General features: G+C 38.6%; 1 protein-coding gene across 2 annotated transcripts; it reads left to right on the forward strand.

Moving 5' to 3' along the window:
- Positions 1–16,476: 16,476 nt before the first annotated feature.
- On the forward strand, positions 16,477–58,314 carry PLAU (plasminogen activator, urokinase). Of its 2 annotated transcripts, XM_044056765.1 has the most exons (11): positions 16,479–16,704; positions 29,019–29,121; positions 30,929–30,971; positions 37,346–37,447; positions 40,220–40,394; positions 43,406–43,503; positions 46,892–47,084; positions 52,748–52,893; positions 53,967–54,107; positions 55,791–55,939; positions 56,522–58,314. In XM_044056765.1, the coding sequence occupies exons 2-11, from the start codon at positions 29,053–29,055 to the stop codon at positions 56,690–56,692; spliced, it is 1,287 nt and encodes a 428-aa protein (XP_043912700.1). In that variant the 5' UTR covers positions 16,479–16,704; positions 29,019–29,052; the 3' UTR covers positions 56,693–58,314. The 2 variants fall into 2 exon arrangements, with proteins under 2 accessions (XP_043912701.1, XP_043912700.1); XM_044056766.1 differs by lacking the exon at positions 37,346–37,447 and having other exon boundaries at positions 16,477–16,704.
- The last annotated feature ends 13,775 nt before the right edge of the window (positions 58,315–72,089 follow it).

A 72,089-nucleotide genomic window follows, 5' to 3' on the forward strand; every position in this document is an offset into this window, starting at 1 on the left:
GCTGTTGGCTGCTTAATGACCTATTTTGGTTTGGCTGTCATTTCTGTGGTAGTCTGATGTGTGTTACAGCTTCTGAATCAGTTAGTTGGTTTCCCATGAAAGGTCCATGTTTGCTGCAGTATGTGGGAAGTTTGATGTTATCTTAGTTATAACAGAGAGGTTCATACATAAGAACCTCACTATGACAAGTTTGTTACAGCAAGGTCCCTATGTATGAACCCTGCTAAAAAAATATTATTTTCTCTCAGGTTTGGAGCACAGTCAGAGCATTCTTCATTTATTCACTCTTCTAATAACTTTGCAGTTTTTTCATGTCATTAGGTTCTCCAGCAAGTCAGCTAGGATGGAAAATTATGTCTGGCTGCAGGCATATATTTTCTGCATTGTGAAAATAGATAAAACAGTTGTTTGGGCAGAGCTAGGTCTGCCTATCAATGTAACTAACCTAGTTCTTGGACTTTTGACAGGTTACAGTCCACCCAAATAATAATAACTCTGTCTTATCAACTGTAACAGATTACTAGTATGGACAGAGGCATGACTTGACATAACACAGTTATGAGTAAGGATCGAAGGTCAGTAAACAGCTGTGCAGTTGCACAAGGACACAGACTGGTGCTACTGATTTTCAGTATAATGAGGAAGAATATACATAATGCCCTGCAGAACCACGCTAGTGTGGCATGTAGATAATGTCAATATGGGACAAGTGTTGTAACTGATCTATCAGGGGAGCAGCTATAAAGACTAAAGATAAAATATGAAGCACTGACCTTGAATGGGGAATGTAACTCATGGAAATGTACAGTCCGACATTTTAAATCGGTGCTGCAGGTTAATAGTGCTACAATAACTGTAACACAGTTAATAAAACGTGCTGTTGCTCAGATTTGTTACAGCAGCAGACAGACAAGTTAACTCGACCGTTCTATGACAAGTAGCAACTAGTAACATTTCTGGTCTATTCCTTTCATTTTGTAGAAAGCAATATAGTAAGAAGATTGACACAGTTCTAAGAAATAACACTTAAATCAAGAGTAGATATATTAACTTAAATGATAGCTAAATATTGAAAAAAACATACTTGTAAGTAGGGACTCACAAAGCCCTAATGCCTACTCCCAGCCTCTTACTCTAACTTTACACCTGACATACAAGGTATCAGGGAGGATCTCAGTTCAAAGATACACTGTAGCCCCCATCTCCATGCCCTTCTACTTCTGGTTCACTAAGTGTACCTAAATGTATGTGTCTTATACAGGAGTATGTGGCGCACACACCTGACTGCTGCAGAGACAAGCTCTACTAGATTACATCAAAAAAGTTCTGAGGGCAAAGACTCCCCAACATCAGCAATGAGCATCCCCAGAATGACAATGTGCAGAGTCCACCATCACTCACAAAGACAATGACAAAAATCAAGCACCACCACCATACCCAAACTGACCAGCATCCATGGCTATCCTCATGTAGCCAATTAGTGATCATTGTGACACTTTTATCCCACCCAGTATATGTACACAGGGTTCCCTGCCCTACCTTTTCAGGCACACAGCTTTTTAGAGATGTCAGTACCCTACCTAGTCACTCACAAATGTCTACCTCCAGGTCCTCTAGGTCTATGTATCCTATCAACAATTGATTTATGTGTCCTCATCTGTGTGTCACTGATCTGAAATACAGATAAACTCACGTGGCATAACAGTGAACAGATTCTCCTTTCATAGAGTGGTACAGTGACTTGTCCCACCACTAATATTGGGGCATTTATACTGCATGTCTGCAACACCGCATATTTTTAGTTGTGGTACATAAACTGCAAATCCCACATAAACTGCACAAATCCTAATCAAATGCATAACAATTTAGGTCCTGAAATGTATTTCCTTAATACTGTCTTATGCATCCAGCTTGGTGTACCAAAATGAACACCATCACGTGGCTTCCAATCTGTCTTGTACAGCATGCACCCAACTTCGACATAGTTTCCAGTGCTGCAATGCCTTCTCTGATCATTTCAGGAAAATGGCCTGGATATTTGATCTGACAGAATGTAGAGAGAGAAGATATTCTATACAGAAGCATACATGCCTGGGATAACAGTTTAATCTTCATAGGATGACTGGTTAACAGAAAACTGAACATTTATACCATGAGATAAAGAGGACACCAGCTCCCTAAATTCAATCTGCAACACGTTTTTAAAAAGTTTTTTTTTTTTTTAAAGAACTCCCACATCTCCAGACAATAAATATATTATCATCAATGTAACACAAAGTCAGGGAAAGGAAATTTGTAGTATTTCAGAGTCTCACATTAGAATACAGAGCAAACATTCACCTGCTAACAAAACAGATGCAAGCAGCTGAGCACTGACTAAGTAAAATGTGACCAATAAAGAGTGGATGGGTTAAGTATTAAGCATCTATTTATGTAACAGAGGTAATACAGGTTCATAGGTTCCTAGACATACTAAGCTAATGACCACTAGGGCTTTTATATGCCTAGCCATGCAATCCAAATCTGTCCCACAAGTGTGATTTATATAGGGGGTGATTTAATGACTGCCTATGTCCATCTGACACATAGGCACCAAACCAAGGCTGAATATCCAATTACCCAGTCATTGGTCCAAGTTGCCCTTAAATAGGTTTAGGGAGAAACTCTGCTTCACATGGATGGAGAGACTGTCCTTCCAACATGTCCTATTTTGCCACAGCAAAATTCAGGTCTTTTGATCTGAAGCTGTTTGTTTTGCAGATGTGCAAAAGGTTCATCAAAACAGGGTCCAGGGATGCCTTGTACAACATGTAAATATCTCCTCTTAGAAGTCTATATGATCCCGAGCAAAGAGACAGGGCTTTGAGGTGATCAGCACAAGTCATTTTGTTTATTCCCTCTATTCTTTTTTTAAATAACCTTTGTGGACATTCCAGTTGCTGCATGTGTCTGGTCAGGTACATAGCAAAGGGGGGCATTATACTCTATGATGGGACTGATGAGGGCCAGGTACAGCGTAAAATTACCTCTCTGGACCTAGATGCCATGCCCTAGAGCAACACAGAAAGATCTTCTTACTACCTTGGACATATGTTGGTCAAAGGTTAGGTTGCTATCCACATGAGATCCTTGACTAGGGAACCAACTTTTAGGAGTATTTTACTGATGATGTAGTTACTCAGGATGGCAATCTTCCCAAAAGGTACCATAATGCATTATTAAGTTTTAAGCCATGACTTTAGTACCAAGTGTTTGTCTGTGTTAGACCTTCCTGAAGGGTGTTCTCATCTTAGGGCAATTCAATGACTGTTCCCAGTTTGTAATCATCTGTGAACTTGGTCAGCCAGAGGCCTTTGACATTGGTTTTGACCTCTGAGAAGTAGATGTCAATGAGGAGCAGGCCCAGCAAAGAGCCCTTAGGGACTCCACTGGTGATTGGCCTCATTGTGGAGATGGGCTCACTGATCTTAACCTCATTGGTCATATCCATGAGCCAGTTAGCTATCCAGAGTTTTGTAAAGTGGTTTATGCCCAGTTCCATAGGTTTGTTGACAATGGCAGAGTGATGTATTGTATCAAATACTTTAGCCAGATCTAGTTTGGCAGTATGCACTATTTTCCCCTCATCCATTGCTTTAGTGACCTTTGCAAAGAAGTTCACCAGATTCACTAAGAATGACCTTCCTTTGTCAAAGCTGAACTGGGATAGATCCAGTGACTGGAGGTCTCCTATGTCCTTGTTGATAATTTCCATGATCATTTTTTTTTTCTGTAGCTTTGCAAATAAGACTAGTCAGACTAATGTGTCTGTAGCTTCTCGGATTTGTTGGAGGTTCTCCCTTATGAAGGGAGAAAAACATCATAGTCTTCCATTCTCATGGCACAAAGCCTGTTTAAGACTATAGTTAAATAGCAACTCCAGGAGTCCTGATATGTCATATTTTAGATTGTTCAGGACACATCCTGGGATGTTATCAGGGTCCATTGAGGCTGTGTTTCTGGCTTTAGCAAGCACAGGCAGTACATGCTCTCTAATTATATTTGGAAGGGTTATGTCTGAGGGTATTTCTGGGGGCTGGTTGGGAGTGGGAGGGTAAAATTGGAGCTGACTTTGACAGCTAGCAGGTTCACCATATTACCAGGTTCAGTGAATGTGGCACCATTAACCACCACTTCAACACATTGCTGTGTGCTACCCTTGAGGTTTCAGACATAGCTGAAGAAGGCCTTATGGTCATTGTTCATCTAGGAGTCTCAAAGAAGGCTTTTTTTGCCATTTTTTCCTTTTATTGTATGCCTTGTTTAATTTGGGATGCCACCAGGACAGTTTGTTTCTATTGTTAGTTCTGGGTTTACTTCTGGTACATAAACTAGCACTAAAAAATTGCAACTGTAAACATCTTAGGATAGCCAGAATGGTTATATGTGGGCTAATTAGTATAAAATAATGAATGACTGTAAATGCACCAGGGACTGCCTGAAGTCATTGTTTCTTTTGATTTTTTGGCACAGAACACATGCCATGTTTGATTAATTGAGAAGACACTTTTTAAAAACCTTAAATACTGAACCATTTCAAAAAGACATTAAAATCTTATCGCATTGACTGAAGTCTTTCTAACTACAGTACGAATATCCAGTGGCTGTCCTTATTCTGTGACCCCTGTTCCCATTGTCCCTACCTTCAAAAGACATGCTGGTCATCCTTTACCCTCTTTATCACCACTAGTCACTGTCCATAGCTCATATCCCCACTTCCAGGGCTGGACACCTCTTTCACATAAAATGTCAAACCAAAGGAAATGACACATATGTTAATTGTCTTTTGCCATTTTTCATAAGAATAGATGCATATTAGATGCATATGCACTAATTCTGATGATATAATCAGTCATAAAGCATTTAATCAAAGAGAGAAACAGTCCTGAATTTCAAAGGCTATAAGAATAATCATTTTGCTAAAATGGGCAGGCCAGCTAATGAGCTAAATATCACAAGGAAAAAGGGTGAGATGCATGACATAAACTTACTTGAAATAATGACCCTCAACTTATTATGAACACAGAAAAAGGATCTGTTTCAGTAAAAACTATCATTTCAAGATAACAACAACTGGGGAAGACATTTTATTCTCGGATCTTGAAGTTGATTATATTTGTTGTCAGGTAGAGACAGGAAAGAGACATCTATTCCCTGCTGAAAAATAAAGATTTATCAGTCTGTGCTCAAAGGTCCTGGAAACAGTATTTTGGGGGGCATTGTTTCATACACTTGCTACTTTAAACAAATAATACATAATCTAGTAAGAAAGGGTTTAATTAATTCAGCATTTAAACAGTTCTGCAAGTATGAATTTTTGTCTGATATATTTGACATCTACCCTCATTTCAGAACTAGACTTCACATCAGGACAACACATAATAAGTCAGAAATTATGTTGGACTGTTCTCATTTTCCTTGATTTGATCCAGGCACTCAACACTGTAGATGAATGAGAGAATTCAACATTAACTTAGGCCTAACCAAGCTCATTGTCCCAAGATTGAACCAAACATGCTCTTTTTGATAAAGAGTTTCAGTTCAGAAAGCCTCAACCCTTCCCCTGACTCCACAAACCCTTACCACCACTATTCTAGATGTATGCAAAAAAATATTTAAATATATGCAGCAGTGCATGCATTTGTGTGTGTGGCGGGGTCATTACTACAGGACACTTCTGCTGGTGGAGTGCCTGAGAAAGTGCACATTAAAAAGGTGCTACTGCCAAGAACATTGAGTCTCCAAAGCCAGGCACTGCCTGGATCCTTACAAATCTCCCACATAGAGCAGCTGTAGCAAACCCTTTCCATCCCAGGAGTGAACTTGCTTTGAACCATATGCCTTTTCTTGCAGCAAATACTGCATCCTCTCCAGTTTGTAGGTGGAACCTCCCCAATTTCCCAAGCATTGAAACACAGGTCATTTTAAACCTTACCTACACCCATTAATGCTCTCATGCAGCAATGCACTCTACAATCCTTGTCAAGTCTATCCCTGATCAGCATTCTCTTCCTTCTTCTTCATTAATTTTAGCACAGAGAGCATGTGATATTGTTACTTCTGATTTCACACTCAGGTTTTAACCATATGTAATGTAGCTAAATAAATGAGATGGAGGTGGTTGTTCCTGACAAATGTCTACAGGCAGATCTGAGTAAAACTTTCAAAGTATTTTCTGGAAAACAAAAACATTACTTCACATCTGCATGTCTAAAATATTCACATGAAAATATACTGCATAATATAAGACAGAGATGTGTAGCAAAGCTGTAGACTTTATGACTCATGTTTTTCCTAAGTATTTTACCAGTTACAGACATACATTCCGTCCGAAAATAATACTTTTATGATTCATTCTGTGTTATACAGTTGCGTGCAAACTGTTTGGAATACAAATGAAAGAAACATTGAAATACATAGGATCTATTTTATAAATCAGTTAATCAATTTATTTACCAAATGACATGTTATCACTGGAAATGTATTTGGCCCAAACAGATATTAACTTATAGCTGTGCAGAAAGCAGAAGGCTTTTCCCTCCATACAGCAGCATTTTGAATCAAATATCCTCAAGTGCAACATCCGTATTGAAATAAAATGATATGTAACCATCAACATGTTTTTTCTTCTTTAGATGTGTTTTTTGCACCTTATATATTACCGTATTATGCAATTTATTACAGTACACTCCATAAGGTATATTGCATATCTAGTCTCCAATGAAAAATAGTGCTTCAGGTTTCCAACTTAAAACCACAGAACAGGGAGATCCCTTTCCTTATCCTCATTTTACTTTTCTTTTTCTCCTCTGAAAATGATATACGCAGCTGGTTAGTTTTGTGTTGTCATGTAAATGTAGTTTGTAGACTGTGTTAACTTCTGATTTCTGCAAAATATGGACAACTGACTGAAACCAGTGTTAAAGTATGACTATGTGCAAACAGATTTGTCAAAAATGTTCTGTCTTTAGGCAGACTGCTTTTCACCCCAACGTCTTCTGCAGCACAAAATATTAGTCTGTTCCAAGATGTCACAAATCTGGAGTTGACTATATATAACAGAATTCCAGAAATGGATATGAGCTGGGCTCTGTCTACAGAAAATACAAGATGTTCATTCTGCATTGGTGTTTTTATTAAAAGCTAGTCAGTTTTGAACAAAGTGTATTTATTAGATTTAAGAAACTGTAAATTAATCATCCCGTGTTTCAAAAAAAATCCATGAACAGGACTATCTGAATTATTTATTTGTTATTTGAGTAACAAAGGAACAACCACCTGCTGTTGGTATAATTTCTCTAAAAGAGTCCCATTTAAAGACAAGGCATCACAGTTTCTCCAGGAGCTGTGGTTCATACCGACTTCATCTATCCATGCTTAGGAGTTGCATCTGATTGCAGTAGTGACTCTGAGAACAACTGTGGCCATCCACATCAGACATTTCCTCCATATTACACATAAGTTGCATGCACACTTAACATGCACATCTAGGGACAATTCAAGAGCCACAAATTCATCTAACGCATGTGTTTGAGAGGTGAACAAAAACTGGACTACACATGGAAAAACCCACACAGACACAAGGAGGACATGCAAACTCCACACAGAAGGCATCCTGGCCAAGAATTGAACCACAGAGCTTATACATTAACTTTCCTTATGTTTGTTTATTTTCAGTGCCACTCCACATCAGCAACCAGTTTGTTCTTGCAAATGAATGATAAAATGTTGTGTATTGTATGCTGCCCACACATATAAAATCTCATTGACATAATTATTTCAGAAAAGTTTATCTACCCTCTATACCTCTCAATTGTTCCTGATTCATCAGTATGCACTTGACTTTGCCTCATATTTTTGCTTTGTTTGTCATACGGTTTTTGATTTTCTGATAAACTGCTTAGGATTACAGTCAATAATGCCAGAATGACAAGTCATTAGAGTGTCATACTTTTTAGAAAATGCATGCTGATGCAAAACCTGTCCCTGCACTAACGTTGTGAGTGGAGTGACACTTACAATTGTTTTCCTGATTTAGTATTTTGGCCTTGTCCAGGATGCTTCAGCAGAGAAGGGAGAGGTAGGAGCTTCATCAAAACCTTGCAAAATGTAGTCCAGTTACCGCAGCACATCACAAATGACACATTTGTTCTGACTCAAAAGGCACCATCCAGGCTGTGTGCCCTGCTACTTCTTGCTGCATGTCTGCAAACCAGTATAAGGCAGCAGTGAAGAGGCTGTTAGGAAAGTAGTTTGCTCCAGTACTATGGTAGATAAATGCATACACTATAAGCCATATGCTGATTTTCAGGGTCAACTGTAAATTCCTTGTAAAGTGTATTTATGTATTTACCGCACTGTGTGGCCAGTTATTCCTACTCATACTAATGTTTAACTAACGCATTTATTGCAGCCTTAAGCAAAGACACGTTACATAAATACATATGCATAAATAGTAATACTATACACATCCAAAACATAGGGCTGAATAGAGCAAACAGACTCTGATAGTATTCATCCCACAGTAAAAGTATGCAAGCTATACAGTCCAGTCTTTACAAACAGACACGAAGCAAGAATATTTTCACTTTCAATAAAGATGCAATATTTATCTGCCTCTGAATATTCAGCACACCCAGATCAGTTCTAAGGAGTTACAACAAAACCACACAGCTACTTTTCAAAGTTACCACAAACTATGTAGACCAGTAAACCATGTAAAGAAGGCTCTTCTGAGGTCGCTAGAATAAATTTTATTCACCACACTCCAAATAGTCCAATGGAAAAGACGAATGAATTACAAATCCAAACCATAAACATAAACATAAAAGTACTTTTCCATTGGACTATTTGGAGTGTGGTGAATAAAATTTATTCTAGCGACCTCAGAAGAGCCTTCTTTACATACTTTTCAAAGTTGTTATATGTCAGCCTCCCTTGTATAAACAGTGTAGTCAACATCTAAATGCATGGTTTAGTCTCCTCCCTTATCTTTAAACTTAGAGAGTTGCATGCAAAATAGAGGTAAAGCCATGCCAACTGACCTTAAGAAAGTTAGACGCAAAACAGAGGGAAAGCCATGCCATCTGGGTTTTAAATGGTAGCTGAAACAGTCAAAGTATTACTTGTGGAAGAATTGAGTTTCCTTGGGGGAACCATTTCAATAAATGCTTGAGAGGGTAGCATGTGTTTTTGTCTCCAAAATGTAAGGATTTTAATGACCTAAGGTAACTCTCTACAGCTTATGTTTGACAATTATCTTCTTCTTCTTTCAGCTGCTCCAGTTAGGGGTCACCACAACAGATCAACTGTTTCCATTTCTTCCTGTCCTCTGCATCTTGCTCTGTCACACCAACCACCTGCATGTCCTCTCTCACCACATCCATAAACCTTATCTTAGGCCTTCCTCTTTTCCTGTTACTTGGCAGCTTCATCCTTAGCATCTTTTTCCCAATATACTCTGCATCCCTCCTCAGCACATGTCCAAACCAACATAATATTGCCTCTCTGACTTTGTCTCCAAACCTTCCAACCTGGGGTGACCCTCTAATATACTTTTTCCTAATCCTATCTATCCTCGTCACAACCAGTGCAAATCTTAACATCTTCAACTCTGCCACGTCAAGCTCTGACTCCTGCCTTTTTGTCAATGCCACTGTCTCCAACCCATATAACATAGCTGGTGTCACTACCCTCTTGTAGACCTTTCCTTTCGCTCTTACTGGCACTCATTTGTCACAAATCACTCCTGACACTCTTCTCCACCCACTCCATCCTGCCTGTACTCTCTTCTTCACCTCTCTTCCACACACACCATTACTCTGAACTGTTGATCCCAAGTACTTAAACTCATCCACCTTCGCCACCTCTACTCCCTGCATCCTCACCATTCCTCTACCCTCCCTCTCATTTACCCACATATATTCTATCTTAGTCCTGCTGGCCTTCATTCCTCTTCTCTTTAGAGCATATCTCCACCTCTCCAGGGTCTCCTGCACCTGTTCCCTACTCTCACTACAGATCACAATGTCATCTGCAAACAACATAGTCCACGGGGACTCCTGTCTGATCTAGTCTGTCAACCTGTCCATCTTCTATTTTTTTTATTGAAACTGGTGTGCGTGTGTTGTGTGTGTATGTATTATATATATATAGGTTCATAGGTTCATAGGTTCATAGGTTTATACTAGGCTATCTGCCCTAAGGCATTTATAAGCCTAGCCCAAATTATTGGCTACTTACCCCTTATATGAAAAAATACTGTGCCCATTAGTTTGTTATGCCTCTGTCCAGCAGTGACCCAGAGATGATTCCCAGCGATCTCCCATCCACAGGTCTAGATTTCTCTTGAACAGAGTCAGCGTGCTCTGCCTCACATGGACCGGGATTTTATTCCACAGCATGGAGTCTCTGGTGATAAATCTATCCCTCCAGCACGTCCTATTTATATCCGCTAAGGTTTAAGTCGCTTGCTCTAGTGGTTTTGGTGGATTTGGATTTTTGAGGTGGACCATGTCCATTAATTCCGGGTTGGACATGGCCTTGTATGTCAGGCACATGTCACCTCTGAGCAGCGGGTATGCGACTGAATAGAGCTGGAGTTTCTTCAATCTGGCAGCATATGACAGATTTTTATCCTTTTGGTGAGGAACTTAATTGCTGCAGATGTCGGGTGAGATACATCCCGAATGGGGCATCGATCATTGGTCTGATAAGTGAAGAGTACAGGGGAACAATGACCTCACTAGATCTGGATGTGAATCCCTTCATGATCAGGTGGGCAATGTAGAAGGTCTTTCTAACCACTTTAGCAATGTGAGTGTCAAAAGAAAGGCCACTGTCAACCTGGGTCCCCAGGTCCCTGATAACCTCTTCTGTGCTTAGTGGATTGCCACCTATATGGTAGCTTGGGGTTACCTTGTTTTATGACTATACATTTTTGGCGTTTAACTTCAGGCCATGGCTCTGGCACCAGCTATCTGTTTCCGTGAGTCCCTTCTGAAGGATATCCGTGTCCGATGCACTTTCCACTATGGCCCAGTTTGCAGTCATCTGCAAACTTTGTCAGCAAAGTCCTCCCATGTTGGCCTGTACTTCTGAGAAGTAGATGCCAAACAATCCCTGTGGGACACCACTTGTGACCGGCTTGGAGTCTGACACAGCGCCAGCAACTCTAACCCTGTGGGTTCTGTCCTTAAGCCAGTTTGCAACCCATCTTGTGACATATGGGTTTACATTTAGTGGGGTATTGGCAAGGTCAAGGTAGGCTGTATGGACTGCCTTTCCCTCATCAATGGCCTTGGTGACTATTTGAAGAAGTTGACCAAGTTCAAAAGGCATGATCTTCCCTGACAAAGCAAAACTGGGTCGGGTCCAATGTCTGCAAGTCCCTATATCTTTGTTTATGAGCTCCATTATGATCCTCTCCATAGCTTTGCAGACTAGACTTGTTCGCCACCTTTGTGGAGTGGGACCACAGTTGCCGTCGCACTCCCTTGGGCACGTATCCTGTGGTAAGGCTGAGATTAAACAGCTGCCTTATGTGCGGGTTTAATTCCTCATTTAGCTCGTCGTGTACACACAGCCGGGACACCCATACGGTCCCATTGATGCTGTGTTTTAGCTTTAGAGAGAGCAGCTTTCACCTGCGCATTTGAGATGTCCGGGAGGCTACACTCGGCTGGGATAGTTATCTCTCCTTTAGGCACTGAACCTGTCTGCCAGTATGTTGGCAATGTCTGTGGGTTCAGTGATTTTGTATCATTTTGGACTAATTCTGAGCATATCTGTGAGTTTCCACCCAGGTTCCTAACATAGCTGAAAAAGGCCTTATGATTGTCCTTTGAATCCATGGCAATTTTCTCTCAAAATTGGCCTTAGTTGATTTACTAATAATGATCAGGGTGACTTCCCTTTTATGGATTTTGTTCTATCATGTAATAGCTTTCTCCTTTTGTGGAAAGAGTCTTGGTTTTATTTGGGATTGCCTGATCCATGCAGTCCTGGAGGTGTTCATAGAAGGCATTTGGGATACCACACCAGTCTTGAGTAGTGTGAAGTTTGCTTTAGAAGTTCTTCACTATGGTCTTTTTTGTTTGGGAGTGAGATTAGTTTATGATCAGATCTCACCAATGAGGGATATACTTCCATGGCATTTGAATTTATGAACTCCAGGAACGTTAGGGCTTGAGTAATGTTCCCAGTCTATATTCGGTAGTTGAAGTCACCCAATATGATGGTGTTTGGAGATACATTTATACCCTCCAGTGTCTTCAGGAAGGCTGTGTGGGGTGGCCTGTAGCACTACAATTTTTAGAGCACAGTTTGCCTATGGTTAGTTGCACCTGGATGGTTTTCCTTTTGTGGTCCGGTCCGGGTTTTGGGGGGGGCATGATGATGAGTAAAAACTAAAATAGTGCGGGGGGTGCTCTCAGGAGCCTGAACCAGGTTTCAGTTACAGCACAGACATCGATGTTCTCCATACTGAAGACTTCTGGCATTGACAGCATTACCCTCAATTTCTTCCCATTTTGTTTAGGGTGACAGGCGCAAGCCGCCCTCATGAGCACAGCGTGGCAAGCATGTCATCATCAGGGCAGCAGAGAGACACTCCCCTTTGAATGACACACCAGACATTAAGCCAATTGTTAAAGCTGATCATCTTGTCTCTATATTGTGGCATCATTCTTGGTGAAGCATAATCAGAGAGCTCCTCTATGTCTCTTTCATGTAGTCGTGGTTTATGTGTGTTTTGTGGGGTGTCTTGAGGTAGCAGTTGTTTGGGTGTCTGCTGTGGTAGCATTATGTGAGGCTGGTTTTGTGGTGTGTGTAGTTGCCTTCTCCTCCTGTCTGTCTTGCCCAGTCTGAGTTGAGAAGAGCTCAGCCTCAGTTTGGCTAAATAGCTGCATCGGGAGGAGGAGGTGTGTGTACATGAGGCAGTTATAACATGCCCCTAGATTCCCCAGATTCACCAGCTGGACAGGAGAGGAGATTGACAACTGACCTTTGGACATGCTAGAATAATTCAGTGGGGGAGGAGGTGGTGTGCTTTTTATTTTTTTTGCTGACTTATATAATTGCTTTTAGTAGCAAGTGCCAGGTAACTTGAGTGCAATGTGTTACAAGTAACTAAATGCAAAACGACAAACAGTAACTTTCTTTCAAGTGAAACAAGGAAATAAGTACAGTAAGCAATGCAGATATCACTAGTGATCAAATAACAAGCAAACAAACAACAAGCATATAATAAACAAAGATTCAGTAGGCCTGGATCTATCTAGTATGCTAGAGCAAACAAGGTGAACCAATTTCAGTAAGATACAGTTCAAATATTCAGAATGTAAAATAACTGGCCTGAGCCAAGTGCCTAAACCAGAACTAATACACTTGGACACTGGGCTCTCAGTCAGCAGTTCCCAACTTAGAAGGATGAAAGCTACCTGTCCCCACCACAGTGCTTGCCACAAACCTTCCTCCCACAAGAGTGCAGACCACGAACCCTCTTAATGTAAAATAATGGCTTGAAAGCCCAAGTGCTTAAACCAGAATTAATACACTTTTCAATCAGCAGTTCTCAACCTAGAAGGATGTAAGCTACCTGTTCTGCCACAACAGTGCAGACCACAAACCCTCTCAGTGCAAAACAACTAACTGGTCCAAGCCCCAAGTGTTAAAACCAAAAGGCTTAGAATGAGTTACACCAAGCAGTAATAAATACAATTGAGTATTTTAAGATGATGCAAAAGTAAAAGTAGGTAAAAACACAAGTACAGTAAAAGCAGATGAAATTTTTTAAGTACTGTACCACTTAACAAGATAACAAGAAGGCAGGAATTTTTTTTTTTTTTTTTTTTTTTTTCCCAGCTCTCTCTCTTGTACACAGTAGAGTGCCTGAAATCAGAATATGATCTCACTGCACTCAGTTGAGTGAGCAAATGAGATGGGCCCAGAGGCAGGCTGAGGGGGGCGGGGCAGTTTCAATGCACTAAGATTAACACAAAAAAAAAAACAGTGCGGGTGGGTGGGAATAACTGAAGAGCAGAATAACCAGTTAAAACTGTATTTTTAAAAAAAAGTGCATAAAAGCTGAAGTTTTAAAGCAGGAATTATTTCACATGCACCAGTTTAAATATGCAAGGACAGGAAATCAAAGAATGTGGCTACCCCCACACCTGTAATTACTAGCAAATAACAAAATTCAGCCAACACTAGCTTTTAGTTCAAGTTACTGAAGAGCAGAATAACCAGTTAAAAATTCCTTCAACACTCCTTCATATATATATATATATATGGAATGCAGTCCAACACATCTTTAAATTCTGTCAATTTTCAGAGTGCAGATGGCCATTGTTCAGGAAATGACCTGCTTTAGAATCCTCATCTTTGTATTTTAAGCTGTATCATGAATTTTGATTATCAAAAAGGGCTGAAAGGAATATCTTGGGATTCTAAAACCTAGTACAACTATACCAAGCAACTTCACTTTAAAATAGCTACAAAACTGAACAATCCTTTCACTCTCCTTAAACCTTAACTTAATTTGACATCTAATGAGCAAAGATGATTTATTCATGTACTTTTTATGTACATTATGAATGGAAATTCAGAAATGCAGAGTACACCTTGTACAACACGTCAATTTAACAAAGTATTAAATATGTTTGTTTGGCACATATCTATTAGACTCAGGGGCTTCTTGTTCTCAACTATTAGTTTTATTTATTTATTTGATACTGGGCACAGTCCAGTTGCCTAGAAACCATTTTCAGTAGAGGCTTGGAAATAAAGACTCCAAATGATCACTGCATATAGAATTGATGCATTAATAGTCCCACCCCATAGGGTCACAATATAAAGCAACTTAATTGATACAGCACTAAGTCTAGTAACAAGTACGTAAACAGCTGATAACATGGTCACACAGTTCATATAGAATAAAGCTAGTTATATTCTCTATCCTAGAAACATGCCAAATAAGAAAACAACTAGTGCTCACAGGTGAGCACAGGACATTATGCCACAGTCTGTAAAAGGGGTGCTTTTTAAAATGGCTGGTTTTCCCAGTTACTTCAAAATATGATTTAAAGCATTCAGACCTGACTCGTTGTGCTGATATAAACGCATTGTGTGTATTGTACATCTGTGAAGTAGCTATAGTTATACACAAACATGAAAAACACTGCTGTCAGCTCTTAAAAGCAAAACTGCTTTTACACCATATTGCATTGTCAAGCATGAATGCCTCCTCTGCTTTCTTCATCATAGCTTGGATGGATGATCTTCACAACCAAAGGACAAAATGACAAGATCATGTCTTTTTATTAGACACCTTTTATCAAATTTTAAACACACATGTTAGCATTACTATCACAAATATATTGTAAACTCTCTTCTCTCACACAAACACACACACACACACATGCAGGCACACAAAAAACAACCACCGCCCCAGCTCTTGTCTCAATCATCTCCATTTAGGACATTGTCTTTTCCAAGCACACCTCCTCACACTACTCTTGAGCTCTCAAACGTACCTGGTTTCGCTTTATTTTTTTTTTTGCTCTCTCCGTTTTTTTTTTTTTTTTGTTTGTTTTTTAATTTTCTGATAAATTTCTGAGCACTAAGGTCATTTATTAATGCCAGATCTCCTACTGTTCGGAAAATACGTGTGTGTGCAAAACCTGCTGTTCTATTAAATTTTTAAGAGAACAAGACTAATATTAAAAAATAATATTCTCCCAAATTTTAAGCGTTTGTCCCACCATTATTGTTTGATCTGTCCAGAATTCTTAGCAAAAAAAGTTGTGATATAATTGGAAGACAAGAGAAACGTTCCTTCTCTGAAGGGCATGCCCACCGCTCACCTGGTAGCCCTTTCAGACACCAGTAACAAGACCTGGAGTGAGTGTACGTATAACACTGCTTTGGTTTCAGAACCAAGTCAGTCCTGCCTCATAGCATCTCAAACTTTTCAAAAGCTCCCCGTTTTGACCGAGTATTATTTCCGTTATCCTCTACATGTCATTTTATTTTTCTCGGTGGATGATGGATATTTAATACAGCATGTATTTTTACATCCTAAATAATAATACAAATACATAAATAAACATGGTATCTATCAATGGTAAATGCCACCAATTAAAATGCGAGTCAGTTTTGTATTCCATTCCACTTGGTAACTCTGGACCCAAGTACTGTGTCTTAAACAAGCATCTTCATACCGCCCCTCGCAACTTCAGGACAGTCAACACGATTATAATTTAGTAAGACTCCACCTTGGGTTACATGACTTCTTTTTCCCCTCCCCTATCGTATGCCTTATCTTGCATGGCGTTTCTAAAGTCCCCATTTTCAGATGAATCACACGCCCACTCCCAGCTTTAAACTAGCGAACAATTGCCAGCTTTCCGAGGTGAATGCAACCAAAGACTCATGTCATGATACTTGGCCTTAGTCCAGCCGGTTAGAGCCCACTTCCGGTCTCACATGTGTAGTGATGCGGTTTAGCTGTAAGCGAGCGCAGCCCACGAGGGCGGTAGCCAGCGCGTTCCCAGCACTTTATAAGGAATTTTAGTAGCTACCGAGCCCAGATTCCAAAGGACCCAGCTGAGCAAAGTGCAAGTTTGAATTACTTTTATTGCAAAAATTTAGAGTATTTTGCTGGTGGTAAGTTAATACTATATTTGCTGCATTACTATTATTATCATCTGTCTACTTATTCATTGCATCTATATAGAGTGCATGGCAAACGAATCTACTTGAATCTTGTCTCCTCAGTGTATATTTGCAAGTCAAGTGCTATGGGGTGGTGGCAAGGATTGATAACTACACTCCACTAAAGAAATAATAACGGGTATGTAATGACCAGTCTATACTATATCGACGCACAGAGAGCGGTCCAAACACTTTTCCTTAACGTCGAGCATTGTTTGTTCAATAATCGAAATGCGAAATGTTCCTCATAATGTGGTGCTCTTGAAAAGTATCACACTTTCTTTAAGAATATGTAGTGCTAGACCACCACTGTCTTTATGCTCCAAAATTGTTGAAAATATAGGCACATTTGTGATGTCATAAATGTACTTGGGAAGGATCGCTATTCACTACCGTTGAGGGCTAATGCATTAACAGTCAGTCAGCACTGACTCCAGAAAAGCTTTAGAAGGTACAAACACCTTTGAAACTTCTTAAGCACTTCTTACATTGTAACCAGCTACATTCTTGTACCAAAACTCAGCATACCTCCTACTGCATATTCATTTTCATCTGAAACATGTACATGTGCCAGATAGCACCAGGCAGCCTTTTTGAGCATCATATGCGTCTTCTTTTCTTTAGCATCTAAGTTGACATAAGTTTTGCCACCACTCCTAAACAGTGAAAACACCCACAGTCTCACCCAAAGTGTTTTCCAGCTTGTAATTTTTTTATTGTTCTTATTTCTAATTTCTGCTGATGACTCATATTAGCAATGTATAGGTCTTTGCAGTAGCCTTCTTTGTAATTGTATATAAACGTCGTGTTTTGGTACACAGTGCCATCTTCCCAATGTTTTTTTTTTTTATTTCTGTGGGTAAGTATATTTGTAATTCTTACCACGAAACTGATTTAAATATAACAGACTGACAGTTCCAGGTGTGTTTTAAGGTGCATGTAAATTTCAGTTAGGGTACTTTAGCAATATGGAATACTTTGAAGGTTAAATTAAATTATTGAAAGCCACTAGTAGCTTATTTCAGGAGAGCCTGTTTTATCTGTAATGTCTTAGTACATTATGACAAGTAAAATGAGTACAACTAATGTGCCAACCATAAAGTGATATATATTATAATTGCAGTGATAGAACAATAACATGATGTTTTACTTAACAATGCCCCCATTTGTTTTGTGATTTGGGGACTTACATCAAAATATGCCTGAGGCATACAGAGATAAATTGGCATCTATCCTATGATTCTTAATTCTTTAATGAGTTTAATGATACATTAATTTATGCTGCCATGCATTTGATAAAACAAAAATATTTCTACACTTAAAACTGTAATTTACTTTTTATAGATGAAGAATTTCTGCAACTTTATAAAGCATGCTGCTCTTAAACCTGACATATATGTAATTGTGTGTGTGTGTTTGTGTGTGTGTGTATATATCCACATACACACACGTTTGTTTAATTATTTTAAATTGTACTACTTTAAGCCTTATTGCTGCATTCGGTGGAAAAATGTCATATGATTGCTTCTAAAAGAGTCATTAATGTGACCGTGCAGATATGCTTACAGAAGCAACTCCGTGATCTGTCCAGTCCAATTATACATATTTATTTTACAAAATGTGACTTGGTTACAAAGAATAATAGATGTACATGAATAGTTTCATGTAATTAAGGACATTGGAAACAACGGTTCATGATTGGTATCAGTGAAACTGAATCATAACAGCAGTCAAAGGCAAATATGAGAATAAAAAAATGTTAAAACAAAGCTTGTAGCTGGAAAGTAGTGTTTTCAGAGTCCTGATGCTATTTCTGTTTTAAATGTTAACATTTAAAATGCAGTTTTTTAAAAGATAAAAAAGTTTATAAAATGAAAGCAGTGAAGATGTAATGTTCACTTCTTAAATAACATTGAATAAATTGTAGAAATCTGAATTTCGTTTAAAAATCAGACTGTTACCACTAAAATAGCCAACATATTTTAAAACAGTGGATGCGTGCCCCATCCAAAGAACACAGCCATGAAAACATGGCTAGTTTTGATTAGATAGGTGTCTCAGACTCCAGACAGGCTTTACCAGACACGAAGGACAGCAGATACTTAAACAAATGAGTCATCAGCATAAACATAGCAACTTTTGAATGGTGAGTGTTGATGTTTTGCCTGTTTTATACCCCTGACGACCTGACGTCATGGAAGAAGTGTCAATCTAATAGTAAGTGCAACAACTTGGTCTCATCAGCATATGGAGAAAACCTCATATCAACAGGAAGCATTTAGGTTCACCCATCCTTCTACATTTTTAGCCAAAAGGTGATATTTTAAATGAAGTTGTATGACATCCACAGCAGGATACCAGGTATGCTAAATTATTCAAATGTATTTGTATAGTCATTATTCATACCTGCACGGTTGGCTTATACACTGATTTATGCCACTGCAACACTGGGCAAATAGTGCAGCCCATGTAAAATACATATAAGTAATTCTGTCCTAGTGTAATTAGATTTCTGTTAAACAATGTCTGAGTGATAGAATATAAATACTGCAAATGTATGTTCTTAGCATCAAGTCTCTGCAGTTTTCAAGCTGAACGTTCAGAAATATTCTTTTGATTCTGTCTGACTTTGCATGTAGCGCAGAAGCAGCTGCCCTCTGACAAATGTTTGTACGTCTTCTCCTTTCTGTGTTCCCAGGCTGTCTTCAGTTTGTCCAATAAATAATACTCCATAGCTTGTTTTCCACATACAGTTAAAGCTGTGGATCTAGTCCCCTCCCCCACTTATGTGTGTGACCCGTTCTTTGCCCTTCCATCCCTTCTATTAAGCTTTGCACCACTTATTTGAGGTGTGAGTGTAGCTTATCTGCTAACGAGAGTAGAGTGCTGATCCAACTGGAGCATTTTCAGGCCATCCAATAATTTTGTGCCCATGTTCCATCTACATTTGTTCTTTAGTACATGTATTTGCTGACCTTCCTTATTAATCGTCTCTTCCATGCCTTTTTTTTAACCTTATTAGTTGAAGGTTGAACGTCGAGCTGGCACCTCGGCGTTCATGAAAATCTACTGCCAATCATTAGCGGACTGGAGTTCCGCTGTGCCGACCCCTGACTGGGAAAAGCCAAAAGACAACAACAACAGTTATATATACTAAGTCTGAGATGGCCATTTCTTGGAATATTCTCTTTTATCCGAGGTATGGAAAGCCTACACTTATTTCATATACGTTTTTGAGGATGGAGGAGGGGGCTTGCCCCTTGCAAAAAAAAAAAAAAATTTAAAGAAGAGGAGGAGTGTTTAAGATTTTCTCTTCTCCTGCTTTTTCATTTTTTTTTTTTTTTTGTGTTGGCACTCAGCATTTCAGTAAACAACTGTCACAGGACTGTTGCCTAGCCTGGAGATGCCTGTCTGTTACCTCTCCAATAGAATGAATGGACCAGTTGGGTAAATACAGTGGAGCTTTTAAGCAAGACTGTTGAGGGAAAAACATTCAAAAAATCCATTTGGGGGAAAATCTCCATACTGACACGTTTGCACCTGCATTAGCAACTTTTTTTTTTTTTTGCTTTGCATTCCATTTACTGTGGACCTCTGTGTCCTATTTTTTTTTTATCTTGAGATTCATGCCTAAGTTGACTAATGCTCTGCTAAAGCTTCACCAGATCACTTCCATACCCTCTGTCATTCTGTGATCGTGAAGAAGAAGTCTGCTTTCATTTATTAAAACTCATTAATAAGCAAGGAAGAATAGGTGTGTATAACTGATGATGAATACATTTTGCTATCTGGCCAATGTTTCTGCTAAAGAAGAAAAAAGAAGCAAACTTCACAATGTTGGAACAAATTTGATAAAAAAACAGAGCTTTCGGATATAAATCCTTCATCAGTATTATAAAGTCTAAAATAGAGAACCATCTTTTATACAATTCAAAGTAAAATCACATGACACAACCCATCCTATCAAAACAATACATTAATTAAAAATGGTAAATATTAGTATATCCTTAGCAGCAAGTACAAGGACAAAAAGTGTTTTAATCATAAGAAAACTTTATTCATTTAACCTCTGGTTGTTTAAGTTTTAAAATAGGTTTTATAGTAACTTGCTTATTTAAGCCAGGGTATGCGTCTGCCTACATACGCACAATCCATTCATATTCCTTGATGTCTAATCTGTTAACAATGCACCACACCTGATATTGGGATGTAAAACTTCTATAACTCTAAACAAAAAATTGTGACTCATCATTATCTTGTACGCTCTTAGCTAATGACTTTGTTTCTACCCCTCTATGTATATCTGATTTATGTTCTACTATCCTATCTCATAATCTTCTAGTGGATTTTCTTACATGGAACCCTGAACATTGTTGGCAGTTAGCCAAATAAACAACAAGAGGGGTATTACAAGTAGCACTACAATTAAAAGTAAACCTCTTTTTACTAGTTGGATGTATAAATTCATTGGACAAACATATATTAGCACAACAAGAACAGTTGTAACATGGAATAGTTCCCTTCTTATTATAAATAACAGATTTCTATTAACAGCAAAATCCTTGTAACACAAGCTCTATTTCAAACTTCCACAATTCCTATATGTGAAAAGTGGCTTATCACAAAGCCACTTTTCATGGCCAGGTATAACTTTTAAGATATCCCAATTATTCCTGACAATCTTTTCTACTAATTGACTTGCTCTGCTCTAGGTCATTAAATGTCTCAGAGGCTGAGCACCATAATTTTGGCACATTCCTACGTTCATACTACCCCGATTTGAAAAATATGATTTAGCTTTCCCTTGTCTCAATTCCATTACTTTATTCCTAGTAGTTTCCAGGTCTTTTAAGTCATAGCCTCTGTGTCCTGTTTTTTTTTTTTTTTTATCTTGAGATTGAGATTCATGCCTAAGTTGGCTATTGGCTAATGCTCTGCTAAAGCTTCACCAGGTCACTTCCATACCCTCTGTAATTCTGTGATCGTGAAGAAGAACTCTGATTTCATTTATTAAAACTCATTAATAAGCAAGGAAAAATAAGTGTGTATAAATGATGATGAATACATTTTGCTATCTGGCCACTATTTCTGCTACCAATTTTTTTTTAAAGACTGATTTGGCAAGCTGTGATCTTTCCTCTGTTTTTGGAAAGTCATCACAGCCATCAGCACTGATTGTTGCAGATTATGGCCTTTTGTATAAGGGACAGTAGGAAGATTATCTGTATTTTTTATGTATTTGTTTGTTTACCATCATTACCGGGTTGGTACTCAAGTCTACAAACACTTTTCAGATGAGCCAAGTAGGGTACATATGTAATACAGATGTTTGATGGTAGTAGTTTTTTTTAAGTATATGATGCAAATATTTAGAAAAGTATACAGAGCTGAACAGGTTTTATAGAAAGGTCAGGAACAAAAAAGATTCTTTATATATTTAATATAATACTCTATTGAAAAGGTTACAGATTCACAAATGCAAAAGAAGGAATGGATAGCTTAGACAGCCATTGTAGTCAAGTTGTATATTAATAACACAAAACAGATGAATGTAGAGGGCTTTGTAGTAAAATTGTTGATGCCAATCAGGTTTTATGAAGTTTTATGAGAAAATTGAGCTTTAAAATTTTATTGCAATTAACTTTCCAACTTCTTGATTAATTTTAAATTATAGTTCAGCAAGCTAGTTTCAAAAAACTTGAAAGAAACTGGTAACCTAGATAGAGGGAAACTGGTAACCTAGAAGAACTGGTGGTTAAATGCCGTGTACTGAGTCATACGGCACTGTAGTTACTGACTCAAGAAATTCATCAGGTTTGCTGGACATGTATATTATGCAGGCCAGAGCTGTGTGTGTTTTGCAGCTCACTGTGCAGACCAGAATGTGTAAATGTTAAATGCATTCCTCCGTATTCCGGTCATCCAGCGCTCTTGGCTGCATCCTGCCACTGCACCGACCCCATGAACAGCCACAATCATAACCAGAGTTTGCCAGGTAAGTAGGAAACAGAATGTTTGCATTACTTTAAATGAATGCTACAAGCATTTACATGTCTAATTTTATATTAAAGAAACAATTATTTGTCACATACAAAACTATTCAGAATTACTACTTGAATTATGTAAATCCCTTCTTGTAATTATCAGAGTATGTCATACATGTAGTTATGTTTTTCCTTGGTTTACTTCCAGACCTTGAACTGGATTGCTTAATTCCAGAGCGTTAGAATAACCATGTACGGTGCAGACGTTCATTGTTACGCCACAGTGGTTTCCATTTCCATGCCGCTGTGAGCTGCAAGATTATTCTATGATGATTTGAATTGCTAAAAACGTGTAATCATTGTTAGTTACAAAGCAGCAAAATGTCTTATTGCAGTAAGCTGAGACTAGAGTGATAATCGCAGTGTCTTTATTTTTTGCAAAAAGGGAAAATGTCCTGTGAATTAAGTTTATCTGTTTGCCAAGTTTGTTTAAACTTACAGAATGCATTTTTGAACACTCTAGCTCTTAAAAGCCCAAAGAGCATGGTGTGTCTCCTAAACACTTCAGTGCTTGAGCTGAGGCAAATGTGCAGACCTTCTTTGTGCCATGGACACAACTAAAATGAAGTTTCATACTGGGATTAAAATGTACTCGTTGTTCCCTTTTCATCATAACTTTAAATGTGGGTTTGCCAGTTATTTTGTTGTGGTAAACTTGTTATGTTGTTCATCTTGTATGACCTCACATATTCTGCAGCTGTCTCCATGGGTTGTATGGAAACTGCATTATTAATTTATCAGCTGTAGTCCAGTTCATAGGTTCAAATGTAAATATCAGGCTATCAGTCTGCAGACTATTACAAGCCTGGCCAACAACCAGTGGTCAGAATCAATCCCTGTACCTTATATCTGTGAGGTATAGACCTTAACCATTATGCCAGCCTGTCCCCCATGTTTCACTTTCACCAGGTGCTGTAGTTTCTTCCACTATCCCAAGTATGTGCAATTAAACAAATTGACTGAATCTGCTTATCATATATGAGTAAGTATATGTTTACATCATGCAAAAGGTCGGCACCCATTCCGAGGTTTTTTTTCCTGCCTTCTGCCGACTGTCTGCCAGAATAGCCTCCACTTCTTCCATTACCCTGACTTCAGTTAAGCAGGTAATTGGACAATGAGTAAAAGAATGAATGAATAGCGTTCACATGCCAGATGGCGTTTGCAATGTAGCAGAAGAGTCTATAGTACAGTAATTTGTTTTATTTATTAGTTCAGTAAAACAGCTACATTGGGCTCATCAAAACACCCCCTTTAATAATTAATACCAGTAAGGAAATAAGAAATATTATAGGACAGTAGGATTTATTGTATGAAAAGAACATGATAATACATTTCCACCACCTGCTGTGTTCACACTGACCCCAAAAGCACTCATGGGGTTTTGCAGACCTTGGTGGCTTCAGTAGGTTATTAACCCTCATGTGGACACAAAGAGACCCTGGATTAACAATGTTGCGTCATTAGTTAAGTGCAAACCATCTACTGCAATGTGTTTTAAGTTGCAATTTTGTACTAAAGATGGGCTAGTTTATATTGTTTCCTTTTGCTTTTGGCAGAAGTGAGTGTCTTAGTAGTCTACCCTTTATTGCGTGCTACAGTCTGTGTGTCCCCCCTGCTGGTTTCCATCTATCCCATGCTCTCTTGAACAGATATATAATTTCTTTGTATGCCACCAATTGCAGTAACTGGTTATATCAGTTAACACCAACAGAATGAACTTTCCCAAATCTGAAGAGCAGATTGCTCCTTCATCGTACTGCTTTCAGCATATCACTTCATTTCTGCCCTTCCTGCTCAGATCCCTTCACATCTCCATAATGTTACCTTATGTACCCATATTGTGTACTATCTACCTATCTTGGCCTCCAAAAAAAAGTTCTAGTTCTTTTATTCTTTGTTTGCAGCACCCCCATACCTCTCACCATCCTAGTAACTTTCTCAGGATATCCTCTATTGGCCTAATGTAATTGTTTTGTTTTTTTATGGTCTCTAAAACTGCATAGCATACTTAATGTGTGACCTTATCGATGTCTTCCATGTTGGCTGCATTACTTATTTCCTTCTGTCCTTCGTCACAGTACGTATCAGTGCTCCTGCTTGTGTCTTCCATGTTGGCTGCATTACTTATTTCCTTCTGTCCTTCGTCACAGTACATATCAGTGCTCCTGCTTGTGTCTTCCATGTCGGGTGCATTACTTATTTCCTTCTGTCCTTCGTCACAGTACGTATCAGTGCTCCTGCTTGTGTCTTCCATGTTGGCTGCATTACTTATTTCCTTCTGTCCTTCGTCACAGTACGTATCAGTGCTCCTGCTTGTGTCTTCCATGTTGGCTGCATTACTTATTTCCTTCTGTCCTTCGTCACAGTGCGTATCAGTGCTCCTGCTTGTGTCTTCCATGTTGGCTGCATTACTTATTTCCTTCTGTCCTTCGTCACAGTACGTATCAGTGCTCCTGCTTGTGTCTTCCATGTTGGCTGCATTACTTATTTCCTTCTGTCCTTCGTCACAGTACGTATCAGTGCTCCTGCTTGTGTCTTCCATGTTGGCTGCATTACTTATTTCCTTCTGTCCTTCATCACAGTACGTATCAGTGCTCCTGCTTGTGTCTTCCATGTTGGCTGCATTACTTATTTCCTTCTGTCCTTCGTCACAGTATGTATCAGTGCTCCTGCTTGTGTCTTCCATGTTGGCTGCATTACTTATTTCCTTCTGTCCTTCATCACAGTACGTATCAGTGCTCCTGCTTGTGTCTTCCATGTTGGCTGCATTACTTATTTCCTTCTGTCCTTCGTCACAGTACGTATCAGTGCTCCTGCTTGTGTCTTCCATGTTGGCTGCATTACTTATTTCCTTCTGTCCTTCATCACAGTACGTATCAGTGCTCCTGCTTGTGTCTTCCATGTTGGGTGCATTACTTATTTCCTTCTGTCCTTCATCACAGTACGTATCAGTGCTCCTGCTTGTGTCTTCCATGTTGGCTGCATTACTTATTTCCTTCTGTCCTTCGTCACAGTACGTATCAGTGCTCCTGCTTGTGTCTTCCATGTTGGCTGCATTACTTATTTCCTTCTGTCCTTTGTCACAGTACGTATCAGTGCTCCTGCTTGTGTCTTCCATGTTGGCTGCATTACTTATTTCCTTCTGTCCTTCGTCACAGTACGTATCAGTGCTCCTGCTTGTGTCTTCCATGTTGGCTGCATTACTTATTTCCTTCTGTCCTTCGTCACAGTACATATCAGTGCTCCTGCTTGTGTCTTCCATGTTGGCTGCATTACTTATTTCCTTCTGTCCTTTGTCACAGTACGTATCAGTGCTCCTGCTTGTGTCTTCCATGTTGGCTGCATTACTTATTTCCTTCTGTCCTTCATCACAGTACATATCAGTGCTCCTGCTTGTGTCTTCCATGTTGGCTGCATTACTTATTTCCTTCTGTCCTTCGTCACAGTACGTATCAGTGCTCCTGCTTGTGTCTTCCATGTTGGCTGCATTACTTATTTCCTTCTGTCCTTCATCACAGTACGTATCAGTGCTCCTGCTTGTGTCTTCCATGTTGGCTGCATTACTTATTTCCTTCTGTCCTTTGTCACAGTACATATCAGTGCTCCTGCTTGTGTCTTCCATGTTGGCTGCATTACTTATTTCCTTCTGTCCTTTGTCACAGTACATATCAGTGCTCCTGCTTGTGTCTTCCATGTTGGCTGCATTACTTATTTCCTTCTGTCCTTTGTCACAGTACATATCAGTGCTCCTGCTTGTGTCTTCCATGTTGGCTGCATTACTTATTTCCTTCTGTCCTTTGTCACAGTACATATCAGTGCTCCTGCTTGTGTCTTCCATGTTGGCTGCATTACTTATTTCCTTCTGTCCTTCGTCACAGTACATATCAGTGCTCCTGCTTGTTTTTACTAGCCCTGTTACACTCTTCTTCATGGTTCATTGTCTGTGTAATAATCACTTATACAGCTTTTCCTTTTTTATTGCTTTTCATTCAACCCCCCCCCCCAACACAAACACACACACTAGTAGTGTGTACCTGCATTGCTGTTGGTCACTTGCAATATTTGCACTGGATCAAGTCACCCTCAGCCTACCCTGCAGCACCATGTCGTAGGGGGTGTTTCAAGCTGACCACCTGAATGTGCTGAATTACCTAGCTTTGAGGCAAAATAAGTTGTAATTAAGGTAATGATTTCAAGGTTGAGCCAAACACTGCTATAGGCTTGTAAAAGATACTTGGTCTGGTAAAGGGGCCAGGATATGCTTCTATAACAAACAGTGAGTGTTATCAGATACATTTGTAAAAAAAAATACAGGCCATTTCAAAGTGGACATTATAGTAGACTGGTGTAATTGCTAATGGTCTGCAGCAGCAAAAGTAGCTAATTCTGTGGTGTGGTGACAGAGGACTTTGTCCATGTCAGGTTCATTATAGATGGTAGTATTATGTTGGCAGCTCCATAGCAAGAGAAGAGCAGGCCATATGACTGTCAGTCCAGGTATGGACCTACTTGATAACCTATGGAATATCCTATGCATGATTTTATTATTGAGGAATAGATTGTTTTTGTGATACCTTAGGGACAGCTTTTGGCACAGCAGTTTCCCTAGTTATTTATTCAAAATATCATATTAGTTTTGTTGCTGTTTACCAGGGTATTTGAAAGCAATGGAGGATAGACTGGTTACAGTATTTTGTTATTAATGTAATTCCGCTGTTTTTGTTTGTTTTGGTTTGTTTTTTCAAAGGAGCTCTTTGAAAGGTCAGTGTGGTTTCAAAATTGCTGCCAGGAGAAGGCTACCATATAAATTAATTTTAAGCCTTGCATTTTCTTTTGATGGATATGTTTATAAAGTAAACTAAACAGCTGTGTGGAAGGTAGCATGATAATGTCATTGTACCTCTCAACCCACAGAATTGAAAATAGGTACAAAAGTCCTTTAAAAGTAGGCACATCCAACCAAAATAGTCGACCTTTAATTAGCATAAAATGTGAATACCAAATGGCACATAACTCATTCCACTTCCTGTAGGAATGTGGGACATACCTCACAACTGTACAGATTTTCACAGAATGTCCAGATTTCTACTCAAACATTTGGTTTGTTCGTCATAAAATCTGTGGTTTTCTGGCAAATCAAGGAGGTTTGAAGTCACTAAATAATGAACAAATAATGACATATATTTGAGTTGCAGACTTTATTTCCTTCAGAAAATGCATGCTAACACAAATCCTGTTATTCTGGCAGCTTTCTAAGTTTAGAAGAGCAATAGTTAAAATCTGTCCCTATTTTTTGCCTTTGTCCCCACATTATTTTAAGTTCTCTCCAGATTTCTTGCATTAAGAGGTTGAGAGGTATGATGTGGAATACTACTTAGGAACATGTTAAAAAAACAGAAAATGACAAAAAGATAGAAAAATGTAATCTCGCTGAAAAAGAGATGGTGTAAAATATGTAGATTTTAATGAACTGTGTTTTAAAAATTTGAATCTTGGTGATTGATTTTTGCTTTTGAAAAAGGGAGATATAAGATGTGCATCGTCTTTCTTTAAACTGTTGGCACTAATAGTATGTTGGTCACACGGTGTGTTTTTTCTGCACTAGACAGTTTCAGAAATCACGTTTTGATGAGGAGGGTTCATAAAATTGTGTAAAGGGATAAATCAAGCCTGAAAGTAGCGACATACCTCCAAAAATAGGGACACCATCTATAGGGGTATATAAGGCCTGAAAATAGGAAAATTCCACCAGTACAGAGACAGAGAAGAGGTCTGACTATCCTTCTACTAGTTGCACATCATCAATGCCATTATTGTGATTTTAAGGACTGCCCTTCATGTGATTATTGATTGACATGTTGGGCAGTGTTTGGCTTTCACTTTCTACCCTCTACACTTTCAGAAGTAGAGTCACAGGAATCTGTCAAGGTGAGAATAACACTGACTATCCGACACAATACAGTGTTTTCTGTCCTGCCAGTACAATACAGTACCAAGACCTCAGGTGGTCTGCAAGAGAGTTCATGGTATGAGACAGGAGAATGACAATTTGACTGCATGCAAGCATTTGCTTACCACCTATGAACCTATGAACAATTCAGGGCATTATGTTTAACAGATAAATCTGAGCACCTAATAATCCTAGCTCTTCAAAAACATACAGATCAGTTATGAAGCACTTAATGGTTGTGTCATTTTAACATTTTCTCTTTCTTTTAGGGTCTAAAATAAAAGGACTACATTGGACAGAGAAATGTCAGCAAAAATGAAGATGATCTTTCTTTTAGCCTTCTTTCAGCCTCTCTTCCTTGGCCTAAGCACGGTAAGTGTACAGTGGAGTAGTTCAGAATGTGTAAAGGAAAGATGATTGCATATTGCGTTTCCTGGCTCTAGTTCTAGATAGTATACTGAACTGAAACTGCCACATGTGACAGCTCAGGAGTTTATCCCAGCATGCATCATTTAAGTGGTAAACAATTTTTCAACAGGCAGCACTTTGCCCAGACAAGTGGTAGCAACTGTTCTAGCTTCAAAAATTTAAATGAAGCGAAAAAAAATGTGCACGTGCCAGTAAAGAAAGTAATTGTGCTCCGAGTCAGGTTTGTGTATTCAATGCTAGTTTCATAGTTAAATGACACTGATGTAAGAATCTTAGCCGCTGTTATATCTTTAATTATATAATTAATGCAGGACAGGCAGTTCATTTACTGGGGTAGCAATGCAGATATTTGTACAAGTATGACATTTCTGAATTCCTGTTAGCATAATAATAAATCTGGGTAGAAAAAAAGGATACAGCGGAAATTGACTACAAATATTTTCCAAGTGATATCAGAAATTCCACACGTGAAACATATGTGAAAGCATAGCTCATGATTCAGAACACACCATTAAAATGGGTGGGTAGTTTTAACAGGTAAGTTTAAATCTTGGCCTTTTATTGACCTCACTGAATTTTTTGTAATGATTATCAGTTTTGTGTGAGACAGGCTGTAGCACTCTGGCATTTTAACATACTTATATAATTGGTTAAGATCTACTAAACACAAGGGGTGGACTTAGAGATGCTTACCTGACTAAGTGAGTTACTTAAGAGTTCCACAGTGTGCAGCCTATAGTTTTAAGCATCTTTGAAATGCTTTGAAGGTATACGAACCTGTAGCTGTTACCAGATAACCAAAAATGTATATAATTTGGAGAGGTTATAATGCAGTTATTTGGAGGATTAAAACAGACTAATCATGTTAAAGAAATACAAGCTATAAGTATATAAGTAGGTAACAAAACACAGTAAGTCAAAAGTGTGGGGAAAAGAATTTCATCCAGCCTAAGAAAACAGAAGTTGTTCATATGCCTGATACAAAAGCCAACATCCACTTCCCTCCATTCAGCCTTGCTATGTCTGCATCTGTGTTTTCAGTAAATATTTTTACTGTTCAATGTGATTAATTTCTGGAAACGTGTATACCCCCATATAAACTTGACCGAAAGATCTCTGAATAGTTTTAACCACTATAGTACTGGCCATATTCACATATAAAATCGATATCTGCTGAGCTAGTTTATCTGTTTTTATTTATTCTGTCATTTTGTAAAATCAGAGCTGTGATATGTATTCATTGAAAAATATACAGATTTTTCTCTTTTATTTTGGATTTAATGCACTTTAGCTCTTAAAGGTATAGTTATTTATTTTTGGTGCATATTGTACTGTACAGGCAACAATAATACCTTTGCAGACAGCCTTTGCCAAAACTGCATATAGAATGTAACTGTTGGATTAAAGCTCTTGCTGTGTTAGGGCGTGTTTCCGTAAATTACTTAATGCAAACTGGACTTCAGTTTGCCTTGATATTTTTTTCGCCCTTTGCAATCATTAAGCAGTGATTGTGGCTTTTATTGTAATGAATGGAAAAAAGAAAACAAAATGATATACTGGTATTGGTACCCGGAAAATGTTACAAACATATATGGCAACTGAGTAATGCTATTGTTTAGCCATTGAAATACACTTGCAAAAACATTCATGGCATTATGAAGTTATTTACCTAACTACAGAAATTATAAGCAATGTATATTTATATTTGTTGTATTGGTGCATTATTCTAACGTTTTTGTTAATTTTACAGGGTTTCCCAGGAAGGATATCAATACACAGAACTAAGAAAACAGGTGAGTCATACTACCCTGCCGTGCTTTTGTTTCATCTGTTTCTTTCCCTCTCTGTATCTGATATCTAACATTTTTCACTGTTACTCATGCTACGTTTTCTCTCTCTTTGTATGGAAGTTTCGTATTCTTGCTCTCTCGGTCTCTCCCACCCATTCCTGCTCAATGTCTCTTTTTTCCTTTTGTCTCTGTGATCGCCTCTCCTTTCCTTCTTTCTCTCCCTGTATCTCTCTCTCTCAGTCTTAGCCACGGTTTTCCCTCTCTCTTTCTCTTTAAACATTCAAAATTGTGAGTGAGTGAGTGAGTGAGTGAGTGTGTGTGTGTGTGTGTGTGTGTGTGTGTGTGTGTGTGTGTGTGTGTGTGTGTGTGTGTGTGTGTGTGTGTGTGTGTGTGTGTGCGTGTGTGTGTGTGTGTGTGTGTGTGTGTGTGTGTGTGTGTGTGTGTGTGTGTGTGTGTGCGTGTGTGTGTGTGTGTGTGTGTGTGTGTGTGTGCGCGCGCGTGTGTGTGTGTGCGTGCGTGCGTGTGTGTGTTTATGTGCACACAGGTATACTTGTGATATTCTTTCTTTCTTTTCTTTATATCTGTGTGCATTCTTCTCTCTGTCTCACAATCATCATATGTCTTTTATTCGCACATTCTTACTCATTGCTTGTAGGCAAGCTGTGTCCATGTTAGGGCCTGAAATAGATTATGCCTAATACACAAGATGTAATGAACTCTGTTTCTGTGGGTGTTTCACACTGTTGCTCAGACCCACAAACATTGGTGGGCATATAATAGTTACACATGTATAAAAATTGAAAATTCAGGGTATAAATGGCAGTGTCGAGAAGTTTCCATATTTTTCAAAATCATAATATTTTGTGTACATCTTTTACTTTTTACCATCCTGTAGCTAAAACAAGCTAAAAAAATGAAAATTTGAAATTCCGTGGTCTCAAAAGATTTGCTCTCGGTGTAAGTAACTTACTCCAGTGTAAGCCTGCATTATAGATAGGCCTTACACCAGATTAAGCAGGCCTTTGGAATTGGGTTCCTCCATGTATTATTATCTTTTCTGGAGCATCAGACTTTGTTTTGAAATGACTGTACATCGAAATATTCCTAAATAAAGAGGAGCATAAACCTGACACCTTGCTATGAGTATTCATTTGTCTAGATGTGACTACAGATGCTGGACAGGCACTTAGGCACCAGTACAATATACAGTTGTTATGAAGGGAACTGGCGTGTCACTTTTCATTTTAGAGGTATTGGTATATCCAGACTCTGGATAAGACTTAGGCACCAGTACGATATCCAGTTGTTGTTGTTGAGGGAACTGGCTTGCCACCTTTCATTTTATAGGTAATGGTATAATTCCACGTATCTACCATATAGACTGCAAATAAAAATGGGAATAAGAGCAGCCACGGCAGAGTAATAATGTGGCCCTCTTTAAAATAAGTAGTAGAAAGTGAAGGCACTATATCACCCTCTATGTTTTAAATGTTAGGACTTTTCAGCTTAAGAAAGTTATTACTTCATGCCACTTCATAAGTACTTAAGGAGTGTATAAAGCAGTGGTCAGAACATGTCACTCACTGACATATGTGACGTAGTGTCTCTGATAGCTCTACCATCTCTTTTAGATGACCTGCTGTCACCGGATAACTTGTTTCCACAAGACTTTGATGGGATGTGCTTTTGACACATCTCCATCTCACTCCTCTTGGGATGGATAACACTCGAAAGCCTCATCATACTCCTCCTCACATCGTGAGCTTTCCAGTGCCCGCAGCTCTTCTGACCTAGGTCATCATCGGCACAGACAGATCCCTTATTCTGCAGCAGACAGCAAGATATTTCAGATCAGTTTTGATAGGCATTATATAAGCAGTATATGTCAGAACATTCTGGAAAGCAGTGGTGAATTCACTTTATGAGCATCTACAGACTTGGTTTGAATATGACATTATTTGTTCTACAGCAGCAGCTCAGAGACTGTGAGGAGTGACTTACTTCAGAATGTGAAACTTGTTTCACAAGGATTGAACACTTGTTTTCTGTTTATAATTTAATAATCATAAAGGTAATGCTGAGGATAGTGACATGACATGTAGGTGGTCATAGTCATGAAAATTTTTTCTCATTTTTTACATGGGGACAAGATATCTCATCAACCTTAGTCAATATGACCAAATTACCTAGATTGTATTAATGCACATAATGACAGCACCACTCTATACTCATTATGGGGGGGTGCTATATGGGGGATAGGTATGTGCCAATCATATCATTAGGTAGCAGTTGACAATTTCCTTTCAGCTTGGCATTATTATGAATACTGGGCTTCTCAGAATATCAGCAATAATTTTCATAAGTGCTGTCTTTGGGTTAGTGTGGCTCATATATTGACAGGTAGAATTTGTATTTTTCTGATTTATGCATATGGCTATGTTTTCAGTGATAAAGCATGTAATTAGAACTCTGTTGCGCTAAGATAAGGAGAGCTGTAAAGTGCAGTTTTCACGGTAACAGTATTTTAAAGACCCCCACACCATATTTAAATACTGTACATACTGTTGCTGTTGTTGTGCTCTTCTCCATACCAATAAGGCATGCAGACATGTTATCTAGCTATTCCTGATGCTTAAATAATGAAAAAAAAGTCATGCATTTTGTTTGCTTACCTAGGAAATACAACAGTGATGGCAGGAAAAATGTTATATAAATCATTTCTTATGCTAGAAATGATTTCTTACAAAGTGAATACGCATAATTAGCTCATGAGTTATACAAGCAGCATTGTCAGAAAACAACTAATAAAACATTCATTGATACCTAGGATATTCCTCCACAAGCTAACCTAGAAAAATTTAAATACTTGACAACTAGATAAAGTTGGGTCTGGTGATGCAGAGAGCTAGAGCCTGCATGTTGCACAAGCTGTATGTACTGTGCTTTGGGGTTGGCCAGCTAGATGGAGGATGAAGTGGCCACAAGCTAGCTGGTCTGTCCTAAATGAAGATGTAGAATTCATTCGCCACCTGGGACATGACAGAACCAAATCTGTAAGCATTCAGAAGTGAGATGGAGTAGACTCCGGCAGACATCTGCAATGAGACATAGCCATATTTCCCACTATGATGCTGAATGCCATGTATCGTGGAAGGGAAAAGGGGTGGATCATTATATTAAAAAAAAAGCCTTGGGCCTATGGTGCAATATTGGTTAGAACTCTGCAATCCAGCCCTATCTATCGGGGCAACACATTTATAATTGATTCTGTGGGAATCCTCATTTCTGATGTCAGTGGAGTAGAAAAAAGTAAAAAAAATAAAGTAATACTATAAAAAAAAAATCGGAGAAGAAGATGGCATTTGGCCCAGTGGTGAATAGATTATGTTTGTGACTTGTCGATTAACACTTTCACATTCTAAATTTGGCTTTAGTGCAAAAGTTTTAAAACATTTTGTGACTAAAAGTTTGACTTTTATACATTTATATTAATATATGATACATGAATAAACATGGATGTTTAAAATCCATTGTGAATGCCTATAGTAGGCAGTTGACATTTATCAGCATGTCTTCAGTGCTGCAATTGTTTATTGTTATCAGTCATTGCAGCCATTGCCATGTTTCCCAGGGGAACAGATGATGAATTTTAACATTTATGGAAATGTAAAATGAATGTAGTGTGTGTTAGCAAGTCTAGCCTGTCAGCATGTTGGTTTTACCCAAATCTATTTATGGTCAGAACGCAGACGCATATATAATGGAGAGTCACTTTAGTAATGGAGTGTGTTGCATATGCATTGCTGTACTAACTACAAAACAGCAAGCTGTGTAACTACAGAAAATTATAATAACAGGAATACGTATTATATGTGTATAATAATGCTACTTGCATTACCAGCAGTAAGCAAGGATTTCTGTGTTATTGCTGTATTCTGCTGTGTTGTATGAATCCCTATCGTTGGGGGTTAGTATTCATGGGTTCATGGGAGATTACTGGACTTTTTAAGCCTAGCCATGCTCCCCAACAGTGAAAATCACACACTGTACCATGTGTTTGTAAGGTATCACACACTGTACCATGTGTTTGTAAGGTATCACACACTGTACCATGTGTTTGTAAGGTATCACACACTGTACCATGTGTTTGTAAGGTATCACACATTGTACCATGTGTTTGTAAGGATTCACACACTGTACCGTGTGTTTGTAAGGTATCACACACTGTACCGTGTGTTTGTAAGGTATCACACACTGTACCGTGTGTTTGTAAGGTATCACACACTGTACCGTGTGTTTGTAAGGTATCACACACTGTACCATGTGTTTGTAAGGTATCACACACTGTACCATGTGTTTGTAAGGTATCACACACTGTACCGTGTGTTTGTAAGGTATCACACGCTGTACCATGTGTTTGTAAGGTAAACACGTTAACCATTATGCTAACCTCCAGCCCTTACTCATTCTGTACATGAGATTGTACAGCACATATTTATAACAAGCCGTTTTATCGATAAGATAAAGTAGCTTATGTATTTTAGTGACTATTTATACAATGTTTAATACAGATTAAAGTAGTACAGTAAGATATGATTTGTGAATACTACATGTAAGGCCTCAGGAGCTATTGCTGTATATACTGAACATAATGAATGCCAACAAACCTAAATGTACTACATTCAAAGACAATGAGAAATTCTTCACTTGGATCCTAGTTGTGTCTTCACTGTGACATTACAACACTTTTCATTCCACATACTTGCTATTGTAGTGATAGCACATTAATTTTATGTGCAGTTGTACTTAATAAAGCAGCCAAGTGCAGTGCAGAATGAGATGTCAGATAACCTTGTGTGTTTCCATGCTGTAAAAACAATGGATAAGCAAGGAGGCTACATTTGTAAGTATCTAATGATCTGTCACTGTGTATTCATCCATGATTACCATGTCTCTAGTAGAAATACACATGTATTATATAGAGAACACTGATTACACTCTGATATTCAGAAAAAGACAAATCAGTTAAGCACTAGAGTGGTGCAAGACCTGATCTTAAATGTTAATATCCCCTACTAAAGTTATTAAGATCAGGTCTCAGGCCAGGCAATGCAATCTGCAAGTACTGACTAGCAAATGACAGCAGTAGTATAAAAGATTTGTTTCTGCCTCCTGTCTGGCAGTAAACTTAGAAAGTTACCAGAATAACAAGATATGTGTTTGCTTGATTTCTGAAGAATACAAAATCTGAAACCTAAATACATGCCATTATTTAGTGTCTTCAGTATTCAGTAATTTGTTTGAAAGCCACAAATTTTATGAGGAATGCACTCAACATATGAGGCAAAAATCTGGGCATTTTACAAAAATGTGGACAGCTGAGAGGGATGGAAGGTGAGTGTAGGCATAAGGGACAGTGTTACATTACCACTCTGAAAGAGCACACTAAGTGTTTTATGGCTTGGAAAGGCAACGCTTGGCATTTTTTTCATGCTTACTGTAACTTGTAGTACGTTGAGCGGATAAAGCTCCATGCACTACAAAGAATTACAGTGGTTCGCTGATGCTAACCTAATGTTATTTGTTCTGAAGAAGTCCCGTAATAAATGGGACAAAAGCGCTAATCTTTACTCTGTCTCCTGTGATATTTTGTTTTTTAATGTTATGTGTTCTCAACATGGATACCAAGATTTACTTCTTGAGCTTTGCTCTCGAGCTGAATTTTCTTGGTGTCCATGTCTCAAGTATGTAATAACTTGGTTAGCATCAACAAACAGCTCATAATCCTCTATATTGTACAGCCCTGATTGTATACTGTTTTGCTAGTAAAACAGAAAATTGCTATACTATATCTGAAAGATGGGTCAGAATTTGTAAAAAGTACAGTTATGAAACAAAAGGAACCGTGGCATACTGCTCCTTCCATCTGAGCACAGCACACCTGGCTATGGTCTGAGCACAGCACACCTTGCCATGGTCTGAGCACAGCACACCTGGTCATGGTCTGAGCACAGCACACCTGCCCATGGTCTGAGCACAGCACACCTGGCCATGGTTAGTACTTTAATTCCTGACTGTATGCTTCTTCCTGACTGTATGCTTCATTTTAGCCACTACCATCTCTCTTTGTGTTAAGCGTACATGTTTCTGATGCAGTCCTTCCTGATTCTGTTACTGCGTGAAATGAGCCAGACATTTAGTTATGCTCTTTGTAGCAAGGCTTCCTGTATTTATTTACAGTGACCATATCCTCATGAAACTACTACACAAATTATTGTTGGATGGACTCAGTCCTTCCCAGGATGCAAGACTGATGCTTTTGAAGTGCTGCGTCTTCAGACTACACTCTCAAAATGTTCTTATTTTCTTTCCCACAGGTTGCCATTGTTTGAATGGAGGAACATGTAGAAGCCATATATATCACCAGTGGCAGAGCTGCATTTGTCCTAAAGGCTACATAGGACAGGCATGTGAAATAGGTACATAGTTTTAGCATGTATTTATAGTTCTGAACGTTAGTCTAAATGCTTTGTACCTTAAACATGCATTAACCTTTTTCCCCAAGTATATTTCCCAAGTATAACCTGGAACAATAATTATTTCAGATGTGAATAATTTTCCTATTTTGTAATTGGCTAAAATGCAATGTTTTTGATAAAGCCTGTAAAAAACAAGCATCAGTTGCATTAAGGTCATATTGTGCCAGCAAATACTATGATTATTACTATTCCTGCTACTACTGCAATTAATAATAATAATAATAATAATAATAATAACAATAATATGACGGCAAGTCATTCCCACATACAGATAGTTATTCACATAAATCCTCTTACACATGACAGTGTCTATAGTAAATGGTTACTTTCACTGAATGAAATAGGCTGCTCATAACTTTGCTTTCCTAATCAAAGCATTTAAGTATAAATTTGAAATAAAACATTTTAATAGAAGATCTTAATAGAGACAGAACATAGTAATATGAGAGTAGTTAGATGTCCCAGTAACTGAACTTTCAGTCTTGCTATATATAAAGTCATTTATGAACTGTGACTCCAAGGACTCTGAATGGATACGCCTGAATTTCTCTAATACAGTCATTACGCATGCACCTACAAATTTTGATACTGCCAAAACAAGAACTTGTAGCAATACCTTTTGGAATTTTTTATCAGCTTGCATACCACCTTCTAAAATGTAATCCCTCCCATATGTAGTTCTGTCCTTTGCATCCTGCTGCATCTCTATGCACTAAATGGCTCATGTTTCTGGACAGCATATATTTTCCATACTGTTAGTTAATTAGTTTGCTCCATAGTTAAAATTAAACCGCCACCAAAATTAAGCACCACCAGACCACTAAGATCCAGCAACAAAAATCACTTGCAGAACACTAAAGCCAGTAACTAACTCTGCTGGTGAAGCACTATTCTCTTGCGCCATAGCCAAATTATGGAACTCACTCCCACCCACAACTACCTCCATACCATCATGCACCCACTTCAAAACTTTACTAAAAGCGCACCTAAAAACATGCTGGCTATGCCCTTGCAACGCCCACTCTAATATCACCCACCCCATCCAACCACTACCTTTCTTTCCACTCCACTAACTACCTTGATTATAGCAAGCTCAGATGCTCATAAGCCTAGTACTTATTATACAGCAGGAACTTCTCATTGTAACATTTGTTAATGTCTGTTATGTACTTCACAGATAAAGATTCTAGTTATCTACTGATGTACTATGTTCTTCATCTGTAAATATGTTGTAAGTAATTGCTATGTTAAATTGTTAACCACTATGTAATCCAATGTAACTACTGTCTGTTTATTTTAACTGTGGAGCTTTTCTCCCCGGGCCTCAGCTGAAAATGGACCTACGTCCAGTCGGACACTCCCAGTCAACAAATTTAAATAAATAACTAAATAAATAAATAAATCACGAAGTTCACGAACAGAGATCTTGGCTGAGTGAAGCCAAGATCAGTAAGTCAAGATCCCAAAACAATAAAATTTATAATCTCTGTACCAAGGGGTTTAGCTTTAATAATCTCTTCTCATTTAATTAACATGCAGTTATTCCACCTCAAAGCATCTTAAACCCTGGGAGATTGGTACTCAAAACAAATACAGTCCCAGAGTTGCAAACCACAAATATACTTATTTTCAAGGAGAAAATACCCCTACACTCTGGTTTGTGGGGACATGAACCCCCACACATGAATGTGCAGTCTGAGGCTCAGTATATATGTCGAGCTCAGAAAATACTGAGATGGGGATCGATTTATTTGTTTCATATTTGTTAACTGAGTAAGTGGAACTGGTCAAGGCGATCGATTTATTTGTTTCACATTTGTTAACTGAGTAGGTGAACTGGTCCAAGGACCATTTTCAGTCATGACCCAGGCAAAAAGGCTGTTCAGTGCAACAAAATTAATCAGACTACAGAATATAACTATTTACACAGAAATCTACATAGGCATTGGCAATAATGTGTTTGTAGATATAGCACAGAACTGAATTTTAATTTAGAAATAGATCTTTTCAGTTTTCTGGTAAATACAGTTCATTACTGGTAGAACAAATTAGGTTACAGTTCACGTCCAAAAAGGTATGTAAATGAATATGAGAAGAGCTGAATTAGTATTAAACCAATATAATTGTTCCTTGCCTTATATGTGCTTTCAAGCCCACATCCCTGAAGCACCTACAAGCATGTTGCCTTATTCTGTAGAGTTTCGATGCATTTTGAAGGTAGTAAGTTTATTCACTTGTCTTATTTCTTCTGGAAGTTTCTTCCAGCTGGATGATATGTAGTCACAACCTGTCATTGGAAACATCCGGCTTTTCCTCAATATCTGTCCACAACAATCATGCAGGATAGTCATCCTTGCCAAAATAGTTAAATAATGCAAAATACTAATGGACGAGACATTTAGTGAATAAAGCTGAAATGAATGCTGTTCTACACATTTAGAGTAGTAGTTGCAATAGTAGTTAGATCTTAGATATAGATGATTATGTATGTATATATGTATGTAATTATTGATTTTTTGTGTGGTCCTGTGGCAGATGTCACCTTAAAATAAGATTGAAAAGTGCTTAATTTCAAAAATGTAAATTACAAAAATATTTTTTAATTAATAGCTTTTAACAAGAAAAAAATGTAACTTAGCAGAAACATGATTCTCGTTGTTCAGAAATTTTGTGTATAAAAATTCTGTTTGCCTTTCATTTTTCTTATTACAGATACACAGACCCAATGCTACAAAGATAATGGAGCTGAATATAGGGGAACTGTCTCCAAAACGCTGCATGGAATAAACTGCCTGGAGTGGAATTCCCTGTCTGTCTACAGCAAACCTTATTCTGCTTATAATTCTAAAGCACAACAGCTGGGTCTGGGGAAACACAATTATTGCAGGTATTAGTGGTGACCTGCTTCTGTTGTTTGGGCATGTTACTTGAACATGTTGTTGATTTATGATGCATTTGTATCCATTTCATTCTTTGTCATGTTTTTGATCTAGTGATCATGTCTCCCAGTTTGTATTGCATTCTGTTTGACACCGTTGTAGCCTCTCAAGTTAAACCTGTCTGCCAGAAAAATGATTTTTTTTTTGTTACACTCTGATCTGTTTAATAATGGTTAAGGAGCTGTTACAACCAGAACTGTACCTAGCTCATCTGGTAACCTGTACATTTCTCTGAACTAGCATCCCCCTCAACTTTAAGTTGAGAAACAAAAAAAAACTATTGGGCTCTGAAGCCGTAAAAAGCTACTTGCTACAGTCAATCTACCACATAGCCAATGCTTCAGTTCTTCAGCCATAACTGCAAATGCAGTATTAGCATTAATTTCTGAAGTCGCAATGTTCTTCCTGCTTCAGGAATGAATTCCGGTTCTGCACTCTCACACCATCAGCACCTGCCGATCATGCCCCCTTACAGTTTATGCCTGGGGTAGCTGCTCCCTTTGTCTCACCCTAGTTTCAGCTTTGATTACAAACCATTGTATGCAGCAGTTCTGCTACTTATCTGTTACATTGTAATGGCTTTGCTGTCTCCTCCTTCCCAGCTGTCCAGTGTTGCACTTCTGGAAGCTTAGATTTATTCTGTAGCTGGAGATTGCACTTCTGTAAAAGTCCTCCAGCATATTTCAAGATACTAAGCCCAGTTATAAGCTGTTGAACAAATCTTCCAGTGAAGGAGGCTGTGAATGCATTCATAGAAAGTAGGCAGTGGTCATGTCTGGATGCTGTAAGACTTCATGTGCTACAGGCATTTGTCTCCATGCATTTCTTTCCATTCATTTATATTATATTAATCGGTACAGTAATTTGAACCTTATTTTACCTACTGTGTTTTAAAATTAAAAAAAAAAAATCCCTTTGTTGTTGACAATAAACACATTTTATATTTGTATGTAAAGTAAAAACTGGAAGCATCCTTTCAAATAAATTGCTGTTGCATTTCAAAAAAGTGTACATTTTATCAGTTTATGTACTGGAGAAAATGATCTTTTCTGTTATATGAGAGGCGTGGGAATGGCAAACTCCTTTGCAATTACTAACCAAAAGAAGCCAATCAGTGCTACTAGTCCACAAATCACTCAATGAAAAGCACTGTTACTGCATATGGATTCAAAACACCATTCCTTTATTGTTAAAATCTCCAGGTATTGTTAAAATCTCCAGGTATATCCTTAAAAAAACAGTTGATTGAGCGCTTTCTTCCCTCTAAAGCAGGGATTTCATCAGAATCTAACTTTTTTCCCTCCAAAATTTCCCCTTAAATAGTAAATTACATCATTAGGAACTGATGACTCATCATATTGACATTAATAAAAATCTTTTAAAATTACAAAAGAAATTCCAAAAAATTCAATATACAAATAGTCAATGCAAAATACATATCCTAAAAATACTTATAACTATAAAAAAAAATGAATAAATATGTCTAAACAATTTATATGTGTATGTATATACATTTTTCTATGAAACTTTATTTCATTAATTCCACTTTTTTATATAACAAGGGCTTAATAGAAATAACTTTGTTTAGCCCAGGGACTTGGCTTGCTTGCAACATAATTTGCCATCTTAGCTCTCTCTCTTCTATATAGCTTCTAAAATTACCCTCTCTGGGTTTTTTTAACACCTTCTCTAAGATGGCAAATTCAAAACCTAAGAAACCAGAGCAATTTGTAGAATGTTTACACAAAGCATTATTTAAATGTTTAGTAAATATTTGGTAAGTGTGCTCATAAATCCTGTCCCTTAAACGTCTTTCTGTCTTGCCGACATAAAAACTAGGGCAGGTTTTGCACAAAGCCAAGTAAATCACAGCTATAGTTTGACAATTACCCTTTTCAAGCCTTATTTCTGTCCTTAGAATATTGTTTAGGGTAATACTCTCCTTGGTACAAATATATTGACATGGAGAGCAATGCCCACATTTTGAAGTACCGTACTTTTTCTTAATTTTAAATTCACTTTCAAAACATTTTTTCAGGTTAGGTCCAACTCTATAAACAACATTTGGTTTGCTACCCACTGCTGTCCATAGCTTCAAGTTATTTCTCAACATAACCCAATTGTCATGTATAATTTTCTGTACCTCATGTGCTTTACTTCCAAAGGGAATGACCATAGATTTTTCAAAGTCCTTATTTTCTTCATGTCCTTTGTTTGTGTCTTCACTCATATTCTGTGGATTACCTAAAAGGAGCTTATATTTCTTTCCCCATTCTTCCCTTACGTACTTAACATAATCATTAATATTTTTAGTGGGATACCCTCTTTCCTTAAATAGTCTAGCTACTATCGCTAGTTCTTCATCAATGTCTTCCTCATTAGATGTCATTCTTGCTATCCTAATGAGTTGGCCTTTCACAATACTGTTTTTTTGTTTTATAGGGTGATTGCTAGAATAATGCAGGTATGAGTTACTAAAGACTGGTTTTCTATACATACACATATAAATTGTTTAAACATATTTATTCATTTTTTATAGTTATAAGTATTTTTAGGATATGTATTTTGCATTGACTATTTGTATATTTAATTTTTTGGAATTTTTTGTAATTTTAAAAGATTTTTATTAATGTCAATTGGATGAGTCATCAGTTCCTAATGATGTAATTTACTGTTTAAGGGGAAATTTTGGAGGGAAAAAGTTAGATTCTGATGAAATCCCTGCTTTAGAGGGAAGAAAGCGCTCAATCAACTGTTTTTTAAGGATATACCTGGAGATTTTAACAATACCTGGAGATTTTAACAATAAAGGAATGGTGTTTTGAATCCATATGCAGTAACAGTGCTTTTCATTGAGTCCTTTGCAATTACATTAGACAGAGAATGATGAAACATCATGTGTTACATGCATCGACTATTGAACCAACATACTTTCTTTGTTTTGTTTTGTTTTTTGTAGGAATCCCAGCAACGAGGAGATGCCATGGTGCTATGTACGATACAAAAATCATATAGTCGAACAATTCTGTGACATTGGACAGTGTAAGGCTGAGCCATGTAAGTCACCAATACCTTAAGAATAAACAGCTGGTATACTGGCATATCACACACAATATATTATTCAGAGGATGTTTGTATATCACCCTTTGATCAGTGTTTGTAACTTGTGGAACTCAGTGATTTTGACAGTTCTGATTTCACGCAGTTGTATTCATGCAGTAGTGGCTGGTATCCGTAGCTGATTGTGAAGTGTGCAAGATGAGTCTTGTATACTTCAAAGATGCTCCGATTCTTAAACTCTTGCCATTTTCTAGACTTGACATGGCACACTTTAGGCAGTGAGATTCAGAGTGCGCATTCTAATGTGGTAGTCAGTGGGAGGAGGCATATATAAATGACTATCCTGGAATGCTGCTCTTTTAAAGGACTTACAAAATATAGAAATCGTAGATGCCTGAACTATGCAAGGACTGGGCAGTGCAAGGATCTTAAGCAGTAAGTGTATGTGGCATTCTTCCACTGCACACCTGTCTTTGCAGGGTGAATCAGTGCCACCTTGCCCTGCACAGACAGCTGATGTATTTAAGTCATATTGTGTGTGAATGGGAGTGTATGACTGAGTGTGTCCATGTGCCCATGTGTGTGTGTGTGTGTGTGTGTGTGTGTGTGTGTGTGTGTGTGTGTGTGTGTGTGTGTGTGTGTGTGTGCGTGTGTGTGTGTGTGTGTGAGCACTAGGACAGTGTGTGATTGGGACTGTCTCTGCATAAATGAGTATTTTGAGTGTTGGTGTGTGCCTGTGCCTATGTGTGTGTGTGTGTGTGTGTGTGTGTGTGTGTGTCTGTGTGTGTGTGTGTGTGTGTGTGTGTGTGTGTGTGTGTGTGTGTGTGTGTGTGTGTGTGTGCACGTGTGTGTGCATGTGTGTGTGTGTGTGAGCACTAGGACAGTGTGTGATTGGGACTGTCTCTGCATAAATGAGTATTTTGAGTGTTGGTGTGTGCCTGTGCCTATGTGTGTGTGTGTATGTGTGTATCCTTTTAGTGCTTGTGCCATGTAGTAGCTCAGGTAGTAGGTGATCTGTTGCATAGTTGTTCCAACTGTGCAGTAGAGCAATGCATAGTCCCATTTTTATGGGTAACGAGATGTTATACTTTTTGGCCTATAGATGTCTGTGGGCTGGTGAGTGACACTACAGTGTAGTTCAGCATATCCGTACATGGTAAATTGCAGTTCTGCACCATTACTACATATACCAGCCTTAGTATTGGTGTAATGAGTGAGAATTAAACTTTTATATGCCCTCTGTCCATTCAAAAGGGTTATATGACCTGTGTACCCATTAATCCAGAAGCTTTGTGTAGTCTAGACAGGCAAACAGAATTTGTTTTCATTAGGGATATTGAGCCACTCTCCTGTCTAAACTATAAACAAGGTGCAACAATTTTTATCCTGAGTACCCATTCTATCACTAGTTTACCTTTTGTTCTGTGAACTAACTGTTCTTAATTTGAGTGGCTTTAGCTTTTGTATTATAATGTCATCTTTTTTTATTGATTTACAGTATTCATCTTGTATTATAGTGCAGTCTTTCTTTTTGTATTTATTTATAATATTAGTTATGTACTCATTTTCACTTGATTTCTTTCTTTGCAAGAGGTTTTGTCCCCAGACCTCTACAGAAAAGCTGGAATTTCCTGGTTAACAAACAAAGAAATAAGTAATAAAGATAACACAAACATACAATATGTTGTAATCACTGGAATGACATGAAGTTTGAGATTACTTACCTAACTGGTTAGATAACAGCAAACTTTGTTCGTTCAGAGTTTGTCAGTCAGTAGCACTTTTGCTGTATGCATTCCATTGCTTATTTTTACAATTATCTATAGTTATACATCATACATTGATGCAAGGGTTTGTGCATGTTTTGCAGTAATTTCACTTTTTAGGTGTACAAGACATTTGTCATTGCCTCTTTCACATTTCATGATGTACAACATAATAGTGACCACCATGTTTTGTCTACTTCATTGGTCACTGGACAATAACAGTGGCCACTGTGATAGTTGCTTTTGAAGGTATACACTGTTTTCTTTTTCTGGTTCTTTGTGGATTGTGGGGTGAGGAGGGAATGCTTGCATGACAGAAGATGATTATCAGTTTGTGATGTGTCAAGGGTAGTGCTAAATATGGCATTGCATAAAAGCAGCCCCAAGTGAATATTCTCATGCTTACTTTTCATTTTCATAACCCGTAGTAATAATAGATCGTTATTTGTAATGATTTCAAAACATTGCTTACTTTTCATTTTCATAAACCGTAGTAATAGTAAATCGTTATTTGTAATGATATCAAAACATTGCTTACTTTTCATTTTCATAAACCGTAGTAATAATAAATTGTTATTTGTAATGATTTCAAAACATTGCTTACTTTTCATTTTCATAAACAGTAGTAATAATAAATTGTTATTTGTAATGATTTCAAAACATTGCTTACTTTTCATTTTCATAAACCGCAGTAAATAATAAATCGTTATTTGTAATGATTTCAAAACATTGCTTACTTTTCATTTTCATAAACAGTAGTAATAATAAATCGTTACTTTGTAATGATTTCAAAACATTGCTTACTTTTCATTTTCATAAACCGCAGTAATAATAAATCGTTACTTTGTAATGATTTCAAAACATTGCTTACTTTTCATTTTCATAAACCGCAGTAATAATAAATCGTTACTTTGTAATGATTTCAAAACATTGCTTACTTTTCATTTTCATAAACCGCAGTAATAATAAATCGTTACTTTGTAATAATTTCAAAACATTGCTTACTTTTCATTTTCATAAACTGTAGTAATAATAAATCGTTACTTTGTAATGATTTCAAAACATTGCTTACTTTTCATTTTCATAAGCCATAGTAATAATAAATCGTTACTTTGTAATGATTTCAAAACATTGCTTACTTTTCATTTTCATAAACCATAGTAATAATAAATCGTTACTTTGTAATGATTTCAAAACATTGCTTACTTTTCATTTTCATAAACCGTAGTAATAATAAATCGTTATTTTGTAATGATTTCAAAACATTTGGCTAGATGTCTAGTTAGGGGTTGCAGGTTGGCAAAAAGGTTAAAGTCTTTACCTCACAAACACAAAATAAAGGGTTTGATTCTCACCTTTAAAGGGGAAATTGGCTAGTCTTCAATTGTCTGGCAAGGGCAGATAGACTACGACTTACCAATCAGCCAGTCAAAATGCCTTATGTGCTGTTTATCTTTTAAGAAATGCCCCCACCTGCTCACGATATCTGGTCTAGATATTGCTATCTGTTGCAGTTTGAGCTGTAGTAGCTTGCTGTCTTTAGTATGCACCTATGTGAAATTAGCTCTTTTATACTTGACAGAGCATTCTATAAATAAATAAACCTTATTTATTTCTAGCTTCAACTTGTGGACAGAGAAAAGAAAAAAAGTTTAAAATTGTCGGAGGAGGGTTCACTGGAACAGAAACTCAGCCCTGGATAGCTGCTATCTTTAAATATTCCAGAAGGGATAGGGCAACATTTTTTCGGTGTGGTGGAACTCTTATTCATCCTTGTTGGGTGGTAACTGCAGCCCACTGCTTCCCTGACAGGTGGGTGCTGCTGTGCAAATATCTACTTGCTTTTATTACATTTGCTACATATGTTGGACCCCAAACTTTCATTCAACTTGTGCTACTAGAACCGTCAAACAAAAAAAGTTGAACAATGTACCTGGCTTTCTGCTTTTGCTTTATTTTATGAAACTTGGCTGTGCTGTTTGTTTTACCTTGAATTTTAACATTATGGCTTCACATCCATAGATATGTGCCATGTTCATTTGATATTGCATTGTTTGAATATTTTAACTGGTCATTATTTCATAGGAACTGCTACAAGGGTCTGTATGCTAAGATTAAGATGGATTTTAGATAGTCATTTTAATAACATTTAGAAAAGTCTCTCTAGAAATACCGTACAATTCAGTGCATATGCTTTCTCAGGGTCCCTATTATCTCACACCAGTACTTATGAAGGCTAATGCCCTTTTAACAGAAGCTGTATAACAAAGTTCCCTGCCATACTTTGTGAATGACTTTAATCTCTGTAATTAGGATGGTTCGAGCCTTGTCTGGTTTTGGTCCTAAAATACCTATTCCTTTTGATTAACGCTGTCTTAACTTACATTGCATTATGACTGTCAATGAGAAACAGCTTCACTAGGTAGCAAACTGCAGAAACCAGTAAAACAAACTATGGTGCACGTGAACATTACAGGCCTTCAGCTAGTGATGAGGTTTAGTGTTCTGTCATTATGCATTGCATGCTGGTTTATTATGTAACATTTTTTTTACTCTAGTAGCCAGGTTATGGCTGACTATTTTTTGAGGAAGCTTAATTCCAGCAAATTCAGACTCGAGTGGGATTCATAAAGTTGGTGTACAGAGTGAAGGGTTAGTGTATAGGAAAATGCTTTGGAAATGCCATCACAATTCACAACAAGAGTATGTCAGGGCTGTGTTGAAGATTTGCCATTATACTCTGAGCCTGCTCATGGTGCATTGAAGCTATGCAGACGAGCAAATCACCCTAACAGATTAATGTAATTTACAGACAGAGAGAGACACTGTACCAAGGGTGTCACTTAACATGTCAGTAGAGTATAGTTCTCAACATGTACTAATCAGCCACAAGTCAGTAAAATAGTAAAGCAGCAGACGTATGTACATCAATGGTTAAAGTCTTTGCCTCATAGGCAAAAGGTGCAGGATCTGATTCTCACCTTATGTTGTTGACTAGGCTTAAAATGGCCCTTCAGGGAAGCTAGCCTAGTATTCACATATGAATTTTGTAACACTGACAGCACCTCTTAGACAAGTCAGCAAGTAAACACATGCACACACAAGTCTTCATACAGCTACATGTATATAAAAATATATGGGCATTGAAACTTTATGTATGTATAGACCAATTTTATACATGTACATGCATTTAAGATATAGTGTTAACAGTGCAATGCAAGAAGGTTAATCCATCCTGTAAGCTGCTGGTAGAGCTGACAGGGGACATCTGTTGTGCAGCTGTACCAACAAGTAAGCATGGGCTGCACTTCCCACAGGATAACCCAGATGGGCTGTGCAGCATAACGGGCATTGATGTCAGGTCCTGAGCACAGAACTGTAATAAGATACAGGTTACAAGTGGTACCTCACAGGAGTCTGTAATGGGCCTAATGCACTTCAGACTTTTCAAATGCTGTACATACTAGTCATGTCATCACTCTGTACTCCGAAATTTACAGTTGAAAATGTGTGTGTGTGTGTGTGTGTGTGTGTGTGTGTGTGTGTGTGTGTGTGTGTGTGTCTGTGTGCGGCTGTAGTTCATGACATAGCAGCACTGTCTTGTGCCACTCTTCTCTCACCCAGTACTGTTCGTAAACATAAAAATGCCCCACTACAGAGCTTTGCAGAGGTGGGCTCTACAGTGCTATGTGCCCTTTACTTCCTTGTTGTTCTCTCTTGCACCATTTCTCACTGTGTAACTGTATGTTGGGGCACATAGGTTGTGATGTCCTGTATCACCTTTCACTACACTGCTTACAGTGGGGTGCACAGGATGTGATGCCCTGTATCACTTCTCACTGCACTGCTTACAGTGGGGTGCACAGGCTGTGATGTTCTGCATCACTTCTAGCAAAACTACTTACAGAGGGGTGCACAGGCTGTGATGCCCTGCATCATTTCTAGCTACACTACATACAGTGGGGTGCACAGGCTGTGATGCCCTGCGTCAGTTCTAGCTACACTTCTTACAGTGGGGTGCACAGGCTGTGATATCCTGTATCACTTCTCGTTATACTGCTTACAATGGGGTGCACAGGTTGTAATGTCCAGTATCACTTTTCACTACACTGCTTACAGTGGAGTGCACAAGCTGTGATGTCCATTACCACTTCTCACTGCATTGCTTACAGTGGGCTGCACAGGCTGTGATGCCCTGTATAACTTCTCATTACATTGCGTACAGTGGGGTGCACAGACTGTGATGCCCTGTATCACTTCTCACTATACTGCTTACAGCGGGGTGCACAGGCTGTGATGTCCTGCATCACTTCTCACTACACTGCTTACAGTGGGGTGCACAAGCTGCGATGCCCTGTATCACATCTCACTGCACTGTGTACAGCGGGGAACACAAGCTATGATTTCCTGTATCACTTTTCGCTACACTGCTTACAGTGGGGTGCACAGGCTGTGATGTCCTGTGTCAATACTCACTACACTGCTTACAGAGGGGCTCAGTGCTCACTACACTGCTTTCAGTGGGATGCACAGGCTGCGTTGCCCTGTATCATTTCTCCCTATAGTACTGTACAATGAGGCACACAGGCTGTGATGCCCTGTATCGTTTCTCCCTGTAGTACTGTACGATGAGGCACACAGGCTGTGATGCCCTGTATCACTTCTCCCTATAGTACTGTACAATTAGGCACACAGGCTGTGATGACCTGTATCACTTCTCCCTATAGTATTGTACAATGAGGCACACAGGCTGTGATGCCCTGTATCGGTTCTCCCTATAGACTGTATGATGAGGCACACAGGCTGTGATGCCCTGTATCACTTCTCCCTATAGTACTGTACGATGAGGCACACAGGCTGTGATGCCCTGTATCGGTTCTCCCTATAGACTGTACGATGAGGCACACAGGCTGTGATGCCCTATATCGGTTCTCCCTATAGTACTGTACGATGAGGCACACAGGCTGTGATGCCCTGTTTCACTTCTCCCTATAGTACTGTACGATGAGGTACACATGCTGTGATGACCTCTATTGGTTCTCCCTATAGACTGTATGATGAGGCATACAGGCTGTGATGCCCTGTATCGGTTCTCCCTATAGACTGTACAATGAGGGATACAGGCTGTGATGCCCTGTATCGGTTCTCCCTATAGTACTGTACGATGAGGCACAAAGGCTGTGATGTTCTGTATCACTTCTCCGTATAGTACTGTACGACGAGGCACACAGGCTGTGATGCCCTGTTTCACTTCTCCCTGTAGTACTGTAAGATGAGGCACACAGGCTGTGATGCCCTGTATCGGTTCTCCCTATAGACTGTACGATGAGGGATACAGGCTGTGAAGCCCTGTATCGGTTCTTCCTGTAATACTGTACGATGAGGCACAAAGGTTGTGATGTTTTGTATCACTTCTCCATATAGTATTGTACGATGAGGCACACAGGCTGTAATGCCCTGTATCGGTTATCCCTATAGTACTGTATGATGAGGGATACAGGCTGTGATGCCCTGTATCAGTTCTCCCTATAGACTGTAGGATGAGGCACACAGGCTGTGATGCCCTGTTTCACTTCTCCCTATAGTACTGTACAATGAGGCACACAGGCTGTGATGCCTTGTATCAGTTCTCCCTATAGACTGTACGATGAGGCACACAGGCTGTGATGCCCTGTTTCACTTCTCCGTATAGTACTGTACGATGAGACACACATGCTGTGATGACCTCTATTGGTTCTCCCTATAGACTGTATGATGAGGCATACAGGCTGTGATGCCCTGTATCAGTTCTCCCTATAGTACTGTACAATGAGGCACACAGGCTGTGGTGCCCTTTTTCATTTGTCCCTGTAGTACTGTACGATGAGGCACACAGGCTGTGATGCCCTGTATCGGTTATCCGTATAGTACTGTATGATGAGGGATACAGGCTGTGATGCCCTGTATCAGTTCTCCCTATAGACTGTATGATGAGGGATACAGGCTGTGATGCCCTGTATCGGTTCTCCCTGTAGTACTGTACAATGAGGCACAAAGGCTGTGATGCCCTGTTTCACTTCTCCCTATAGTACTGTACAATGAGGCACACAGGCTGTGATGCCCTGTATCAGTTCTCCCTATAGACTGTACGATTAGGGATACAGGCTGTGAAGCCCTGTATCGGTTCTTCCTGTAATACTGTACGATGAGGCACAAAGGCTGTGATGTTTTGTATCACTTCTCCGTATAGTATTGTACGATGAGGCACATAGGCTGTGATGCCCTGTATCGGTTATCCCTATATTACTGTATGATGAGGGATACAGGCTGTGATGCCCTGTATCGGTTCTCCCTATAGACTGTACGATGAGGCACACAGGCTGTGATGCCCTATATCGGTTCTCCCTATAGTACTGTATGATGAGGCACACAGGCTGTGATGCCCTGCATCACTTCTCACTCTGTTACTGTATGGCAGGGAGTAAATATGCCATGCTGTGCACACTGTCTAGGTGTGACTCTATTCCTTGGCTTTTGTATGTCTTTGTACACGATTGCAGCAAAGTGAACTGAGCCCATTCATGGCCCACAACATATTTTAATCTGCAATCATGGATAGACATCCCAACAGACACACAGATTGTCTTATAAATTGCTTGTCCATCACTCCATTAGCCAAAACATTGTATGTTCTACATATGGTGTGTAGGGTAGATAGCTTCTGGCTCAGTGACCTGATTGAGAGATACTATCACAGTACAAAACTGGTCAAAGGCAGAAGCCAGCCTCAGATGGAGTGTTACTCCATCATGAGACTTAAGCACATATACTCTCAGTCATTGTCTAGCTAAAAAAAATAAATAAATACATAAAATAAACATACAAATGCTAGATATTTGTTTTTCTCCTCTTTTTTTTTTTTTTTGGTATTTCAGGTGTTGTCATCATGTGTCCCAGTATTTCAGTAGGGTACTCTTCAAGGCCGCACATTTTCAGGATATAGAGAATATTAAGTCTTCCTTGGGATTCTGTAACATGTAAGTTGTAATGTAAAATAAGGAATGGAGCAAGTGCCAATACAAAAAGTTACACCTCTGGGTTCCAATTTACAATAGTGGGCTAATATGTCAAAATGCCATTTGGTTAGTTTGTTTCCATAGGTACCACATGGCATTTAGCCTTCAATAAACATGGACACGGGTGTCATGTTTTGTTGTTGTTTGACTTTGAACACCGTTCTAGGAACTAGGTTATTGTCACGTTCAGGTCCAGTTGAGATTTTGTGTGAAATTGTAATAGATGACTGCTAGCTTTTCAAAACAGAAATAACAATGCTGATTTTTCCGTGCCCTTAGACTTGCTTCCAAAAGGCTGATCTGTGTATGGTACAAGTTTGTGTTGTGAATTAGAAAACCTAGTTCATAAACTATGTTTTTAATAGAATTGTGTATGTTCATATGTCATTCATTTTTTATTTTCTTTTTGATATCTTTCAGCCAAAAGCCAAATGATTTTACAGTTGCCCTTGGAAAGTCCAACTCAAATGAAACCAGAGAAGACAGGGAACAAATGTTTGAAGTCGAGCGCGTCATTGTTCACAAAGACTTCAGTGACAGCACAGGAGCCTATGAGAATGACATAGGTAATAAGATTTGTTTTCTGATACGCAAGATTAGAAGACAAATTCATCCTGCACGGAGCTATAATTTACTAGCTGACAAGTATAGCCTGATAAAATATATTGCTTGACAGTAAGAACTTTTGTGATGACTTGCAACGTGCTAACTTTTTATCCCATTACATAGGTTAGGGAAAAGTATCTTTGCTTTGGGGCTGCCTTTAATTTAACTGCGTTTGTTGGCTAACAGAAAAGGCAGTAGCACATTGTGTGTCACTTTTCTGGACAGACATAGACTCAGATATTTTTGAGTGTAAAAGATGACTAACTAGTACCTGGATTTGTGCCACTAATCACATGATAGTAGAATTCCTGTCAGGTGTTTTTTACTGACAAATCCTAGTAATGCCGCTGAAGTGTAGAGATATTCCATTGCAAACTGAGAACATGGCAAGCTTTACTTATAAAGCCCAGTCCCTTTAATACATGGTCATGTTTTTATAAGCATTCACACAGAAGGCAAATATGACTTCTTTGTCAATAAATATTAGGTTACCACCAACAGGTAATCTGAAAATGGAGTCCTTGTTTTGTTTATTTTCCCCTTTTTCTTACACATTTTTTTCCTTTCATCTGTATGCCACCTTTGGACACTATGCAACCAGACCTGCCTCTTCCAGATTCTAAGCAACTGATATATTCACTATATCTATGTTTTGACTGTTTAGTAAAGCTGAGATCTCATATAGGAGAATAAAATTGTTCATCTCTGCCTCCCTCTCCTTGGCCTTTTTTTTATATGTGTGTCTGTTTTATTTTTGGATAAGGGTGGCTATTTCTTTTGCTAAACTTATTTAATTTCCTTCAGTGCAGTGTGGGCCATCAGCATCAGTATAAGCCATAGGTCTGAAGCATGCGCAGTATGTAATTCGACAGTCTGAAGCATGCGCAGTACATGATTCGACAAATAGTCTTAATAGATGACTTCATGTGATAAAGATGCTTTGTCAACCTTGCAGAATCACTTAAGCATCTAATATGTCACTGGTTTCTTATGTGTTGCTGTTTACTTATGCAAATTTCATTTTTTGTCTCAGCACTTCTACAGTTAAAATCAATAAATGGTGGCTGCTCTGCAGAAACTCAGTATGTCCGACCTGCATGCCTGCCTCCATGGGATTTAACTCTGAAGGATGGTTGGAAATGTGAAATAGCTGGATATGGACAGGAAGCTGCAAGTAAGTCTGTTTTCCTTATCTTTGCAGTGAAATGAGATATGTCTTAGTTGGTTAAAAGAATGCTAATGTAATGAAAGTATACAGTGTCAGTGCTAACAGTAGGGCATACTGGGATAAAACCCTGCCTTCTTCCCAGGTGATCCAAGTTCAGCTAGTGGTTCAGGTACTGGAATAGATTGGAGGGGGGCAGGAATGAATAGTTAGTACCTGCTTGCCTAGCCTCATTGGAAGTAATGGTTGTCCATTTGACTGCTTGACCACATGGAGGTGGAGTCTTATAGTTGATGAAGCTGCAGCTGTTAGCCAGAGATGTGGACTTGGCTTACTGGGCTGGAGATATGGCTTACATTTTTATAGTGGTGGGAACACTCATATACACAGGGAGGGCACAGTTTCCCCCTGTATAGGGCATAGTTGAGGTATGATTAAAGACCTAAACTTCAGAGCCTTCATTGTTAACATTATCTGATAACAATTAAATGCATAGAAAGCTTGTGTGGCTCTCTGGATGACAAACCCATCATTTCCAACCAGGGACACCCTGACTGATGGAACAGTGAATGAGTACAAGATGAATTTGGAATGGGGGCTGACGGTCATCAATTGCAGATGTTGAGAAGCACATAGAAAACTAAACATACAATTTCATATCATTTTATTAGTGATAACAGTATAAAGATCTGCATTTACAAGCCTAGTGCATGTGCACTTAGTTTCACTAGAAAACATACTGTTCAGGCATAGGCCGTGGAAATGTTCCCCACCAGTGTGTATTCAGAGCAATTACATTATAGGGAGGAAGCAACTTAGATGAGGGACATAAAGTCTGTGTTCCAGGGCCACACTAATTTTATTGGTGTGTGGGCAGGACATTCTGGTGGACAGTGGAATGCCAGTTACATGCATGTTTTCCGGAATCTGAAAATGATTATTGCCTGGTGTATAATCTTCCATCATTGTATGTATAGTTTCCCCATAAAGGAAGTACAGAACTAAGTTTTTTTTTTTTCAAATGGTATCTTCCATAAGGTGTCTCTTGGCAATTATCCAAATTACTTAAATCTTTATTAGTTAATCCGCGGTGGTGGTGCTGCGGTAGCGTTGTCACCTCCCAGTAAGACGCTGTCCGGTTCGATTCTCAGCTAGAGTGTCTTCTGCGTGGAGACATATGTGAACGGGTGTACCTTCGTTGAAGGTTATGCGTCAGGGCTGGTAACTCGGCACGTAAATATCAACTACCAGTCATTAGCGGACCGGAGTTCCGCTGTGGTGACCCCTAACCGGGAAAAGCCAAAAGACACAACAACAACAACTTAAATCTTTGTTAGTTAGTGTCTCATATGGTAAATCTGGTCCAAAACTGAGGAAACTTGCTCCACAGACAGGGTGACTAGAAAGTAGATTTGTTTGGGCAGTCACTTATATTAAAAAAGTGCAACTATAGAGAAATAACTTCTAAGAAACAGATTGTTAGTTGGGTACAAGATATTATTATTTTAGGAAACAAACTCCAATAGGACCATAGTTGATAGATTTTTGGGTGCCCCTTAGACTACCAATGGTTATTTCCAGAGTTAGAATAATAAGGCTAGCCTGTACCACACACCAAGCTACTGTAATAAATTTTGCAAGCAGATTTAAGCTACTGCTAAAACACATTTCTCCTTCCATTTTTCATTTTAGCTAGTTACAGGTACTCTCAACAACTGAAGGAGGCAAATGTTCAGATTATCAACCAACGGACTTGCAGTTTGGAGGAATATTATGGCTCCTTGATCAGTGACAATATGCTCTGTGCTGGTCACCCCCTTTGGAAGGAAGATGCATGTAAAGTAAGTTCAAAATACGTTTTGTAGTGAAACAGGAAACTGGTGAAGTGATATAGGTAAAATGTTTACATATTACCATTCTGCTCCATGATCTTGTCAAGCTCCCAGTTCACTAACAGGACTATGTTTTAAATATATTAGTGTGATGTGTTTCCCTGCCATATTGCCATATCTCTGTACTTTGTATTAGAAATTATTATGCCTGTAATTTTGAAAGCACTGTACTATTTCTCTATAGTTGTAGTTGATGGTGTTTGGGTCATTCTTTAAATCATTTCATAACACTTTCAGCCTGAGAAACAGCTGCATGCCCATTTTGATTTGTATGTTTGCCCCTTCTTTTGTTCCTGGATTGCCACAAGGACTCCAGATTGCTGTACATCTGTATGCACATTTTATCTACGTCTATGTCCTTATCTATATTTATATTTGTAGCTGAATTTATATCTATACATTCATTTAAATGTTTATTAACAATTACAAATCCTCACAGAGGTTAAAGGTTACAACGCATTGGATAAGCAAAAATATAAGATTACTAAATGTGTACTTGCTGGCGTATTAACAAAGCAATTTTTTTTTAAGGGAGACTCTGGTGGCCCATTGGTTTGTGAGAAGGATGAACGTATGATTTTCTATGGTATCATCAGCTGGGGTGACGAGTGTGCCAAACAGAACAAGCCTGGTGTTTATACTCGTGTTACACGCTACATTGATTGGATAGAAATCAATATGAGTAACAATCCCCCAAAATAAAGATGCTAGAAAAAAAGCCATTTGGGAGAATTGACAAGAGGTACCTCAGTAAAGACATTGGAATTTGCAGTACAGATTCATGTTTGCATTGAAACTGCAAGCCAAATGGAAAAACTGCACACCAAGCTCTGTTACAAAATGAAGTATTCAGCCTTTGAATGTGATCAGTTTTCCATGCTGCATATTTGCTTTTTAATTTATTTATTTATTTTTACCTTTATTAATAGGTTCAGTGGTCTGGTTCAGTCATTCAGACCATTTCAGCCACAAACAAGACAATCAGTGGTAGTCAATCAAATAATACATAAATTGTATGTTACCATGTAACATGGATGTATAGTTGCATATTAAAAAAATGACTGTTTACAAATATGCACTTCTCAGTGACATAGCTACGATTTTATGATTACAGATAGTAATAATGGCCAGTACTTTATTATTTTCCTAATCTTCAGCAAAGGGTCCTGTCACTGTGCCAGAGTCACAGTTTGTGTACTGCCCCTTACTGCGTAATGAACATACTGTATGCAGAACATGTGATTTGTAGTCTTGCCTCCTTTCAGCTGTCATCTACTTACAAATGAACAAATGCATCTAATTAAAACAATGATCCTACGTCAACTGTATGCCTAAACATTGGCATTTCATTGACTTGAGCAGATAGGATGACTGGCAGGTACTGCTTGACAAAAAAAAAGTAATATGGAAAAAATATGGCTGGCAGCTAAATCTAATTTTTCCTTGGACATTTCTATGAAAGATATATACAACTAGCAACTTATACATTGTTTGCATTACTCATGGCATTTTTATATTATGAGACTTTTTGTGTTACAAACAGCCGCTTGCTTTTTTGTATTATTTTACTGCACCCAGGCATTTTTGCTAGTCTTTTGGAGAGTGGTTTAAAACTTTGGCTATGCTTTAATTTTATTTTTTTCACCATTTGTTGACTGTTTAGCTACACTGGACCAGTCACCCTTTTCAGTCATGACCCAAGACTTTTAGCAACAATACAAACAAATAAACAAAAAAAAAGAAAGAAAGAAACAGAACATCACAGAAATTTAACGTATACAGTTAATCATGCATTTGGGAACATAGAAATGAAGATGACAATGTCATAGTATGAAGAAGTATGTAAAGTAAATACAAAAAACAAAATAAATAAATTGTTCTCAGTCTGCCTTAACAGTTTTGTAGGCCTAATCTACAAACTAGACAAAAACGTGCACTACGTAAGCCCAGAGGTGTATTGTTGTTGTTATTAATAATAATAATAATAATAATATTATTATTATCTTCCTTAGTGCCTCATACTGCTTTGAAAGGGCAGTAACTTGCACTGGCAGTATGTGGTAGCTGACAGCTATACTATCCTCTAAAATGGTGTTTCCTGCTGATCCATCACTTACCTAATATCCAAGTTGTAGACAGAGTGAGAGAGGATTGTAGGATCTCTTAAAATGTCGTTGTTATGCAAATAGAATAGTTGGACATCATTTTATTGTTATTGTACTTTTTATTTTGTTATATTAAGACCATAAACACAAGATACAGGGAAACGGGTGGAGTGGGTGGAGAAGAGTGTCAGGAGTGATTTGTGACAGACGAGTACCTATAAGAGTGAAAGGGAAGGTCTACAAGAGGGTAGTGAGACCAGCTATGTTATATGGGTTGGAGACAGTGGCACTGACAAAAAGGCAGGAGTTAGAGCTGGATGTGGCAGAGTTAAAGATGTTAAGATTTGGGTGTGATGAGGGTGGACAGGATCAGGAATAAGTATATTAGAGGGTCAGCCCAGGTTGAAAGTTTTGGAGACAAAGCCAGTGAGGCAAGATTACGTTGGTTTGGACATGTGCTGAGGAGGGATGCTGAGTATATTGGGAAAAAAGATGCTAAGGATGAAGCTACAAGGTAACAGGAAAAGAAGGAGGCCTAAGATAAGGTTTATGGATGTGGTGAGAGAGGACATGCAGGTGGTTGGTGTGACAGAGCAAGATGCAGAGGGCAGGAAAAAATGGAAACAGGTGATCTGCTGTGGTGACCCCTAATGGGAACAGCCGAAAGAAGATGATGATGATGATGATGAGGAATAAATGTCTAACAGATGAAAGAAGATGATGATGACAAGGAAAACTAATGGCAACAGAGCATGAAAAGTTTGTAGATGTGTCCAACTTACAGCTAGATATTTTACCCAGCAGCACATAAGAAGGTGGTGTACCAGTTAGCCTTGAAATGGGTCATAGGGAAGGAAGCACATTTACTGATGCAGGCAGAGTACACTTAGTAGACAAAAGGACACTGAGGGCTATAGCATGATGTCCATTCTAATGAAATTATGGTTTCCAGTGGGGTATCGTAAGGGTCATTATGAGTGACTGTGCTTTTCAGTGTCAATATAGCTGGCATGCAAAAAAGTCAGAAAGGAAAATTCAGAATTTTTGCTGATGATACAGTTGCACTACTGACGCAAAAAGGCATACAAATTATGGGGAGGGACTTGGCAGCATTGTAGGAAAGGTATAATGTGACAGTTTAAATTCAGTGCAAAACAGTGCACTGAGCAAGGTTAGCAGCAAGCAGTAGCAATGAGAAAGGCAGAAAGAGACAAGAGTGCCTAAACTAGGTAGTCTAGTAATATAGGCAATAGTATGACAAAGTGGCAAAAAAGGCAGAAGGAATTCATATGGTAGCAGTTTCATAGGTGTGTACTAGGCTAATGACCACTAGGTACCTTATAAGCCTAGCCATACAACCCAAATGTGACCCAAAATTTGATTTATATAAGGGGTGATTTACTGACAACCTCTGCCCATCAGAGACATATATGCCAGACCAGGGATGAATTTCTGATTATGCAACCATTATTCCACATTGCACTTAAATAGGAACTTTGCCTTACATGTACGGAGAGCCTGTTCCAGAGAATGCAAATTCTCTGAGAAACATATCTGTCTCTCCAACATGTCCTATTTATTTCACAAGGAAAATTGGGTCTTTTGATGTAGTGTTCTGATGCTGGTTTCTGTCTGATACCAAGTAAAGAGACAGGGCACTGAGGCAGTCAGTGTAAGGCATAGTGTTTACTCCTTGTATTTGTTTTGTAAGGATTTTTTGTGGATATTCCAGTTGCTGCATGTGTTTGGTAAGGTATACACTAAAGGGGGGCATTGTACTCTATGATGGGTCTGATGAGGGCCAAGTACAATGGTATAATGACCTCTCTGGACCTAGATGCCATGTCCTTACTTATAAGTAGAGTAACATACAAGGATTGTCTTACTAGCTTGGACTCATGTTGGTTGAAGGGTAGGTTACTGTCTACATGAGTTCCCAGATCCCTGACTAGTGAGTCAGCTTTTAAGAGTGTTTTATTGGTAATGTGGTTACCAACTACCGAAACTTCAGTAGAAATGACATCACCAGTAAAATGCATAATGTTGTCATTCTTTTGTATAGTGCTGGTAAAGCATCTAAAGTACTGTGTGTAGTACTGGAAACATCCTTTTTATAAAAAAAGGGACATGCTAGGGGCAGTACAGACAAGGGCAATAAAACTAGTGCATAATCGTCACATTTATGTAATGCAGTTATTGGCATTAGCTGCAAAATAGTGTGTCCTTACAGGTAATAAGTAAAATCAAATGTATCTTAGGTCTTCTTTCAGTCAAATTGCCTTATAGTAATGAAGAACAGTGCTACAGAAAATGCTAGTACCATTTTATTAAAATATAATGTTTGTATATTTTAAAAGACATTGTTTTTGCAATGATATTTAGCTGCCCAGATGTAGAAGTCATAAGCTTCACAGCTATCTGAATTTATTCAGTCCCCAGTCGTTCTGAAAGTCAAATACCTTTCTAGTTTGTATCTCTCCTTTCATGATGTTCTAACAGTTTCTAAAATAAAAAAAGCCATCTGTGCATGTCACATTGTTCCAGGTTAAATAGTTTTTCTTTTGCAATGGTGATGAAAAAGTTTAGTATTATTTGGTCGATTTTACTTTGGTTATGGAAAGCATATTCTTTATCTTCTTCCCTTGGCTTGGTGTCATTAGGTTACCAAGTATAGTAATTACATAGCCTAAGAGGAACAGAAACCAGATCAGTGGCACTTTACAACTGTTTAAGAACTGGCACACATTTACAAGAGTGTTCAGTATCATGTCTAACAGCCAGCTCATATTTCTTGATATAAGCCTATTTATTATGTATAAATATTTATGGTGACACATACACAGATGTGTAGTTACTTATGTATAAGTAATATGTATATGTTGAAATCAGTGTAATATTGTACACATTTTACAGTTTTACAGTTTTGAAAAACATGCATTTTGTGAAATAAATCCATTATTTTGTACCGGTGGTTTGAGGGCTGGAACCTCAACTGCTAAAACAGCTCTGAATGTTCTGATTCAGAATTTAATTTATGTGATGCACATTTTTACTTTAATAAATATGATAACCATTGCTTTATGTTGCAGTTTTGTGACTCTCTAAAGTTTGTGTTTCTAAGTATAGAGTGTGATGTATTATAAACTATACAGGACATTTCTTGGTAACTGAAAACTAAAGCATTGTGTGCTTAGTTGACTTATTTTGTCTGATGTGATCCAACAGGGCTTTTGTCTTCCACTGCCTGTTTATATGTTTTTTCTTGTTCAGGTAAGTGAATTGATCTTCATGTGATCTTTTCATTCATGGCCAATTTACAGAAAAAAAGTAAAAGGCATTATGAAGCAAACATTACATAGATTGCAAAACATTTACATTATATTAATAAAATAATTGTTAGCCAAGATGGTATCAGCATGTCACAGGACTCTGGTTTGCTTCAGTCCCATCTAAGTATGCAATCGTTACAGTCAGTAGAAAAAAACTGTATATGAACCTTTATAAGAGGCTTCTACTGAGAGCAGTCTTTCAATTTTTGACAGTTAATACGCTAGTAATTTCAGGGGTTCCTTAACGAAGCATTCTGCAGAAGGAAGCAAGTGTGCATTGTAAAATGTCAGGATTGATTGCTAAAATGCTGGACCTTAACGTTCTCATGAATGATTTTAGTCTGAGAAGTAGTTATTGTTTGCAGATGATGTTGTTCACCTCAAATAACTGTGGCATCCATTATGCTCTGGGCTGAATTGTTGTGAGTATGAAACAGCTCAGATGAAAATTAGATTCCCCCAAATCAGGAGTCATGGCTGTCAATTAGAAAAGGGTTGATATGCAGGAGATGGTGAAGTAATTTGGGGTTGAAGGTTGTGCGTCAGGGCTAGCAACTCGGCACATAAAAGTCAACTGCCAATCATTAGCGGACCGGAGTTCCGCTGTGGCGACCCCTAACCGGGAAAAGCCGAAAGACACAACAACATTCACAAGTGGAGATAGAAAGATCAAGAGACTGACCAGTGGATGGACCCAGGAAGCATTGTGGCAGAACTGTAGGTGGTTTACTAGAATGGGGTAATGAAATGAAAGCTTTGCCAAAGGATGAAGCTCTCAGTTTACCAGTCATGTCTGTGTACCCATAAGTCATGTGCTTTGAGCAGTGACTGAGAGGATGCGATCATGCATATCTTCTTCTCCTTTTTCTTTCAGTTATTCCTGTTAGGAGTTGTTACAGCGGATCATCTGTTTCCATTTCTTCCTGTCCTCTGCATCTTGCTCTGTCACACCAACCACCTGCCAGCCACCTGCATGTCCTCTCTCACCACATCCATAAACCTTATCTTAGGCATTCCTCTTTTCCTCTTACCTGGCAGCTCCATCCTTAGCATCCTTTTCCCAATATACCCAGAATCCCTCTTCAGCACATGTCCAAACCAGCACAATCTTGTCTCTGTGGCTTTGTCTCTAAACTGTCCAACCTGGGCTGACTCTCTAATATTCTTATTCCTAATCCTGTCCACCCTTGTCACACCTAGTGCAAACCTTAACATCTTTAACTCTGCCTCATCCAGCTCTGACTCCTGCCTTTTTGTCAATGCCATTGTCTTCAACCCATATAACATAGCTGGTCTCACTACCCTCTTGTAGACCTTCTCTTAATAACTGTGTTTCCCACTGAATGAGCTGGGGACTGGTGTTGGGGATGGGGAAGTGTGACGTGCTTTGTTAGGTGGCTGGAGGGATGGATGGATGGGTGAAAGTCTTTGCAAAGATTTACACAGGTCTAGGTTGATTCATTTATAAAAGAAAATATAAGTAAGTAGATAGTTTGGCTCTTGTTTTAGGATAAACATTATATATGCTATGGTCATAGAATGATACTGAATTCCTGAGGCACCTTTAATGGATCAACATGTTTTGTTTTGGGCTGCCTGAAGTCTGTTAACATATTTGGCTGATGTTGCTAATATGCCTGATGTGATATATATTAGAAGAGAGGATAGAACCCATTAATCAGTACTTCTCTATCCTCATAAGTTAAGAGACTGGGGACTGTGTAGGAAGTTGATAGAAGCTCATAGGTTTCAGTGGTAGGCCTGTAGATATGCTGAAAGATAAGTGCTGGGACTAATTCGTCCCTAAAGTACTTGTACTCCTTTTATTTATTCATTCATTCCCATTCTCTAGTCAAAGCTTTGTTCACATCAGTTGGGGACCATTTTTATAGTCATAACAAAAATGGCTTATTTAAAATATTTTGCACATGAAGCACACAGTCAAGTGTGACAGCAGTGAAAAAATGTATATAAGCAATGAATGTGTTATCTGTTATGGATGACTCATTATCAAACATATGAGTCATAGTAAGTAAATGCTGACATGAAAATAAAACTGTAATTATATAAAATAATAGAAAAATCCAAAACGTGTTGTTGTACCTTTAAATTGCTTTTATCGGTGGCTTTACCCATATACCGCTCCCATCCTCTGAACTCTCTGACTTAGTATATATTGTCCCTAATTTGCATTTCCTATTTTGCTCTCCCAAGGATTGCAGTTATGCTTCTGGAAATTTTAGTGTCACCTATCCTGGCTTGAGAATGTAAGACAGGAAGTGGATTGGACGTTCCCATACTTGGTTGTTTTTATTATTATTATTATTATTTTTATTTTTTTAATCTTTTGATAATCTTGGCTCCATTTGACAGCATTTATTCTACAACTGTGCTTGTTTTTACTTCTGAGCTGTTGAGTTGTTAATTTCACAATCTCTACATTATACCAAAAACAAATGAAACAAGAGTCCAAACTGGCCATAATCTTTTATTATAAAATGTAAGCACTTTCAGTTTAAAAAACCTTCATCAGACAAACTTCACATAACCATGACAATCTTTAAATGTTAAAACATTTCTAAAAGCAACCAATTACTTTCTATACTTGACCACATAAAAGAGAAGGTCCAGTCCCTCAGTAAGTAACAAACTTCTTTAATAACAGGCAAGATTAGCGCTTTCATCTTGTGTACAAGACTTCATCAGATGCCCTCATTTAACATTTCATCCTATTTATATCATGCTTAATTACCTCTAATTAACATTTAAAGACAGTATAACAATTTAATTACGATTAAAGAAATGATGAATAAAAACACTTAAAAAAACATCCATAAACCCATAAAAATGTTGTTACACATTACCAAAACCCACCTAAAATTATATAATGTATAAATAAAGGTGGTGTTGTTAAATTTGTGAAGCTGTAAGCATTAATACAGGTTTAATAGTGAATTTTAGAGAGAGAGCACAAACTATTATGCAGACTGTATTTTTACCAACTCAATCTGACATTTTTATAGATTATTAATTTTTCGCAAGCTGCAGCAGTCATCAATCATGTAATAACCCCCCTTCCACCACAGGTTGGCGAAAGCATATGTACCAACAATCATAACCCCCAAAGTCACAATTGCTAAAGCTACTGACCAAATACACTATTTGAAATGTTTTACAGGGGGCAAGTCCGCAACACACTACTAAGTGGGGGGCCATCACAGCCCATCAATTAATATGTACCATATCCATCATTGCAGCAAGTGGAATGTGAAAATCCTAAGCACACATCTAGAATATTGGGATACAACCAAAAACACCGTCACACTCGGGAGAGGCAACTTCCCCTCATCTACCAATACCCGTAAATGTTGAGCAAGTGAATTCCTAAATTCGAATGTCCTGGAAAAAATCTTTGCTACACCAACTACAGGTAGCAACATTGTCGCAGGTTCATTATCAACAGGGGCGAACCTTGCTGTACAGGAATAGTCAATTCTTGCCTGGTCTAATTTGACCACACACCCTTGAACCTATGAACCTATCAACCGTATACATCTTGCTTCTTTTTCAACTCACTTATTCTTCACTATTACTATTGCGCTATATAGACCTTTCCACAAACATTGTACATACATACACACACTGACATACACACACATACATACACATTTATTACAGTAAGCACTTTGAAATTGCACACATGCTGATATACACACAAGTATGGGATACGTACATAAATGCCCATTAGTCAGCATACCCAAACAGAGGCAGTTAGAAAAAAAAAATCAAACATATTTCTTGACAGGCATATCTGGTAACATATTACATATGGTACTTGTGCTACAAGTACCATATATGTAAATATGTGTAGCTGTCTCTCTCTGGTTCTATTTCTCTCTGTCTAAATGTGGGTGGCGGTGCTCGGATAGAATAAAAAAAACATTTAGATGCTTTGAAGTTTAAACCTGTCCTTAAATTTTTGGGCACATTCAACCCTTTTTAAAGGGAAGACACAACTATCACCACCACATGAATCATAAAGGATCGGGTACCACAAAGCCATTTAGGAAGGTGAGAGAGGTCTATCATGACTAAATAGTCACCTTTAGACAGACAACAAAAGAGCCAAGATTACTCAAAATCAGACTGAATAGCAGAGAGAGACAATTATGAGGCCAAGCTGCCTCACAAAGGTTTGAATACCAGGATGTCAGTTAGAAGGGTGAGAGAAGTCTTTCATGTGTAAATACTCTACTGGAGACAGAACACTGTAAATAAAGGAGGAACATTTTGCTATTGTTCACTTCAAACCACTCAACACAGTAGGGGTTAAAGGAGAGCTAACATCTCTGGAAAGTCTTGCATTTGCATCTCAGTTAAATGATAATATGTAGAAAATGCTTGATAAGCTGCTTAATGGGTTTTGAAAAGTGCTTCACAGCAGGAAATTACAGCAAAGTCAATAGGATGCCTATGTGTCTGTAGACAGTGGCCTAGCAGGTGTCCATCACTGAAGCTTGAGACTAAATGGCATTTAAAATTCTTTAAATAATGATATGCATGAGAAAAGGTAAATCCCAGTAACAGCAGGGGTTGAAGGAGAGGTAACACCTCAGGAGAATCATTGAAATGCAGCTTAGGGATAAATGGTAATGTGTAGTAAATGCTTTCTAAGTAGAAAAAATGCTTTTTGAATAGTATTTCACAGCAAGTCCAAAAGATGCCTGTGTCTGCAGACTGTGACTCCTTTTATTACTCAAACCCTGCCGCAATACACCTAGCAAGCCACCTCCTACCTTTCTCATTCTATCTGCAGACAGCATCACCTTCCCCATATCTGTACTTATAAAGAGATCCTTGCAGGAATTATATGTCTTTTCCATGGGGCGTTTTGCCTTCAACATCACCCTAAACACAGGTGGAACTAATACTGACACCACAAACTCAGGGCCTATCGTCATCCTTACTCCTCCGCCTCATAATGTACTGTACAACGTAAAAATCAGCAATAAGTACAGCCTATTGCAACCTCTATTATAGGTATTTAACATGAATGTTCCAACAGGCTATATCCCTGAGGGCTGGAGAACAGCCGGCATGATGCCCATACAGAAGGATGGGGTCCAAACACGAACCACAGATATTACAGACCCATCAGTCTAAGCAGCCTTGCTTATAAAGCCATGGAATGTCTCATATCGGACATCACAAATCTACACTATGATAATCAATTAACATGAGCCACAACGATTTGGTTACGTTACCGGTAGGTTTTGCCTTCTTAGTCCTATAACTTCCTCGGTGAAAGCTTGAATACAACTGCTCAGATGGCTTAACTCATGCCAGACAAAGTAATTCAATTGACAACATACTTCCAACAAGTTGGACCAAAAACCCAGCTATCTGCAAGAGAAACTCTGCAGGCTTTGGGGTTCATGGCAACTTGCATTCTACTAATTCCATATGCAAGTCTGCATCTGAGGAAACTTCAATGGTACATAAAAACCTTATGGAGTCAACATTGTCACAGCCTGGAAACAATGATTCCTTTCATTCCCTGCTTGAAACAAGAGTTCCTTTGGTGGGCAGACGCATGTCACCAAAGCAAGGGACTGTCATTCATTCTACCCCATGCCACCCTAACATAAGATGCATCAGACTATGCTTGGGGGGCCCATCTGGCCGTGAGATGCATTCAGGGCAAATGGAGCCCAAACCAATTGCATCTACATATCAACCTAGAAACAAATGATAGCTGTACAGAATGCTCTGCCAGCCTTCAAGGACTTCCTTCATCCAGGACAACTACTGATAAAGACAGAAAAGAATACCATTATGTGGTACATAAGCAAGCAGGGGGTACCCACTCCTGCCCCCTTTGCAGACCAGCCATGGCCTTGTGGAACACAACCTTTACTTAACAAATTCATGTTCACGATCAATTCCTCCCAAGAAAGCCAAAAACTCTGGCAGACAACCAAAGCAGAAATCTTATGGACACGCACATATGGAAACTGGAACCCAAAGTCTTCATCATGTAAACACAAAAATGGTGAAGCCCAGACATACATCTATTTTCCTGTCCCCAAAACTTTCATTTAGAAAAATTCTGCAGAAGAACTCATCCCAAAAAAAGCATGGAAAGTGGATGCTCTATGCTTCAGCTGGAATAAACAGTGTATGCCTTTATCCCTCTGCCTCTACTCTCCAAGGTCTTACTATAAGTCAGACAGGAAAAACCAAAAATGATTATGATTGCTCAACTCGCCTTGCCAACAATGGTACCCATGTCTAAGGAATATGTCACACAATCGTCCGTGGTACTTGCCTCAAATAGCTCACCTACTGTCTCAGCAGAACTATCAAACTATGCACACTCAGCTCCAAACTCTGAATTTTGCAGCATGGCTAATCAACTAATTTCACCAATCACATGTCTCACTAAACCTGTGATGGATGTCATTTTGGAGTCCAGCAGGCCTAGTGTTATTGCAATCTTAAACTGATAAATGGAAGATATTTGGTGCTTGGAACCAAGCACAAGGAATAGACTCACCAAAGCACAATATTCCTCAGATTTTGCAATACTTAACTGAGGTGTTTCACAAGGGCCTATATTATTCTTCAATAAGAATCCATGCCTCTGCCATCTTGGATCATTACAAAACAGACCCTCCGCTCTTTTCTCATCCCCTGCTAAAGCAGTACCTCAGAGGGGCCAAAAATGTAAGGCCTTCCAGGAGAAAGCAGAATCCTGCATGGGAACTCAATTTGGTGCTGGAAAAACTCATCCTACCTCCATTTGAACCAGCAGCTACTGCAGATATAAAATATTTTTCTTGGAAGACTGTCTTTCTTTTGTCATTTACTTCGGCTACAAGGTTTTCAGAGCTACACGCTCCTTTGGCAGTCACTTCAGCTGGAAGTACTTCAAACTACAGGCTATCATGGCAGTGGAGCCTTTCATTATCTTTTAGCCCGACACGGTGGCCCTCAGGACCAATCCTTCTCTTACATGTTAACTCAATAGAGCTAAGTATATAATGTATTACACCCTCTAAATGTTTTCCAATGTTTAATACAAATCCTGATTTATTTCCTTGGTTACATGAAATTGTTTTTTTATGGCACTGCCAGGGGAGGATGGACATGGTCATCAAGGGGGATGTGGGTGGAGACAGCTGTGTCCTGCTCAGGTACCCAGCTGAAAAGGTGCTATGCTGCAGACATGGCCTGGAAATGTGCGTTAGGCTCACCAAGTACCAGAACAGTGGTACACTTCAGTGGGCATGCAGGTGTATCCAACCAGGGTGGTGGTACCCTGCACAGTGGGCATGCCAGTGTATGCACCCATGTGAGGAAGGCACTGTGAGCCTATGCAGTATCATTGATCTTTAGTTCCCCACGTAAAGTGTGGTGTTTGCCAATAAAAATACTATCATTCCAGGATGCCGATGAAAGAACAAAAAGACTCCCTATGGCTGCATGAATTACACACCACCATCACCACGGCAGCTATGAACACTGACCCAGATGAAAGCCCCAACCCTGATGAATACATGAGATCAGTCTAAGTGAGGATGGCTTTATGACTGGTAGACTTGGTGATTCAAAAGTAACCTCCTCATTATCAATACCTTATATAGTATACAAATGATATAATGTAAAGTGTTATGCTACAGATGACTTAATGGTTTACCTTGGTGGTACTGTGGGTGGATGGTGTACACTGATCTCCAATTGTATTTAGTGGGAGTAGAGTCAAGCCAAGGTTCAAATGTTTGAGATTGAAAAAGGTTAATTGTGAGGTGGTGCTCAGGCAAGACTTATGACAGGCAGTGGGTGGCACTGAAGAGTTATCGAATAGCTGGGCAACTACAGCAGAGATAGTGAGGGAGATGGCTAGAAAGGTAATGTGTAGTAAATGCTTTCTAAGCTGATAAATGTTTTTTTAATAGTATTTCACAGCAAGTCCAAAATCTGCCTGTGTCTGCAGACTGTGACTCCTCCTGTAACTCAAACCCTGGCGCAATACACCGGTCAATCTAGCTCCTACCTTTCTCATTCTATCTGCAGACAGCATCACCTTACCCATATCTGTACCTATAAAGAGATCCATGCAGGAATTATATGACTTTTCCATGGGGCGTTTTGCCTTCAACATCACCCTAAACAAACGTGGAAATACTGACACCACAAACTAGAGGCCTATCACCATCCTTCCTCCTCTGCCTCATAATATGCCGTACAACTTAAAAATCAGCAATAAGTACAGCTGATTGCGGCCTCTATTAAAGATATTTAACATCAATTTTTTAACAGGCTATATCCCTGTGGCCTGGAGAACAGTCAGCATGATGCCCATACATAAGGGAGGGCTTCCAAAACACGATCCACAGATATTACAGACCCATCAGTCTAAGCAGCCTTGCTTATAAAGCCATGGAAGGGATCATTTCTGACATCATAAATGTAGACATTGATAATCAATTAACTTGACCCACAACAATTTGGTAATGTTACAGTTAGGTTTTGCCTTCTTAGTCTTATAAATTCCTCGGTGCAAGCGTGAATACAACTACTCTGATGGCTTACCTCATGCCAGACAAAATAATTCAACTGACAACATACTTGAAACAAGTTGCACCAAAAAGCCTGCTATCTAAAAGACAAACTCTGCAGGCTTTGGGGTTCATGGCAACCAGCATACTACTAATTACATATGTGAGACTGCATATGAGGAAACTTTAACGGTACCTAAAAACATTATGGAGTCAACATTGTCACAGCCTGGAAACAATGATTACTCTCATTCCCTGCTTGCAGCAAGAGTTGCTTTGGTGGGCAGATGCATGTCACCAAAACAAGGCACTGAAATTCATTATACCCCCTGCCACCAAACCCTAACATAAGATGCATCAGACTATGCTTGGGAGGCCCATCCGCCCGGGAGATGCATTCAGGCAAATGGAGCACAAAACAATTGCATCTACATATCAACCTGAAATAAATGCTAGCTGTACAGAATGTTTTGACAGCCTTCAAGGAATTCCTTCATCCAGGACAACTACTGATAAAGACAGAAAACTCTTACATAAGCAAACAGGTGGTACCCGCTCCTGCCCCCTTTGCAGACTAGCCATGGCCTTGTGGAACACAGCCTTGACTTAACAAGTACATGTTCATGATCAATTGCTGCGAGGAAAGCAAAACACTCTGGCAGAAAACCTAAGCATAAATCTTATGGACACGCACAAATGGAAACTATATCCAATAATCTTCAGCATGTTAACACAGACATGGTGGAGCCTTCACATAGATTGATTTTCCTCTCCCCAAAACTATCATTTGGAAAAATTCTGCACAAGAACTCATCACCAGAAAGCATGGAAAGTGGACGCTCTATCCTTCATCTGGAAAAAACAGTCTATGCCTTTGCAGTTAGGCAATGCAGGGTGAGAGAATCAAACCTTGAAACTCTGGATCACAATTGTGTGTGCGCACACACACACAATTTTATTAATTAAATGTGTTTGGAACAAGCAATACAAAATCAAAAATCCTACTAGCTATGGCAGTATGTTCAACATTATACTGACAAACATGGGATCTTTCTGTAGCACAGCGATGGTTATATAGATCACGATGCCATTATTTTTAGTCTAAGAGTAAAAACAAAATCCGACATCATTATCCCACCTACATTTTCTCAGTGAAAACTGGGATGCAACACTAACAAACTCCTAGCTTACTACCAATCGGATAAGTGTTCCGACACCATGCTAATACAGTTTCAGTATAAGCTGCCTATCAAATCCCAACAGAAGATGGCACTGAATACATGACATGCTCGAAGACTGTGACAACAGATAGTAATTTATTCCTTAAACTATACAGATAGAGTCACGTATAAACCATCTGTGACCGCTGCCAGGGCCAGCTGTCAGTACAGACTCCTGACAAGTACAGTTAATTATTAAAATATAACCAGTCATGAGGAGAAAGGAATCTAGAGCCACCAAGGGCTTGGAACACAAGAAAAAAACACTACACATAATTTCTGGTACGAATATTCTGCGTTACTTCAAAACACTTGCCATACTGACATTAACTCCTAAAAAAAAACAGACTTCTCATGTGCACAGTGCAAAAGCCGAGTAATCAGTGTTTCTGTAATAAAATAAGCAAGACGTGTATTCAGAAGGGAGAAAACTAATAATTATTTGCCACTAGTGTCCTTGTTTTAATAAACTTGAATTTTTTATGAAACAGAAGAACTGTTTTGCCACTGACTATCCAATAGCAATTTACAGTTTGGATATCCAGGAGCAAATTACAGCTTTTGAAAATAATTTAGAACAGTGCTGCTTACCACTGACTGCAAGCTGATTACAGTCTGAACTTCTCAAGAATATTGTCTACTATTCCTTGCCTTATCAACTCTGGTGTGCCACTTATATGAAAAATATCCTACAATTCCTTAGTTTCAACACCAGGCTGGAGAGAAAAGGCAATAATTTCAGGATCTGATATGTGACTTCTGGGTTATCCCTGAAGTTGGATCCAATGGTCATACCCAGATAATAAAGAAATCTACTCTGTCCTTATATAATGAATGGGACACAGTCCCTGTATTTTACTTATTTTAAACTTTTGATTGGGTAA

The sequence above is a fragment of the Protopterus annectens genome, chromosome 14.part0 (assembly GCF_019279795.1).
Source record: "Protopterus annectens isolate FY-2018-M chromosome 14.part0, PAN1.0, whole genome shotgun sequence".
Taxonomy (NCBI): Eukaryota; Metazoa; Chordata; order Ceratodontiformes; family Protopteridae; genus Protopterus; species Protopterus annectens.

Bases quoted from the DNA above. Each gene is read 5' to 3' on its own strand.
- PLAU (XM_044056765.1), top strand. From the start codon at position 29,053: ATGTCAGCAAAAATGAAGATGATCTTTCTTTTAGCCTTCTTTCAGCCT. The intron at 29,122-30,928 runs GTAAGTGTACAG...TTAATTTTACAG, and splicing joins TCTTCCTTGGCCTAAGCACG to GGTTTCCCAGGAAGGATATC. The intron at 52,894-53,966 runs GTAATAAGATTT...TTTTTGTCTCAG, and splicing joins AGCCTATGAGAATGACATAG to CACTTCTACAGTTAAAATCA.